We start from the raw sequence: 72089 nt of genomic DNA, 5'->3' as shown, positions 1-72089 counted from the left end.
AATCCTAGATCTAAAGTTACTAATTTTAATGAATATTTGACAGTAGTAGTATGCAGTTTAAAATGTAATTCAAAATCACTAGTCAGAACTAATGTAATCTTTCTACAGTCCTTTTCTTGGATCAGAGATAAGGACTTTGCCTCAGCTTTTAAAGTATGGGTGAATGACTTGAATCTAGGAGAATGTCTTACAGTTTTTGGTATCAACTGAATTTCATGAATATACAATCAGTAGAACATGGGCTTTGAAAATTTATTTCATTGTAAACAAAAGCAGGAGTTTCTATTAGTTTAAAACAATAGTAGATTAGAAGAGTCCCTCTTCACAAAGACTAAAACTTGTAAAGGATTCAGACGGAGGGTAATGTCTACTTTTGCTATGAGGCAGTTACAATAATTACAGCCATCACAATGAACACCCTTTCAAAAATGCTTTTCCTCCTGAAGTACCTACGTATGATATTCCAAACAACCGTATCTGCCTCTTGGCACTTGTTTAATATATACCTAGCAAATGAAAACTGAATTAACAATAGTACTTTGAAAATCCCTAAGGTAATATGGAAACTATATACTTGTAGTAGACAGTTTTTCTCCAAATGGCTGACAGCAGCATCTCCAGGCTATATAGTAACAGATGCCAATGAAAATGATTGTGTATTTCTTTCTTATCACTAGTTAAGCCTCAGGTGTGATGATTTCAGGTGCTCTGATTTTCTGGCTTACTTTCCATACATATTACATGCAATAGATCTAACACTAAAAATTGCATGTCACTCACATACAGAATAGTTGAAAATACACCCAAGGTTTAATTTTTTGATCTGGCTTACTGTATTCCATAGTGCAAATGCTACATCCCTCTGAGGAACTGAAGTGACCCCAAAGGCTGAGTCCAGTCCTTCACAGAGGTGTTAACAAAAGTCTAGAAAGTCTCCTGAAGTGTACAATGTAACCCTCCTTCCTGCACTAGCACATTTTAGGCATCTTTTGACCATTTGTCTAACTCTATCCTCTGATAGGCCCAAGGAGTTCCCCAGTGCTTTAGTGCTCTTTGATCTCTTTTCTTTAAGTTGGCAAAGCAGTTCTGCCTTAAGGGTTGAATAGAGGAATCTTACACCGATAGCCATAAATCTGGCAATGGTGTTTATGTTCCTGTTAGGAACTTGCTTATCTAGGCAACTCTTTTACTTTTCTTGCTTAGCAGCTTTGTTGATCTAAATCCATGGAAAGCAAACGCTCAGAGATATGCATGATATACATTAAGAAATAATGTATATATTTCATAGTTTAACACAATTTAGTGTGTATTGGGGATAATGGAGCGTTTATTTTATGTCTTCGATATTGAATACACAGAGGTATCTTTGCTATACTTATTCCAGTCTAAATTCTTATTGTCAGAATATGGGTAGATAGAACATAATAAATATCATGAATATTTTGCAAAGTTAAACTAATATTTTCTCACTTCTGCTAAAGTCTACTTTTAGTCTACTGCATCCACATTGATATACAGGCATTATTATCTTTGAATAACCTATTATCTTTGAATTACCTAGTACCTCAAGAACCGTCCGCTCCTCCCTGACTCCCAGGTAGAAAGGCTTACCAATTTCTACCACCGAAATGTTATCTCATTTCTATTACACTAATCAGCAAAATTATCTACATTTATTTGTATGATAATATGATCCTTTCCTATATTAACAATAATTTGCATAAACTTGAGGTTCGGTAAAAGTACATATAATCATTTCGAATAAAACCATGATACCATTAAGCAAAACTGATCCTAACACTATTTCTTGAACAACTCATTTAATTGCTTTTGATTACTTCTCGTCAGCAGACAGATGTTTAGATATTTCCAGGAAAGCAGGGCTTGATCATACATAACAACAGTGACTTGAGAAGGCAAACGTCATAACCCCAAATATCTTCCCTTCCTCCTTCTTACCTTCCACCTTCATTCCTCCAGCTGTTATTGGTGAGCATTGACGCCATATGGTATAGAATATCCCCTTGGTCATTGGGGTCAATTGTCCCAGCTCTGTCTCCTCTCAACATCTTGTGCACCCACAGCCTACTCACTGGCCAGGGCAGCATGAGAAGGCCTTGATGCTGTATAAGCACTCGTTCAGTGATAACTAAATCATCAGTGTGTTATCAACACTGCTTTGGTCACAAATCCAAACCATAGCACAATACAGCCTACTACAAACAAGATTAAATCTATGCTAGTCAAAAACCAGTACACACCTCTCCATTGTTAAATGATTCTATAGTAAAAGTTTAAAATATTAGCCTTTCCAAAATTCTTAACAGGCTGGCAAAAAATTTGGAAAGTTTTTGTTAACTAGTCAAAAGCTTTCAAAACATTCTAAATGTTTAAAAAATTAGCTTTTTTTTTTTTTTTTCAACTGGAAGTTAAAAAGAGTCAGTAACGTGTTTTTCTAATGGCATCAGTTATTCATTTTTCGATATTTCATGACATGAAGTAAGAAATTGAATAAATAGGGAAAAATGTGAGTCATGCCTTACTTGTCTAGATGCCTCTCCTGCAGCTAGAACCTTCTGCAAAGTTTATTTGTTACATTAGACAAATGAATGATTTTTCTTTCCTGGGCTAAACCCATTTTTGATTTAATTCAAGAGCACATAGAGTTTGTCCTCTGTAAAGACTTCTACAGCTTATTCTCCTTTTACTTACCGACTTTGCCTCAGTCCCATGTATTTTTTAAGCTGCAAAATACAAACAGGTATCCTTTATCTAATCACAGTAAGCACCAAGTTCCAAAAATTGGAATATGTGTTTCATTAAGGACATTCAGCCAGATCTATAGGGAAAAATCTTACCATTCAGCATAATCTAGTATCATGCGTTAACAGTCAACTAGGGCCAGAATACATCTTACCTAACACTGCTAAAACTTTGCCTGGGTTTAATGAATATAGATATATCCTTCTAGGAAAAAAAAAAAAAAAAACCAAAAACAAAAACAAAAAAAAAAACCAAACCCAGAAAACCCCCCAGATATCAAAGATTTTGGAATACAAGGGACTCCAATTTATGTGACAGTTAACAGTTTACCAGATGCTAGAACACTATTTAGGGGAAGTACCTCTATATATTTATTCTATGTTTATATTCTTTTCTTCTAATATAGAGGAGGAAGAAAGTGAAGAAACAATATGTATACTGTATACTAAAGTATCAGAATATCTCTTCTCTGTACTTGTATTTTTGTATTCCTCTTGGATATTTCATTAATCATTGCTGCAGATAGGGTGCAAGCCTAGACAAGCCTTTACTCTGATCCAATATGGAGTTGTTGCCCTATGTTCTTTTATTCTTAACCTCATTTACCTACAGGGGAAAAATCTGCACCAGAGCTGCAGCCCATGAGCTTTTTGAGGTGAGTAAATCTAAGTAATTTTAGAGTATGATTCATCTGACCTGTTGAATAACACCTCTGTATCCAGAAAATGGAGGATGTATAACCTAGAAATTCCAGCCAATAGTATAAATTAGCTTTTACGTCTGTGCTCAATAATCATGCCTGTATCAAATCTTTTTATTCTCACTAGTGCTGTGTGGCCAGCCAACATGTAGCAGGCACCTGGAATACATTTTTGTGAGATACAATTCTTTCAGTAAGTTTGTCTGTTGATTGATTTGTTACAAGTACAGTAGGAAGACAAGCAGTTATGCTCTGCCACCAAAAAAATCAGCTGGTCTTGATTAAACTTTTAATGGAAAATGACAAAATTTACAGATGGAACATAATTCTCTCAGAACTCCCAGCATCATTAACCAGCCTATGATTGGCTCTGTTTAGAAGACCTTTGTTGGACTATAATATCAGTGTGGTTTGGCTTCATATATAGCAAGGCAGAATGGAGTTATACACCTACAGAGTCTAATGGTAGCTCTATTCCATGTTAATGAGTAGAGTTGGATCTTGAATATGCTTAAGATGCTGCATGGTTTACATGAGCAGCCTGGGAAAAAAGGAAATTTTTATACAGGTTTCGTTCAGAAATGTATAACAGCTGCTTTGTACATGTGTATCCATCACTATGTTTGAAAGTGTCTTCTTTCCAACCATGTTAAACTCTGAGTAACTTGTATGTGGAATTTCACAACACAATTATGTTTTCTCATCAAAATCATACTGAAGGAAGAATCCACGAAGACAAGGCAAAAAGGACCATACAGTAACGCCAAGAGCTACAACAAGGACTGGAAAATGATCTGAACTTTCCTTCTCTACAAAATAGAATTAAAAAATACGAATTCAGGAAATTCAGAATAAGGCAGTCAGCAATCCAAGTTGTTATGTATTAGTTACATAATACATACAATATATTTACAGCATGATAATCCTTCTATACTATAAGCATATATGCAAATGAAACATTAATTCTTAATCTACGTTTAATCTGTATGTCCTGCCAAAATCTGTTGTGTGGAGGTTATACAGGCCATTCTTCTCCATTCCCATCATTTTGTTTTTCAGAGGAAACAAAATCCACTGTAGAGTGTGGACATAGTGCTCCAGATAAGTTCCTATAAGTGCTGATCAGAGAGGAATAACTAATTCCTTCAATCTGCTGGCTGACCTCTTGCTTGTGTTGTCCAGAAAGCTGTTGCCTTTTTGTGCTCCAGAACGCCCAATTCCTTTCCTGCAAAACTACTTTCTGGTGAGTTAGACCACAGCCTATACTGGCTTACTGGATTTTTCTTCCCAAAAGACAGGATTTGGCATTTCACTTCATTGAACTTCATAAGGCTTCATTCAGCCCATTTCTCCAGTCTGCTGAGGTCTCTTTGAATAGTAGCTTTTCCCTCCACCTTATTGGCTGCTCCCTTAATTTTCTACACCTGTAAATTTGCTGTGAGTGCTTTCTATTCCATCTATCAGGTCATTCATTAATAAATATGTTAAATTAACATTAGCTCCAGTTGGTTCTTTACTAATGACAGGCAGCCCGCCATGTATTGTACTGCTGATCAGAAGCCACTGAGCCTGGTCCAGCCAAGTTTTCACCTACCTTATAATCCATTGTATTGCGTTTGCATGGCAAGGTTTTTGTAACCTGGGGACTTCAGGGGAGGCTTCTGTGAGAAGCTGCCAGAAGCTTCCCATATGTCCCATAGAACCAATGCCAACCAGCTCCAATATGGACCTGCCCCTGGCCAAGGCCAAGCCCATCAGCCATGGTGGTAGCACTTCTGGGATAATACATGTAAGAATGGGGCGGGGCGGAACTGCACCTGCAACCAGAGACAGCAGTGAGAATATGTGATTGAAACAGCTCCACAGACATCAAGGTCAGTGAAGAAGGAGGGGCAGGAGGTGCTGCAGGTGCCAGAGCAGAGATTCCCCTGCAGACCATGATGCAGACTACGGTGAGGCACATTGTGCCCTTGTGGCCTATGGAGGCTCACAGTGGAACAGGGGGATGCCCAAAGGAGGCCGTGACCCCATGGGCAGCCTCCACTGGAGCAGGATCCTGGCAGGACCTGTGGCCCTGTGGATAGAGGAGCCCATGTTGGGGCAGGTTTGCTGCAGGACTTGTGGGATCCACACTGGAGCAGTCTGTTCCTGGAGGACTGCACTCTGTGGAAGGGACCCACGCTGAAGCAGGGGAAGAGTGTGAGGAGTCCTCCCCCTGACGAGGAAAGAGCGTCAGAGACAACGTGTGATGAACTGACCAAAACCCCCTTCCATGTTCCCCTGTGCTGCTGAGTGAGAGGAGTTAGAGAAAATTAGGAGTGAAGCTGAGCCTGGGAAGAAAGGAGGGGTGGGGAAAAGGAGTTTTGAAGATTTGGTTTTATTTCTCATTATCCTATTCTGTTTTCACTGGTTTTCCTTTGACAGTAATTGGTGAGTGATCTCTCCCTGTTCTTATGTCAACCCACAAGTTTTTCATTATATTTTTGTCTCCCCTGTCCTGTTGTGGAGGGGAGTGATAGAGCAGAGGTGGTGGGCCCCTGGCATCCTACCAGGGCCAACCCACCACATCCACCAATCCAAAAAATGATAAATGTTGCTGCAGAAGTACCATTTCAGCAGAATGACTAGCCCTCAAGTAGTCTAGCATCTAGCCAAAATTCAGCTTAGTTGGGAAGCAGTTATGAAAAATTAGACACTTGGAATTTTCTGGTTTAGTCAGAGGCTTTATTTACAATAACTAAACAGGGAGTCTAGACAAATAGCTTAGGTTATAGATCTTTAAAATGGCAAAACTTAAGTGAGATGAAGCCATCCTCATTTAAGAAGCTTCCATTTCAAAACTATGTAGAGTGACTGACCTAGCAATCCTTCAGAAACAAATGCAAGTAACCTCATCGGTTGTGTTCACAAGCAAGGCTGAAAATGCAGACCCAGCTAACTAGTCAAAAGACATTTTAGCTAACCAATAAACAGCCCTGCTATGAACATTACAACTGGCTGATAAGCAAGACACATAACCTGTGTTATCTAAGTTCCTCAGCACCTGCATGGTCAATAGTGACTCCTGCTGCCAGAAAGGTGCTTCAAGACATGTTTCTACGAACAATTTGTCTAGAAAAATTCAGCAGAAGATCTATCATAATAAAAATCATCAGGCGTACCCTCTATCACAAACTGGAAGAAACACATACGTATATGCTTTTGTTCAATTCATTTTCCCAGGCTGTGAGGAAGCCAGACCCAAACTCATCTATTACTGTAGAAATAGAATGGTTAGCACTCAAGTATTGTGCCAAGTCTGGTGGACTGTTTAAATGAAGGAAAATCACTTCCTTCAGAAAAACTATGACATTACTCTGGATTTACAATGCCATGAAGAAGTTCCATGAGTGGCATTTTCTGGACCCAAAAATTAATTTTATGCACTATACGTGTGGCACTTGCATGATCAGGATATGAGATTTCAAAATCTTTAAATAAATTGTCACATTATTCCCATCAAAATGCAATACTACCCAGTGGAAACCTCAGAATTAGGTAGAACATGGCATAGACAAGCCACAAGACATTTTCTTCCTACCCATAATTGTCGGAGAGCAGTGCATCAAAAATCACAGAATTTCCTTCATAGCTTTCTAGCTAATATCTCCCAAGTAGTCATCATTCCAAGAGAATACAAGTGGAATTATGATGAAATTATGAGCCTAAGAGGTATACGAATGTCCATTCTTATGCAAAACATAAATATTGTTTTCTGCAGTGTACCGTAGTCTATTGCCTGTGCGCTTCCTTAGTAGCTACCTTTTTACTAAGCTTTCCTTCTGTAAAGGTTGTTTGCACTTACTCCAGAGAAATTTTGCTAGTACTAGAGACTTTTAAACTAAAAGAGCTGTATAAGCAGAAAGTTTATTTTATTATTGTATTAATATGCAGAGTTCATATATAGTTTGAGGTTGGAAGGTAAGGAAAGACAAAAGTGAGGCCCCTTCACTTTGACAACCGAATTCCAACAGCACTTGGAAGTGGGGATAAATTCCACCATTCATAAAATGTTCCATTTAGACAGAATAGTCTCCTATCTTTGGCTTTGAAGATAGATAAACTTCTCTAACACAAACTGTAATTTATAGGAAGTATTTCAGGAAATTGTTACATTATGAAGGAACGTTTTGTAAATAATATGCATAATAAATACTGTAGACCATTAGCAGTTTTAATTCTGAGTTCATACTTGCCCTGGTCTTTGGCTGATGTCCAAGGGAGAAAACATTTGTTCTTAAAGGTGATTGATTATTTTTGATAATACTTTGCCAATAATTACTTTGTAAGTCTTATACAGTAATTCTTTTCCTCCTCCACCCTCAAAGTAGTTCTTCAGCTATTTTTTAATTATCTATCTATCTTCTACCTTAATATATCTTCAACTCCTCTTCCTGTAGGCCTACTTATGTCATTTTATACTGCTTGAAATTAACTGTGAGTGGTACCAAGGAATAAGTCACCTGTCAGTGTTCATTTTTGTCATACTGCCTAATGAATCTAGAGAAAGTCAAATATTTTTCATCTTACTTAAAATCTAAAAGAATTTTTGCAGAAGTAGGTTAGCTAAATTTGATCTTATCAACATGTGCCAGCTAGTCAATTCAGTACCAAAAAGTCATACATTTTGCAGATTAATAATTAAGCTGTTATTTTATTTCTTATGATCCATCAAGCTATAATTAACTAAGATGTAGTTAGCATTTGCTAAACTAATTACAATAGTAGAAACAACAACAACAACAATAACACAAGATACATGTCCTGTTCTTTGCTCAGTGTATTAAGCTCCTCACTTCAAAGAGCACAGATTTATCCTTGTGGTCCAGGTTTGGCTTTAACCACTGCCTCATGTTACAGTAACACTATAGGAGATTACATGTAAGAAGATGCTGAAGCTGTGCTTATTTCAGCCCTCCTTTCCCAAGTAGTAGTATAGAACATTCCCACATACATAGGCAATCCCTGTTGCAATCTGCTCATTTTTTGTTTTGAAGGTTCCATGTGTATGAGAATAAGATCATTTGTGTAAAAAATCCTCCTTTCAAAGCTATGCCATATGGCTGTAGATGAATCAATACCAAACTGAAAATAAAATAAAATAAAATAGATAGATAGATAGATATATACAGAGATACATAGATAGATAGAGAGATATTTCTTACAGAGAAATTCCTAGCCAGTAGTAAGAGAATCCAGGAGTTAGTAATACCTGTTAATTTGTTTTTATTGTTAACAAACATTTCTAGCTATTCACGTTTTTTATTAGATGTAAAATTAAATAAAGCTTTCTTATCAAATCAGAAGATAGGCAGTGCAATGATTTGCACTTGCTCATTGTACATGGATCAGAAGAAAGTGGCCTTCAAATTCACGCTTTTGGGGATCTTCATACAAGGAAGTCATAATATATGTTTGGATGGCAAATTGAGAATCTTCCCCTTCCTTTCCATTTTCAAGCCGTCTGTGTACTCTAAAAAGCACATAAACTACAAACTCAAACCAGCACAACTGTCACAGTTACTCAGAAATTTTTTAATTTATGGGTTGTTTTTCTAACCTTCTTTGGTTTTCTTTGCTGATTGATTCACTTTCATTACATGCATTCTGTTCTCTTCAGCTGCTTCACATGGTAGTTTTCACAAACTTATTTAGCATTGCTGAGGTTTCCTTACCTTGTGCTGACAAGGTTTTAGAAGGCTGTGGCTAGAGGCTGGTGTTCAACATTTACCACAAGCTTGTACAAAGGTCTGAACAGCAATACAGTTAGACTTGCTTTGAATTTCATCACTGTAAAAAATAAATGACACTTTCAGAACAACTATGGACAATGCGAGTCCCTTTATTCTTAGTGGATAAGAAGTGATTTTGACTGTATTTTTAAAAACCTTTCAGGGTTTTTCTTTGCAAAAGAAAAATTAAAAAAAAAAAAAGTACTTTAATTTGCTGAAAAATGACAGTATCTGCAATGTAAGTTCATAGCCTGTTCATGTTCAAATAATTAGTTTTTAAAGCATTTTAAACAGATTAGTTCCACACATTCTGTTTAATAGAAAAAGTTCATTTTTTCTCTAGCACATAAAAGTTCACTGACATCAATAAGCTCTTTGAAAAAATGGTATTTCTTAGTAGCAGCAGCAAAAATAAGTAAAAACTAACTGTATGTTCAAGTCCCATTTTTGTATTCCAAACAGTTGAGTGCTCTTGAACTAGTCTGAGACTTACACATGTAAACACCTCTCCTGAGTCGAAGCATTCATGCAGCTAGCCAGTGCTAGCCACTATTTGTATAGATAGCTACTTACTAAAAGTGGAAACTGAGAGTCGGTTTTAAACAGAGAGGGGCTAAAACCTTAGTCAGTTCTTAATTGAAGCAGCTAGGAAGCAAAGAACATGCCCAGTGGAGCCATTAAATACAGAAAAGATATTTATATAGCTATATACTGTAATGGTGTTGCTTGTGTATAATATATACAAAGAAAGGGGTTTATGACTTGTTTTTGTAATGAGTTGTGTACTTTGAGAAGTCACTGGCATAAAATAATGAGTAACTTTCCAGGTCTCTTGTACTGCTAGCTAAAGTTAAGTTGCTTTTATGGTACATTCAGCATGCTTGAAATGAATAGATGTTAATTTCCTTTTCCTGAAATTAAAGTATACTTATAGTAAAAGTATAATCAAAATACAGTCTGCTTTCATTTATTTTACAGCCCTTTCTGAGTCTTCTGATACCTGTGCATGAAAGAGAGCGAGGCAGTTAATCTCATGTTATGAGTTGAGAAGTGAAAGATGTTGATGGCTAAGCTATGGAGATTGTGTGAGAGGACGTACAATGCAGTGCTCTGGCAGTAGGGAGTTAGCCAATGGTCCTCTTTAACTAGATTGTGTCTGAAAGGAACTGTGGTGTCGTGACCAGGACAGCGGATAATCTTGAAGCAGCTGAGAAATATCCATAAAGAAGCAATGCCCGAAAGCTTTCTTTATCAGAAACACAAGAAGACATGGGAAAATCACCAGAATGTGACTCAATAATTTCACTTTTTACAATGCATTCATGAAAGCACTAAGTAATTTTCATGTCCCACATATACTTCTGTATAGGCAGATATCACAAATGCAAAAAAAATTCAGGTTTATCCTTCAGAGGAGGAAAGCTGTATAATGAGGAAACTGATCCCACACAACTTTATTTTCTGCTGATACCTAGAATTGATTCCATTTCAGTTCTTAGAATCTTCAGTGACAATGATTCCTTTTTAAGACTGATTTTGTAATAATTTTTAATGTAATCTTCCCCTGGATAACAGTTTTCTTCAGACCATGTAACTGTTTCTCCTTGTACTAAAGATTCCTATAGGGAGAATGAGTTATGATTTTCAACCCAATTATGAGTTTGTTTTGGCTCAATCACCCTACATACCGAAATTTTTACTTACCTGGTAACTGCAGTGCTATCACATTCCCATTTCATATTTCACAACATAGCCAAGGTATAGGAGCTGCACTTAAACTGATCAGAAGTGCATGTGGCTTGGTAGCCACATCCTGGGCACAGCAGGACTAGGGAACAGAGACTGCTGCTGTCCTGAGATGGGAAACTATAAGGAGCATAGATCTGTCACACCCTTAAATTAAGCATACAAAATTATAAATCTCTAGACCTACTCCTAGTTTTTCTTGCATTCATTATATGACCTATGTCTTATACAGCTCTTTTGATAGACTGATTACAAAGGTTAAATAAGGAGGTGTCTTAAAAATACATTAGATAGAATAAATAATTATTAAGCTTCCAGCAAAACAGTGCATGGGATACATGGAATGTGGCATGCTGAAGTTGTAAGCTCTTATTTGAGAAAAAGACATGTAGAAGTGCTCTGAATACCATAAATGTTGTAACTACATGTGTGAATGATTTATAAAAACAGCCTGAAAATAAAATGTTTTTGTTTTCAGATGTTTTGCTCATAATGCCACACCTCTCATCCCTTTATTTTTCTTCTCTTTTCCCAGACAGTAAGAAACTTTGCTACTGTATATACTGTAATAATTTGCAGTTCCTATCTGCAAAATTCAGATGCATCCAAAGTGGTCAGATAGCTCCATTAACTCTCTCCTTGTGGAGACTAACAAGGTGATATAACTATTTCCAGTAAGAATAAAAATATGAATTAGGACAGAATATACCTTCAGTGTGATCATATCCCTAGCAGTATTACCACTGCAATTTTAAACTGTAGTTTTAAACCAATCTACAGTTTAAACTATTCCTGGCTTCATTAACACTGGCTATATTACCATCACTCCTGTTTCAAAGTTTTCCTATACTTCAAGAATAAGCACTTCAGACTAATAATAGAATTACCACAAGGATCAGTGGAAAATACCAGGTAATTTTTCCAGAAAAATGCTAAGCTAGTTGCAAGGCCTAAAAGTAAAGACCAAGCCTTCCAAGGTAGGTCCAAGGGAAGGGAAACCCAAAAAAGTAGATGTCCTTTTCCGTCATCTGATAGAGGACAGGGAGAAATGAAAGTCTATACTGCTAAATGGAATTGAGCTCTGTTAAAGGCTCAAGCACAGAAATGTGGTCATACATGCTGTTAGCACTCTGGCAGACTATGGAGCTGCACACTGGGAGAGTAATATAGCCTAGGGAAGTAATACTCTGTGTTTCCTTTATTCTTATACTCATGATGTGCTAAAGACAGAAATGAAAACTTATATAGCTGACCCAACAGACTTAGTATGGTCTCAACTAGCACTGTGGTTGGTAAGATCTTACACAGACCTTCACCTTCCTCTACTTGAGAAATGTTTTGTCAGGTACAGTATGGTCGTTTTCCTCTTTCCCATCAATAAAGCTTTTTTTTTTTAAGCCACATCATTCATCTTTTCAAGAGACAAGAACAGTTCACCTGGTTTGTTTTCAGTTTAATTTCTGCAGATTTTTTGGATGGTGAGGGAGAGTTCATGCCAGTATCTCTAATGGTCAATTCTTCAGATTGATCCTGAGAGTGGTGCTGCTGCTACTTAAGCTCTAACAGAAGGTTGCATTGAACTGCGTCATGAGGTGATGCAGGGGTGTTTAGAGATTAGGAGCTCTACTCCCACACCACATGAAACAGTGGGAATGAAAAGAAATCCAGCTTGAGTCAGCCCAACGCAAGGCCATGAAAATCATGCAAAAATAAGCTTTGGTGTAGGAGACTTCAGTATCTCCAGTATCTTCAGCTTTACAAAAGAGAAGATCGATTAATGCCTTAATCACTGTATGCATGTACTTGTTAATGGAAGAAATATATGACTAAGGTGTTCTACAATCAGGTAGCATCTGTTTTGAATTTGAACAAAGTGGCCCAAAATGTTATGCAGAATAGTGAGGATTGAGCGGTTTGGGATTTGAGATTTCTTTGGGGGTGTGGGAGAGATATCATTACCATTCAATTTTTTGATGGGATGCAGAACAGAAGAGCCTGCATTAATGTTAATGTGTCTTAGGAACTATGGAAATTCTGACAAAAGACTAAAACCAAAATGGTTTTCATGGTTTTGCATAAAAGTCAGCACAGGGGGTGGGTTCCTTATTTTATTTTTTCCCTTTCCTAATAATGCACAGGTGTCCAAAAGTATTAATTGTTTTGCTTTGCATTGTTGAGACAGATGGAGATTGTTCTTCCCTGTCATATGTCTGTCTTTGCCTGGAACTGAAAGGCTGGGAAGGGTGGACCCTGTTCTGTAGTGGAAGAATGTTTGCTACAGGTGAATAGCTAGCAAATTTTTCTCTCGGGTTCAAAGCCACTATCTCTATTAGAATAAGAAAGAAACTACTGTTCAGTTTGGAAGGATTTTTATAGGATTTTTAACTACTGAATCTTGGGCAAGGTGCAATCATCTTGAAGTATCTCACCAGAAAATGGTAGAACCTATGTCTCACTCATAGTTTGCTGTGGCTCGGCGGTTCAATGTTTTGAAGATCAGAATACTTCAGCCTAGTCAAAGTCCTTTGGCTTCCTATAGAGTGTCTGACTGTAAGTTAATGTAATGAATACACAAAGTCAGAAATGATCTAAAGATCTCCACTGACCTGAAGCTCTAGGAATCCATTAAACTAATGGACCCTCGCTTGCACATTCAAGTGGAAACCAGGCAGATTGTTGTGGGTTTACTCAGTTATGACCAAAATCTGTGCAAAAGTAACTGCTTTCACTTTGAAAAACCCCCTCCACCTGAGTCTTTTCCAATCCCAGAAAGGATCATTCAAAGCAAAAAAAAGTTGGAAGTGATTAGAGTTCAGGCTACTTTAGTCCTGGGAGCAATCAACAAAGTAAAAAGAAAATTCAGCACATCCAGCACAACGGAATGAAATAGAAACCTAAATTTCACAGAAAAAAAAAAAAAACCCATGGAAAAATTATGCTAAACCCTTAAAGAAAAAAACATACCTGTTCCTAGACTGAAATCCCCTATATTTCATTAATAAGTTTGAATGTAAAAAGCAAGCATGAAATTCAAGTGATCTGCAGATTTATATCTATATGAAACATAGTATTCCAGGTTATTTCAGTCTTATTGATTAATCTTTATTCCTCATCCTTATTCCTTAAATAAGGAACCTCCTCATTTAAGACAGTTTGTTAAAAATAATAAAAGACCTCTCACACCATTTAAAATGAAGAAAACTAGCATAGCTACAATATTAGTATTTTATATATATTATAATACTACTATATTTAACAGTTTCTTCCTTATGTTCACTTTAAGATGTGAAATATTAGAAATGTCAGAAATTACAATAGGAGCAGTATGTATCAAGGATCCCTTGCTAAACAATGATACAGTGTATTTACCATGGAAAATCATTTATCAAAGGCAAGTAAAGGAACTTATGTTAGGAAAAGTTGATTTTCACAAAGCCACTGGAAAATTATATCACTGAATAGGTGGATTTAAAGAAATTAGGCCAGGCTGATGCATTCTCTTTATTGAAGGGATTTACTGTGTTGCAAGTCTTAGGGCAAATGTTTGAGTTAAATTAAAGTCAAAAGCACTTGGATGCAGGCTGATTTTAACACAAATGATAGGTTGTGCTAGCAGTATAAGATAGGCAGTTCCTGCACAGATTCCTTACTTTTAGATGCTGCACCCCAACATAAAGACAAGAACCTGTATTTCGTGTGTTTTGGGCACACGCTGAAACACATTTATTTTCAGAGAGACTTGTGGCAAATCAGTGCAGAGGAAGAAAAAAAGACAGAGAGAGAGTAGCACAGATGCAGAATATAAATAAAAGGAATTAAGGATAAAGCCTTAAACTGTGGAGTTTGGAGAGGTTAAATATTTTAATAGAAAATAAGCAAATTTGTACTGTATTTTATTCAGACATCTGGCTTTATGTATATTTATGCATAAGGACAAGCGAGATGAATAATTGTCCTGGTTTTGGCTGGGATAAAGTTAATTTTCTTCCTAGTAGCTGGTACAGCGCTGTGTTTTTGCTTTAGTCTGAGAACAATGCTGATAACACACCAAGGTTTTATTTGTTGCACAGTAGCACTTACCCTGATCAAGGACTTTTCAGTCTCTCATGCTCTGCCAGTGAGGAGGGGCACAAGAAGCCAGGAGGAAGCAGAGACAGGACACCTGACCCAAACTAGCCAAAAGGGTATTCCATACTACAGCACATCATGCCCAGTATATAAATTGGGGGTTTACCTGGAAGGGATGAATTGCTGCTTGGGTCGGTCTGGGTGTCGGTCAGTGGGTGGTGAGCAATTGTATTGTGCATCACTTGAGTTTATTGTCTTTTTTAACTTTTCCCATTTTAGTTTTATATTATCTCTCCTTGTTATTTCCATTATTATTATGAGCAGTAGTAGTAGCATATTGTACTTTATTTCAGTCATTAAACTGTTCTTATCTCACCCCGCAGGTTTTACGTTCTTCCTATTTTCCTCCCCATCCCACCTAGGGAGGGAGAAAAGGGGGGTGAACGAGAAGCTGTGTGGTACTTCCTTGCACTGCTAGGTTTAAACCATGACAATAATTCATACTTAAAGCCATGGACTCGTGGAATATCTGGGTCCATCTCATTGTAAATCAACAGTTTCTTTCTTCAAATTTTTTCTCCAGTTTTTCAAAAAATAAGATTATGAAATGAATTATTATCAGAAATGAAAAAGAGAAGACTTCACTGACTCCAGAACTTTTATACCCTATTTTGCTTCCTAGGATAAAGGTCATGTGAAAGTCTTAAGAGCAGTACTGCATTTTAAGCAATGATAGCAGGACAAGCAGGAGAGTTACTGTCTCTTACTGTCTTAAAGATAAAGGAATACAAAGATTGAATACAGGTGAAAAAATCTGAGCAGGTCATTTGGTCATTTTATAAACACTACTGAAGGACTTTGTGGGAGAAATTGCGTACTTCAAGGTGAATCTGAAACATCGCCTCTCAGTATGAACATAGTTTAGAAATTGGTGCTGACCTATTGCCACAGTAGTTGACATTCAAGAACGCAGGTAAAGACATATTTTTCCCTCTGAAAGACAGCACCTCAAACATTAAAGTGATTCCTTGCACTCCACCCCGACTTCAGATAAGGAGCTGAATAACAACTAAAGATAAGAATGACTCATGGATGCTCATCTTATCTTCCCTTCACCCACAAAATTGATTTCACCCTCAATATAGGACACACTTGTATGTAGTAAGATTCCAAACTTAAGCACCCACAGGTCCTTCCTTGCTTTTGTAGCCTGCTTTGCCCATACATTTCTGCCAGCTCCAAAGCTTATCCATTCTTTTTTTGTTTTAATTGTTTTACTCATAGGTAATATTTAAAGCTTGCCTATGTTCCCTCTCTATTAATAACCACCTGATAACAGAGGTTACTGACTGGAGAACATGGATTGCTAAACCCTATAAAGATAAGGTCATGTCCATGCTACCACAGAAAGGCATATGTCTGCACACACCTACACACCTGCTGTTCTTAACCTCTCTTTTAACCTGATATTTGCATTAGCAAAGGATCTGAAGGAGGCAGGAAAAAAAATAGATCTATTTGGACAGGGACATTGAAATGGGGCTTAGGTAACTTTAGACAACGACAGACTATTAAGAGGTCAGGTTTTAAAAACAGTTGTGGGAGATAGCATCATGTTTAGCTCAGGATCAAGTTGTTCCTGTTTAAGTGAAAGGTACTCAATCACAAGACCTTTGCAGGTGCTCTCCATTTTCAATGACCTTGTGTAAAGGCTCAGTGCTGGCATATCTCATTACTTTCTCTTTGGAATAGAGTAGTTCGCTATTATGTCAAATTTATCCAGTCTTCATTTGTGCCTGTAATGGCCACTACTCTCTGTTCTGGTCACCAGTTCAGACAATTTGTGAATGTACAGCATTTTCCTGAACTCCAGATTTCTTAGACAGTCTGTCCAGTCTCTGTATGAATTCTGTTCGGAATTCAATCAGTTCTCCAGAGTCCACATGGTCCATGGCAGAAGCTCAATGTAATTGCTAGAAAAAGCAGGCAGTGCATATACCAACACTAACAACCCCTAATCTTCAGGGATTCTCAAACAAACATAAACAGACACAAGACTTTCAGCATGAACGTAATGTACCAGTTGCAGTTTACCAGCCTCTTCCCTACATCTTAGCATATTGTCTCTATCATGACCAAACTTGGTCTTTGTGCTGTTTCAGAAATGGGGAATTTTATGATAGGTGGCTTTTTGGTAAACATATTCCACTTCTGGCATCCTTTACTCCTTTTCTAACCACTGCTGTTATCCGATGTGAAGCAGTGATTAAAACTCTGTGCAAAAATTCAGATGTCTCGCTCAGTGGCCATCTCAATTGTTCCTTCAGAGTCAACGGGAAGAAAATCTTCCATTTTCATGTTTTGGTCCTGTTATGGACTCTTGTGGAAAACAAAGAGCAGAAATCACATCCCTTTGAAAAATAACACTCTTGCTGTAGTGGTAGCAAGTACTTTGGAGAATATTCTTTAGGGTGTACCAAGGAATCTTATAGCTGGTGTCAATCGATATTCTTGAAACCATAAGAAACTTGGGGAACAGTTTTGGACTATGCATTAGTAAATGGTCTAATAACAATTTTGAACCTGATACTCACAGGAAATCATTGAGATATGAAAAAAAAAATCTATGTAATAAAATCATTTTTTGAGGGTAGTGATTTAGAAGTAGTTTGTTTTCCTTCTTTGTGGATGTTGCCAGAAACACCAGCTGAGGAAAAAAGTCTGTAAACTCACTGCACACATCTGCTTTCTTGGGCTTATGGGTAAAAAGGTATGTCTATCTGCTTCTTTCCTGATTGTATAACTCAGATAGCACTGGATCAAATGACGTAACTGTTTTACTGTTTGTAGAAAATACAGATTAAAAAAAAAAAGCTAATAAAATAGCATGAAAAGTCTCATCACATTGTAAATATGGAGATTACTCCACTGTTTCTCCATAGTCCACCACTATGAATCAGCTTTTTAGTATACCATATATCAAGAAAAGCTGTCTCAAGAAAACCTTCTGAGTAGGAAGCTGAAAAGGAGATGTCAGTTAAAGAGTTTTATCTCAAAATTGTGTCTTCTACAGATTCTGCCTCTTATTGAATTCTGCCAGAAGTCATTTTTTTCCCACACAGATATTACAGCCAGAAGCTCTTCACATATCAATGGGGGAAAAAAAGTGTGTCGTGGTTTGAGCCCAGCTGGTAACTCAGAACCAGGCAGCCGCTCTCTCACTCCCCCCCTTCTTCCTCCCCCCGCTCCCAGAGGGATGGGGAGGAGAATCAAAAGAATGTAACTCCCACAGGTTGAGATAAGAACAGTCCAGTAACTAAGGTATAATACAAAACCACTACTGCTACCACCAATGATAATAATGATTAGTGAAATAACAAGGGGAGAGGATACAATTGCTCACCACCCGCCGACCGATACCCAGCCCGACCCGAGCAGTGATCTGGGCCTTCCGGGTAACTCCCCCCGGTTTATATACTGGGCATGACGTGCTGTGGTATGGAATACCCCTTTGGCTAGTTTGGGTCAGGTGTCCTGCCTCTGCTTCCTCCCGGCTTCCCCTCCTCCCTGGCAAAGCATGAGACTGAGAAAGTCCTTGGTTGGAATAAACATTACTTAGCAACAACTAAAAACATCAGTGTTATCAGCGTTGTTCCCAGGCTGAAAGTTAAAAAACACAGCACTGCACCAGCTACTAAGAAGGAGAAAAATGACTGCTATAGCTGAACCCAGGTTTAAAAAGTACCACTGATTCTGGACTTGAATCAAAGATCCTCATTACTGAATACATCAGTTATTAATCTATTTTTTTATATCTCTCTCTCTGAATTAGTGATTCTTGACTTCTGTTTACGCACAATGGATGTCTCAGCATATGGGCTTGTGAATGGTTCCATCTCAGCACATCTTATACACTCATTTCTCAAGCATTAAGCTAAGAGTGTTTTGTGTGGCGAGAAATGTGCACTTCATTATCTTGAGAGAAAGGAAACTGAATTCTGGTCTAATAAGAACTGAACATTGAATACAGATGAAAGATACAGATACAGCTTACTCCTTCAGTTGTATTTTAAAAGAAAACAGCACTGTAAATCCTGAAAAGTTTGATAAGGTAGGTATCTGAAAGTAAGTGTATGGTTGATTATAGATTGATATAGATTATAAACTTGGGAATGAACTAGATATTATAAGTTTCCTCTCCAAATGCAATAATCTTCACTAAACCTTCCAAATGGTAGGTACAGGAAGACCTTTAGTTAAAAGTTCAAATTTCCTATTTAGTTTTTATCAGTACAAACTTGTTAGCAGCAAGGTTTACTTCTCAAATATTTCTATTCTCCTTAAAATAAACAAACAAATAATACTAAGGTAATATTTCACAATATTAATGCAGTATTCTGTTTAGAAGATTTATCTTTGTTTTAGAACTTTTTTCATCTCACATTTTCAATTGTTTTGGAGTTGTTTTTTTTCTTTTTTAGTCATCCCAGTTTTTTTCTTCATGGTCATGCAGCGCGATGACCTTGTACATGACTCTTTCCAGAAATCTCGTTTAATATCACCAAAATAAAATGCACAAACAGAAACACTTTTTTACAATTTTAAACTAAACTACTTTTTATTTACATTACAGCTATTCTGAGCTCATTTTTTGAGGCAATAACTAACAGTGTGGAGACAGAAATTAAGTTTGTGGTAGTTAACTGAAAATTTTCTCTACAAATTTCTCTAGGCTTTTAAAAACCATCTAATTGTGTCATACTTCAGTCCGCTTCTTTTATGCACCCAGTTTGTCAAAAGGCCAAACTTTAAGGATTTTTCTCCAGGTATGCAGTAGAAGCTTTAATATTTTAACCTTTCTGTATCTTAGATCCCCCATCTATGGGGATCTAAGATTGAAGCAGATAACACCACTTTCTGAGAGAGATGGGAATTTGTTCTGGTCAAATCATGAATTTTCTCATATAAGTAGTTCATGTAAGATAGGTAGGGAAGTTAAAACAAGGAAAATTACTAAAATTCAGCTTTGCATGCTCCTGAAGGAATTTGAAATTAGTGGTAAACAGCCCCCAAGTCAAAAAGGTTAGTGTGGTTACCTGAGTACAAGCCTAATGTGCACTCGGCATCTGTTCGATATACACCTTTCCTGCCCTCTCTTGACACCTCTCTGGATCATAATCAGCTTCTATCTGCACTACACACCCACTGCCAGGTCCCTCCATACATGTCAGATAGCGTACAGCTTTGTTGTTTGTCTTGTAATTATGTTTTCTCTTTCTGGAGACAGCAAATCCACTTCACTGTTGAATTCCATCAACACTTCAGGGATGTGGAGGCATGTTTGCCCCTTAAGTCTCTATTCATCTATTGGTACTGCACTGATTTAAAATCAGCTTCATTTCTAGGAAATGCTTTCAGAGCAAGCACGCTGTTGAGATTCAGGAATACCTTTATTATATTTTTCAGAGATGCAAGGTGCTTCACATACCATAGCTACTAACCTTAATAATAATAAATGGAGATGATCATTTGACACAGAATGTTTTGTTCACTAGAGCTGATACTCTTTGGTACCCTGCAGCAGAAAGTACTACAGAAGTAATTACAAAACTTAGGTTGTCAATCTGATTTACAGTTGAATTCTGCCATCATGGAAGTCCCCTGGTGATTCATGCCAGCAGCAAGCCCAGTTGAATTCTAGTCTTGGGATGGAGGCACCAAGAATAGTTTCAAGCTCCAGGGAATCGAAATATTTGGGACTTTGCTGTTTCCTCCCTACTCCCCTACCAATTCCTTGTCAGTATCTCATCCCAGCAGCTCAGCATAGGATCCTAATCAGGCAACAGCAAAACATTTTTCCATAATTTCTGATTTTCCTTAAGCCTTCTGGTCCACTTAGTGTTACTGGGTCTTAGGGGAACTCACTCTTCTCTGTCATCTATTCGTGATCTTGCCTTTGCCAACAGCTGTTCTGACATCATCTGTGCCCCTTGGCCACATCAGTGGCTCCTGCAAGTTTTTTCCTGCCCACTTCATTTCAGAGAAATGGGGGATGCCAGGGTCATAGTACACAGCCCAGTATCATGCCTGGAGCCAATCTCTAGGTAACCAGCATAAGTACATCACCTGAATGTCATCCCACTCCCACAGTGAGCCCTGTGTAGCTGCAGAATCCATATAGCTGCATGTTTTAAATACCAATTATCATAATGGTAATAGTGTATTCAGTACACTTTGAGGAATTACCATCAACCAGATTGTTCCTTTGTGCTTGCCTAGTCAATAAAATTTAAATAACATTTAATTTAAATACAATACTACTCCATAAAAATTATAGGTAGCAAATACATCAGGATTCAAATTATCTGTGTGTTCTCTGGCAAAGAAATATCTATAAAACCTAGAGAATATTTACATATTAACCTTCAGTTTTATGCTTTCTACTTTCCGAAAGCCTGAGAAGGTTTAACTTGTTTACAGGAAAATCACATTATGAGATACTGAATAAAATCCCTGTTCTTTGCATCCACATTTTGGAAGACTTAACAGGTTCCAAGTGTACCTACTGCTCCTTAGAACCTTAAAGACACTTTTTAAACGCACCATTGTTCCCCACGTGAGAGTAATAGTCCAGCATGTAAGAAATAAGGACTACTTTGTATACAGTTTACCAGGTATTTTTCCTTTATTTGTCTGTAAATGTTAGTACACTTCTTCAAGATTTCTGAGCTGCTATGTCACAATAATGTTGCTTGCCTGCAAAAGTAAAAAAAGTAAGTTAATATTTACACAAATTATGTGCAAATGTTATGCATACACTGTGATTGCATGATGAATTATTGAAGGATACTTTCAGAAATATTTCTCATTAAATATTAATCTTGTTGATTTTAAAATACACATAAATTTGAATTTAATGCCATCACAACGTTAATGCTTTCAGAGACAGACCTTAAAAACCATATGGACATAAAATAAAGATTGGAATTCTGAAAAGAAATTATTACTTGGGAGTCCAGTCAAACTGCAAAGAGGCTGTATCGTATCTCTTCTGTGCTCTATATACTGGCATTTCACTAATAGTGGATGTTACAATAGCATTGTTTTCTGCTTTAAAATCTAGATTTACTCTGCAATGCAGTTGCTTTGTATTATATTGATCACCGAAAGACATTCTAAAACTAGTCATAAGAGAATTACATGAGTGATCAATGATGTTGAATTGCAACGTACATCATTATAAAATAAAACAGTACATTGCACAAAGAGAATTTCCTATCTGTATATCATTCAGAAATATTTACATAACTGGAGTACCTAGAAACCAGAGTTTCAATCTCCTGAATGTAATAGAAGGCCTTCCAAAGATCTCGTATCAAAGAAGATAAATAGAAGAAACAACTGAAGCCAAAACCAGGAAAACAATAACACAAAAATGATCAACATAAAAATGACAAAACCATTGTTTAGACATTTAGTGTAATAGATTCTTCGTCACCTTTCCCAGGTAGCCAAAGTAGGATCTGGGAAAAGATTCCTGCGGTCATGACTTCCCTGCACAACTCTGATCTTCAGATAAAAGACAACATGAAGTCATTGGAGAAAGGTGAGAGAATACGGCCAAAATTTTAACATTCTGCTCCATTTTTTCCTGAGACTTTGATTTAAACTCATTTTTTTCACATAGGAGGAAAGCTGTATTTTCTCTTTCTAAATGTTCATTTAAACAAAGCCGTCCAAACAGAAAAAGAAAAAAAGTCAGAGGTGATTAAAAAAAAGGAAAAGATGCAAAGTATAAACATATTTTGAATATACTTATTGGTTTTCTACCTATGGTGTTGTTTCAAGAAAATTATTAACTCATACAATTACAAAATTTCTCTGAGAAATAGACCTTTCAGTACTGGCCTTCAGTTTCTCACCATTATTTCCCCATTGCCCAATTTCTGTCACTGCTCATGATGCACAGAAAGTGATGGTTTGATTAGATAACCTAGAAATAAGTAAAACTCTTGCCTGTAGTCTCTACAGTAATAGTCCCCATTTTCCAAAGAGAACCTTCTACTTATTAAACTCAAATTCCCTCAATTGCTGAAGTTCACATTTAAAAAGCCCAGGATACCTCTTCACAGAGAAGCAGCAAAGAACTACCGAGCCCTTGAGCCCTGGAGAACCTACACACAATCCAAGAGGAGCTTTCTCCTCTCCCTTTCTCCTGCTCCTCAAAGGTGATCTCTAAACGGCAAGCCTAACATTTTTCTCATTATAGTTTTCTCCCACAGGTCAGTGAATCTGTAATTATTTTGTGCACAGTGACATGACTTTACCATGAAGAGGATTTTTCAGGTTTCCTAGAGAAAGACATCAAACTTCTTGTTTTCTACACAGTGGCCTAGCTTTCACAGGAAATATGAGGATGTCTCTATTTCCACCCATTCTCAAAAAAAGATCTTTCAGTCCACTGGTTTGTTTATATTGATATGGGCAAACAAGGCTTGAATTTTTCTTGGAGACAGAAGAGTACTGAAACCTTTATCAAGACCTCTGAAATAGCTCTAAGCACACACTATTAAACAGAAAGGAATAAAGAATAAAGTATTATGACACTTTTGGTGATTGTATTTATTTTTAAAATACGATCTAAAACTGCATTTAGGAGGACACCCATCAATGTGTAGAAGGTATATTCTAAAAACCTCAGCTCAAATCCATAACAGTGAGAGTGCAGTAATGGAGAATATAATTGATAGATATGATTTGGCACTTTCATAGTTTTGGATATAGGGTCAGGATTTCAGATTAAAAAATGTTTAAAGATATTAGAGCCCGATTCAGCAAGCTCAATGTATTTCTATGAACAATAGTTTTTGAGATGGGTGTCTAAAAATTTCTAAACATATTTCAAGCTACAAAATATTTTTTTGGTTATATGAAAGCATAGTTGTGTTAGTGAAAAAGGATTTCCATAAAAATGCTTCGTTCATCCTTTTTCTAGCACAGTCATTTGCATATTTTTAGTGTAATCTTGATGCCAAATGCAAAGTCACAGTTAGGTAGTAACATTGTCAGAGAAGGGCAGTACTTTCTGATGGATAATTACAATATTGCCAATGTATCTTTTTTCTATTGCTCTATACTGAAATGAAAGATAATTTTATGCAGCCTAATCCTGGAATATTCTGGCAAGATCTCTTCTCTTGAGCCACACTGCCATGACTGTTTTCTTTTTTTCTCTCTTCTTCTTTTTTTTTAATTAGTACACTATTCAGAGAACTTTTAAACCTAATCAGAACCCAGATATACTTTAATACAGTAAAATATTCTTGCTGAATTCAAATTATCTAGCCTATCTGATTTAATCAATTAAGATTATTAAGTGTATCGTAACCTTGTACACAAAGAGACAATACTCATAAATCACTAGACAGTCTAAATTAATTGCCACAGTTAGAACCCCGCCAGTAGCATATATAATTACTTTTTTTGGTGTACAGAGTGGAATAGCAGAAAGTTGCTGCTAGCATTACCAAGAGAAAGAATAATGAGTATATATGATAAAATGGCTAAAATGCTTGCAAATTTTCCAAAGCTGCATTCCACTTGTGAACGACACTTTTCTGTGTTTTTATCTTCCATAACTATAGTTATTCTTCATATCAAGCATAACTCTATTCTGCTTCTGATTGAGTTGTCAATCCAATACCAATGAAACAATGTCTTCAGAGCCACAAACTGGAAAAGACAGCATTAGATAAACACAGATCTACATGTTATTGATTCAGTAAAAGGACCAGGAACAAAACAAGGGACTTCTTTCCTTTTCAGAACAGTACCAGGTGGAAGACATGAAGCTGGAAAAGAAAGTCATGAGTCAAAATGGAAATTAATGTTGCTAACATAAACCTGATTGCTAAAACTCAACAAGCTCAGATTTATGACAAGCTGAAATAAACTCTATTCTTCACTCCTCCTTCTCAAGAGTCAACCAGCATAGTACATGAATATAACATGTGTGGTCGTGAGTGCGTGGCCTTTCCATTCAAACTGGGGTTCTATCCTGCCTTCCATTGCTTAACTCAAATCCTTTTGAAATCAATCTAAAGACTTCTATCAACTTCACTATTGAATGGTCATGTGGAATCTTGAGTCACAGGAAACATAAACACTAAAATCTTCATAGGGCTAGGATTTAAGAATCCAGCTTTTGATGATTACAGTGAAATGCAAAGAAAGTCATGTTAGCTACTTATTTCCACTTTTATACATCTTGCCAAGGAAAGCCATGAAAAAATCAGCTCTGGTTGGAGAGAGCAGTTAGAATCGTAGAATCATAGAATGGTTAGGGTTGGAAAAGACATTAAAATCATCTAGTTCCAACCCCATTGCCATGGGCAGGGACACCTCCCACTAGACTAGGTTGCTTAAGGCCCTGACCAGCCTGACCTTGAAAACTTAAATTAAGGTTCTTTATATTAATGGAATCACAGAGTCATTTAAGTTGGAAAAGACCTGTAATATCATAGAGTCTAAGTAACTGTTAACCCAGCACTTCCAAGTTCACCACGAAAACATGTCCTGAGTGACACATCTACATGTCTTTTAAATATCTCCAGCAATGGTGACTGAACCACTTCACTGGGCTGCCTGTTCCAATGCTTGACAACCCTTCTGGGGAAGACATTTTTTCATAACATCTAAACCTCCCCTGGTGCAACTTGAGGCCACTTCCTCTCATCCTATGGCTTGTTACCTGGGAGAAGAGACTGACCCCCACCTCAAAGTAAGACTAATATTTGGGGTTTGATTAGCTGCTGGAAATGATGTACACATATATGTTACATATACACTGTTCCTGCAGTCACCGTTCAGTAAAACAATTATGCATGTGTTTCTTATTACTCATTTTCATTAAAAATGACTTGCACTTGATGTGCTGTGGTGAACTGAAATGGAATTAAAGCAGCGTTTGTGCGTTTTAGGGGGAAGCTGGCATACAAATTCCAGGACCAGAACAGGTTTATTGAGAAAGATTTATGAATGTTTTCCTTAGAAGTAAGAAAGAGCTTTGTAAAATGGTGATAAGAGGTTATAAAATAATGGCAATGCTTTTGCAACCACTCTATGTTCACCTCGGGGAGGTACAAATCAACAGTAACCAACGCAGTATCTTGGAGAAGCTGTTCCATAGTTTTCTTTGCTTATCAGAATTGCATGTTACACCTAACTGAAAACTTATCTGAGGTGTAAATATAATACTTTGAATTATTAATTTATAATCAATCACAATCATTATGACTATTTTGCCTAAATGTAAATAGCAACTATTTGTGATTTTTTTTCTCAAAATGAAAGGTATTTTTGAACTCTGCATTTTTACACAGATGTGTGATCCTAATTAGAGTGTAGATGAGAGAAAAGTTTCTTTTTCTCAATTTAAAATAGGTAGCTCAAAATATACAGTCATTAAACTTTTTCTTTACACATGAAGAATCTGGACATGAGCTCAAAAGAGACATTATAAGCATAGAAGGACAAGAATTACAGACAGGTGTAATTAAACATAGAATCATAGAATGGTTTGGATCGGAAAGGACCTTAAGATCATCTAGTTTCAATCCCCCTGCCATGGGCAGGGACACCTCACACTAAACCATGTCTCCCAAGGCTCTGTCCAACCTGGCCTTGAACACTGGCAGGGACGGAGCATTCGCAACTTCCTTGGGCAACCCATTCCAGTGCCTCACCACCCTCACTGTAAAGAACTTCTTCCTTATATCCAATCTAAACTTCCCCTGTTTAAGTTTGAAGCCATTACCCTTTGTCCTATCACTACGGTCCCTAAGGAAGTTCCTCCCCAGCATCCTTATAGGCCCCCTTCAGATATTGGAAGGCTGCTATGAGGTCTCCATGCAGCCTTCTCTTCTCCAGGCTGAACAGCCCCAACTTTCTCAGCCTGTCTTCATATGGGAGGTGCTCAAATATTATTTTTTTTTTTAATAATTTTTTTTTTTTAATTTTCCAGGTCACGAGTCACCTTTATTGCAATAAATAACTGGGCAAACCCACACAACGTGGTTACTTTTCCATATGAGTGGTGGCACATCCTGTCCCTGCCTCCCCCTTCCCAACCCAGGATCCCAGCAGCTCCTGTGGAAGAGATGCCACATCCTTCCCCTATCTCCTGAATGCTCTGAAAGCTGCTTTCCCCTCCTCAAGAAGCTCCATCACCTTCTCTAGTGCTTAAAGAACCCCAAGACCCTCCACCGCTGTGTCCCCTGTTCCCACCTCCATCCCACCACTGTCCTGGGGGTTCTGTCCATGTCCAGGCAGGACTCTGCCCCTGCCCACCTCCTGCCTGTCCCCACCCCCGGGGCCAGTGGAGTCTGAGGGTACTTTATTGCCCACCCGTGGTGCCTACAGGAAGTAGGTGATGTTCTCGAGGCTGACAGGAGCCTGAATGCCCAGCTTGCAGGCTCTGTTGTCCTTCTCCACGATCTCCAGGCGCAGGGTGGGGACCTTGCCTGGTTCTGCTCCCGGGGATGAGCTCTCCTTGGTCTTGAGGAGCTGCTCAAGCTCCTCAATAGTCTGAAGAAATTCCTGTATGAGAAATCACTGTGAAGATTAAAGGCAGCATTTTCAAAACTGTTAGTTTGTAGTTGCTACTAAAAAGTGTTAAATAATTTGTACTGCAGGCTCAGGAACTCTGAAGAAGACCCCTAGGTAGATAAGCTCAGAACTTTTTCTTTCTCATGTCTTAGAAATCTGCACAATGTGTTTCAGAGACTTCCACTTCATTCTTGCCTTGCCCAATATCCTAAAGGTTGAAAAACTGAGTACTCCATGAAGATGAAGAGTGGAACTTCATGAAGATGAAGAGTGGAACTCAGTGCAGGTCTTCTGACATCCTAAATATACTATTAATTTGTAACAAATAGTAACTTCCTCTCTGACTCTTTTTAAAAGGAAAACATTAGAATTCTTCCTCAAAGAGTAATGTAAATACTCCAAGGCATAAGGGAGTCCCAAGTTGTGAATCCGTATCTGACAAAATGAAAGAATCCTGATCTTTATCAAAAGGATGCAAGAGCCTCAAGGAGAGCAAGATTTAAAATACTTATGCAGTATTTTCTAGATGTGTGAGGCTGAGGAAAGGTAGAAGGACTATTTCCATTACTTACATTAAATTCAACCTTGTTTTGCTCCATTCTGTGTTGTAGAACTTCTTTAATTATCACTGGACAGATTTCACTCCCTAGCAAAAAACATGGGCAAGTCCTCTTGAAGGCCATTTCAAGGCTCCTGAAGGAGTAGAAAATGATTGGGAATAGTGTGGCTCAATGCTGGCAGCATTGAACGCCAACAGCATGCCAGGCAACATTAACAGTAGTGTAGTGAGCACATGAGAGGAGCAATTGTTCTGCTTTACTCTGTGTTTTTTAGACCACATCCAGAATATTGCATCCAGTTTGCGGCCCCAGTACAGGAAAAGTGTTAATCAACTGGAGTGGGTTGAGCAGAGGACCATAGAGGTAGTTGGGTCTGGATCACTTTTATGCTCTGAGGAGTGGCTAAGTGAGCTGGGCTTGTTCAGCCTGTGAAAAGTATTACTTCAGGGAACCTAACAGGAGCTCTCCAGTGCCTATGATGGGGTTACTGAGAAGACGAAGCCAGGCTCTACAAGGGTGCACAGCAGAATAACACAGTGGTCGTAAATTGACATGGGAGAGGTTCTGAAAGAAGAAGAAGAAATTAATACAGTAATAACTGAAAAAGATTGCCTGAGAGGTTGCAGGTTTTCAAAACCAAACATACAAAGCCCTGAGGCATCTGGTCTGAATTCAGTGTTGACCCTGCCTTGAGCATGACTTTGGATTAAAGACCTCCCAAAGTCCTTTCCAATCTGAGTGATTGAGCAATTCAACAATTTTAATGGCATCAGCCACTAGGAGAGCCCAGAAGCTGTTAGACTAAATACTTAGGGGCCTCACAGCTTCTAACGAATCATGCAGTGCACAGGCCAGTGATGTTCAGGTTTTAGCTTCCTCCTCTGAGAGAACTGTTGCTCCAGCAAAGAGTATGCAATTAATCCCATGATGTGATTCAACATTTTCCCAGCTAAAACAGAATGCAAAGCATGTCCATTTTGAGTGTGATTTGTTACAGAGCTAGTGCATTAAAACTGTCTGTCCTGCTCTACTTTTACATCTCAGTGTTGTATTTTTCCTAGACACATGCCAAATTGATAAAAATCTGATTTTTCAGCACAGCTGTTCCAATTGAATCCTCACTGCTACAACCACATTAGGAAACAAAGAGGGGTAATATGGTTGGAAAATATTTTCTTTCCTACTTAATATCCAGATTGTTGGTGTGAAGGTCTTTAGTCTTTGCCTTGGCTTTTACTTGCAAACAGGGCATTGACATCTGCTAATAGCTAGCTTCAAAGGGAATTGAGTTTAAAGCATACTGTACATACAGTGCCAAATTCACTGTGTGTCACAAAGGCAAGATTGTTTTCTTTCTCCTGTTTTGTATTTACAGCTAAAGCAAATTGGAAGGAAACTGGTGACTATCATGAACTGGAGAATAAGAACAATAGACACAATCAAATAACACTCAACTAATGGATCCAGTTGCAAAAAATGATTTAGCAGCTGCTGTCTCAGAGCATCTCCATAAGCCTCTTTTGATCCCCAGCTTTGGACTGTATATGGAATAAGCAAGCTGTAAAAAAACACACTTTATTAAAACTGTACCACATCCAGAACCCTGCAGCCAAAGGCACAGAGAGAGTACATCAGGGGCAGCTCGAACATGAGTATCCTGGAGCTACTTGTGGTATATTTAAGAACTGTGCATCAGGGTGCAGCGAAGTTCCTGGGAGTTAAATGAAAGATAAACTGTAAAGGATCCTTTACTCAGAGGAAAAGGCAATAGCTTACCCCACAGAGGTGCTTTTGTGATTAAAGTGGAGCAAAAGTGAAGAGCTTTGTGAATGCCAATAGCATGATTATTCTCCCACCCACACAAGTGTTAATCTGTTGCCACTGGAGTCTCTGGTGTCAAACTGCTATAAGCAAGAGAAGCATCAAACAATAAGAGTCGTTATTACCTTTAGTATCTGGTAGGTTACAGACAGCCTGCAATGGAGGAGTTTGCTTACTGCAATTTTTCATTTTACTCATTGGAGTGGACTTTTCCACTAGTGTTGTGCCAAATGCAACAGAGACCTCCTACTGAGGCCCGCAAAAGTGCTCTTTCAGTCTAATGCTGGTGTACTAAGAAAGGGGAAAGTGCCACTCAGCAGCCCTGCTCCATTTTGAGGATGGCATACCTACATTTATACCCACCTGAGTCCTTACTCTTTGAGTCAACCAGCATGCCATCAGGACTGCACTACTTCTTCTGTGGTCAGAAAAAGTTTGTGTCTACCCTAGAAGTGGCTCTGTAAGCCCACAGAGTAGAGCAAAGCCCACCTAGACAGAAGGCTAATTTAGGCACTGCCAAAATGTTGGACACTCTCACCTGGAGATAGAAAGTACCAGCAAGCCAGTGCAATCTAATATCACCACAAAAATTTTCTGGTACAAGGCAAAGAAAGAGGTAAAACACTTCCATGAGCAGGAAAGAGCATATTAGTAATCTTTCCTTTCTTTATTGACCTGTTGTGAATCTAGGGACCCACAACACGGAAAACAGTCTATTTCATGTTTCTGTTGGTTACCCATACTTTCCCAAGTATGACAGAACTATCCTGAGAACTATCTTGACAGAACTTTCTTGAGAAACCAGAGAGGCTGCCTCTCACTTCCCCTGGGCAGGAACAATTAGCAGGGTAAGAAAGGAAGACTCATATAGCTGTTTCTAGGAAAACAGTGAGATTGAGTTGTTTATTTCTTAAACATTAGGTAATTCTTTTATCTATGTTCATGGAACATTGCATAGTATTAAGTATTCTTTACAAAGCCAGCAAATTCATCAATGGAATTGGAGATGACCAACATTTGCTGCAGGATATGATGCTTTGTCAACATGTAGGGGTCACTTTTAAATAAGACTCACTTGTCTGCTTCTATTACGGCATCCTTGCCTACCTTTGCTATGTTTTTCTTGCTGAAGAGGACACAAAGCACATGGACAGGACAAAAATCTCAGTGTGATGTACATGCTCAGGACCAGGGGCCTGAGGGCACCAATGGCCCTTACTGGCCCTGACCAGCCTCAGCTGGGACCCACACCGACCCCTTGCTCGTAGGCCAGAGAGCTACATGTCACCTCAGTCTGAGATTATCAGTCCTGGCCTGGGCTGTTGCAGGTGTCCCTGTCCTCAACTTTGTTTCCTTGGTCTGGTTTCCTGGGTGAACCTCAGAGCTATGTTGTAGTTATCTTGTCTTGACGCCATCACTGGATATATTTCTGATTACACTGCATCTTATCTCTAGCTGGTCCCTGGGATGCAGAACCTGGTGCTGTCAGGATCTGCCAGTGAACCTTGTTACCAGCCTCTCTCTCAGCCCACCATGTTGAGCCCTGCAGGACTGTGCCCCACTGGTGAGAAGGCAGACTGTGGGGTCACCCTCAGCTTGTCCCTCTCGTGGTGCAGGCACCTCTTGCTGCACCATGACACTCCATATGGAACCAAACTTTTGCTTCTAAATGTAATCCCAGATCCCAACTTTAAACAAATTTTAAAGTAGCATTAGGTAGAGTGGCTTATTTTCCTCATCATTACCTATTCTGTTATTGTATCTCAGTCGACATTCAGTCAGTTAGTGAGCTATTTCAGAGAAGACAAGAGGTTCTGCTGAGGAGACAAAAGCTTGTTATCGTAACAGTGTAACCATGATGTTTTATGTTACGGCATCTGTTTTTCTTGCCTCTCAAAAAAACCCCAAAAGTTACAGTGTTTTAGTTCGTCAACATTGCATGTATCACTGACATCACTTAAGTCTGATTTATAGTCACAAGGCTTCACTTTCCAGAAATGCCCTCAGCTTTGATCCCATGCTATGCCCAGGCATATCTTTTCCTCATTAAATAGGAATTTTCTTCTACACTTTGTTAAATTAATGATATAAGTCTCCTGTGTAATATATTAATACAGATTATCTGTACAGAAAAAACAGCCATAGGAAAGCAAGTACCAAGCAATCATTTTCTCTATGAGTAGAGAAAACCTTAATGGTAATAAAATGTTGAATTTGATATCACCAGTTCTACTACTGGTAAAAACAAACTTCACAAAACCATGGTGTTACTCTTAGCACCAGCTTTTTCGTTTTCAGATTTCACATGCCAAAAAATATTTATTTCACCAACTTTTCAACAATAAAATGAAAAAAAAACCAAAACCAAAATAGTTAAATACCAGGATCCTTTGTATTTTTTTAATCCCAAAATTTCCAACGAGAATGTATTTACTATCTCTATTTCCCTTCCTTAAGAAAGCAAATAACTAAAAAATGAAAAAAATAAGTTAATCTTTTACATATATGTTGAAGATAAAACTTCAGTAAATTTAGTCTGTTTGACTCTAATGCATTTGCAAAAGCAGTGATCTGTTATGAAATTAAACCTGGTTGTATTATGACTTGTGAAAAAAATACTTTAAAAATTAATTACCAAAACAGATATTTTCCCAAAATTTTAACCATTTAATGAATGAGTACAATATTAACCAATTGTCAAGGTCTGTGAGATGCTTAAAAGGTTGAGCATCAGCTATAATTTTTTGTGAAATTCTATGGCCTTTTAAAACACATTCTAAGATCCAGAATACTTTTTCTGCTAATTTTAATGAAAGTGGATTCTGACATTTCGTTAAAGTTTCATACAACCTACTGCTGGCTGCATTTTGCTACATGAAGCTTCATACCTTCAAAGGTTTTCTTATATCTTTTTAGGACCCACAATGTGATTAAGAAAGGTCTGGTGTTCCCATTCTTCCATATGTGCCTGTCGGAGATGACCTGATTGTGTCAACTGGTGCTGTAATTGAGGGTAAATGTAAGATATTATTTGTTGGTTTTCCAGTGGACCTCTCTTGGCTTTGACATTCAATTTTATTTGATGTACAAATTCTGTAGTCAATTTAAGTTTTGAAATAACTTTTTGTGTAGAATATTTTTGCAGTAATATTAGTGAATGGGATAGCTGGAAGAATTGCATATTTTGCATTCCAAAAAAATGATTATCCATTACTTAAAGAACTCCTCCATAGACATGGTAGTGTGCACTATGTTGTGTATGCATTCCTCTCCACTCCCCCAGTGGAGAAAACTAATATTTGTACTTAGGATAATTTTTTAATTGGAAGAATGTCAGTACTGACGAGCAAAAAGCAGAATTTTTGGCAGGCTAATTACACAAGGTACTGTTCTTGTTGATAAAAAACCCAATTTATTTGTTGATAAAAACCCCAATTTATTTCTTTTTAAATTCCTCCTTTTTTATACAGCATCAATTACTAAATTTAGATTATTTTTGCATCAGTTAAACTGAACTAATCAGACCTAATAGCCCATCTGTTCTTCAGTCAAAAAAAGCACTTTTCACCAAAATTTTGCATCAATACATGATGTAAAAATGTCTACATCTAATTTAACTTGTAGGTGAGAAAATGTGTTTCATCAGAAAGGCAGATGAGCCCTATTTTTTAATTTATATCAATTTCACTTTTTTTTTTTTGCATTAATAAAGGAGGATTTTTTTTTCTTTTATTTTTTTCTCTTCTTTAGAAATGGTGATCCAAATGGGGTTTTTTAGCCATTGAACTAAGATTTCTTTCTAATCGATCTTCAGTGGCTATACAGTGGTGGCATTCTGGACCTACTGACAACAGAGGGAGTTTTGCCAATAGCTACGCTGGTTCCAACATTTCACTTGTAAGCCATAACTAAACTAGCTGTAATCTTCAACAAAGTAGATGATAATTCTACTTATGTATCACCCATTTTCATACCTTCATTCAGCTTATTTTATTTATTGGGTTCACAGAAAGTCAGCCAGTTGTCTTCTTGATATGAAGTTTTCAAAATGACTGTATAACAAATCTTTGATTACAACAGGATAACTCTACTATTGCTCCACACTAAACATATTATATATAAGTGCAGTTGTTTTACACAATTCTTATTTTTTTAGCCCCTGACATTAGCTGAATTTGATTTCTAAATTCATAACAGTCTGTAAAGAAATTCCAGTGACTTTTTTCTCTGTATCATGTCATAATTTTGTTTTCCTGTGACTGAAAGAGAAAAATAAAATTTCAAACCTGTGTACAAAAACACCAGGAAAAAAAAAAGTAATAGTTCAATGTTATGGAAGTGCTATATCAGGGTTACATTTTATTAAATTTGAATGGAAACTAATACTGAATATAAGAATAAGACTAGAACTAGAATAAGACTAGAACTGTTGCTAGTTTGTAGCGAAGGAGGGTGGCCCTTTTCTTACAGTGATGTTGCATTTACTGTTGCTGAAGGAGGGTTAAGTCTGCTTCCACTTCTCCAGGTAGGTCTACAGCAGGTAAGAACAAGGTCCTAGGATTGTATCTTCGCTTGAGAGAAGTTATCCAGAAGCACACTGCTTATGTACTTCTTATCCGTATAAGTTTTCCCATTCATTTTTTATCTTCTTGTGTTAGGTAAATCTGACTTAGAACTTACTGGTATTAGGAAATGCTAGTCATTTTATTCAATGGATGTGAGGCATTCAAACTACACCATCTTTTTTTAAATCAGCTTCAAGAGATTATAGCCCTCAGAAGTTGCTTGGACCTGTAAGCTTGTAACAGTTAGCTACTGGTGCTATGGCAATAAGAGAATGAAGCACAAAAGATATTGAATTCAAACAGTAATGGGGAATGTTCATGGGCATTGGAACTTGAAAATACACACTGTTAAATTGTTATAAGAGTTCCTTCAACAGTTTTGAGCCAGGCCAAATAATGCTCTCTGTAATAATTTCAAGGCACAGTGTCCGAGTTAACATAGACCAAGGCCCATTCTCTGTCTGGATGCAGCTGTCCTGCTTTGGAGGATAAAAGAGTTTAGCAGTTTGGCCATGAATTGTTTGGTGCCAGCAGAGTTCAGTGCCAAAGAGCAGTTCAAGGCACATTTATTAGCATAGCTATAGCCAAATAATCCAAGTATTGTACATTTTGGCTATTTTCCCCCATTCTTTTCCAGCCCACTTTTCACAATTTTAGTGCCTGGAAGCAATCAAATGAGTTAGTATAAACTGGTTTCAATCCAGAGTTACATCAATTTATACCTAAATTCAGTGAAAGATTCTCCTTCTAAAACAATTAATGAGTACTGAGGAAGCTGGCCAATGCACTGTGAGGCCACACAATGTTCTTCCCATAACATCTTCTGAGAAAAGCTGACGAAATATAGCCCATATGAGGTGAAAGCAAGGTGAATTGAAGACTGCATGAAGAGCCAGACTCTTAGTGGTGTCCAGTGACTGTACAAGAGGCAGTGAACACAAACTGAAATACAGGAAACTATTTTTCTGCCACTGTACAAAACAATATCCATGGAAGAGCAATTATTCCTTTATTCATTGCATTTTTCTGTTTAAAGAGGTAACACACCTCAATGGCAAGAATATACTGATATCTGTTAATGTTAATTCATTGGCATCTTCATTTTTCTGCTCCTGAAAAGGTTATTCTAATGATGAGTGAACATAAAAAGAATGTTGTAAGCAATGTTGATAAATGTATGGTAGCTTAGATAGTTTATTCAATTTAAGTCTTTTTTTTTTTTTTTTTTTTTATAACACCATGCATCCAATAGTTGTCTATTTCACAAATATTCTTTTTTTTTTTTCTTTAATGTATGAGTTCACCATCTCAGAAACCCAATATTTCTGTAAGCATTTCCTGGCTACTTATTTTTATCTACTACTTTCTGGACCAGCTTGGGAATCGTTGCTCTGTCCACCATGTTGCAGTAAGTGAAACAAAAGATTGTAGTGCTTTTCTTGCTCAGGAAGGTGTCATGGCAATTAGATTATTACAACACCATGTTTTTTTCAGTCACTGAGTCTGCAAGTTAGTTTGGGTGGTCCTTTTTATGTAGAGATATGATTTATGCCTCCATGAAAGATGACTTCTTCTTACTTAGATGTCTTTTAAATATGTTCATTATTACATTACTGATCACCAACAATTTCATAAAGATATATTTGTAATATAGTTAAACTGATTGTCTCACCAGCGGTATTGGTTTTTCATTTTCAATTTCATTTTATGTTTGCAAATAAATAAATAAAAATGAAATAATGAAACCACCAGATATAAAATCATACGCACCAGGGGAACAAAAAAGACTTGCTTGTTTCTAATATTGTGGAGAGGAACTGAAGACTAATCTTTAAGCACTCATGTCCACATTAATAAATGATGAAACCCTGTCTATAGAGAAATCCATTATTATTAAACATAATATTCAAACTGAAGATATTGGAAATTAGTTCCATTCATTAAATACACAGAAGAAATAAAATTTTATGTCTTCTTAGTGTTAACCTAATCATAAGTTATTTTTTTTACCTTTCTATTTGATTACATCATTCTTGCTTTCTTTAATATTCAATTTCTGTAATATTCATGATAAATGGAGTATTTCCTTTCAATATGCTTATTCTTATATCTTTCATTATTTTGTACCTGTACCTGTTTTAATAAGGAAGAACTGAAATTGTGTAACTGATACTTTTGCCAATATTTTGATTGGCAACTAAAGCGTTTATATTAGACAAATATGTTGACAGCAAATAAGGATGGGAGTTTTAACCAGGACCATTATGCATAGGTCAGAGATCAGAAAACACATAGAGACAAACCAGCGGTTTATTATAATAAATGAATTCTTCCCCCTTTTGCATTTTTCTTTCTTTCCTAGCGACATGTCAAATAGCACTAAAGCAGAAAAATACATTATTCTATCTCTGATTTATCTATTCAGTTCCTACTTCTAAGGGAGAACAGGGAAGAAAAAAGCACTTCAAAGTCCATACTGAGATACAAGTTTGCCACAATGTATTTATCAAATAATAATGTGAAAGCACAAAAAACCCCCAAAACTAAATGATCAGTAAATTTCCTGAATAGGAAGTTCTTGCACATTTAAGCTAGGAAATTTCTGTATTTCCTGGCCTATGAATAAATTGCTGGTAAAACTGAAGTAGTCTTTATTTTAAAGGCTTGCATTTTCATTAATCTTCTTTAAAGTCCTGCAATAGTAGCATGAAAAACTCTCCTCCTTTTAAAAGGGAAAATAATAACCAAGATGCTAATGCCACTCTCCTATTTGAACTGTCATAACCAGCCCACTCTTCTTGTGCAAATCTCACTTCTATGGGAATACAGTTGTCAAATGAGAAAGTTCTTACAGAATGCTCATGTTCAGAAAAGTTTGAAAAGAAACTTTTTATGCATGCAATACAAGTCATAAATTATCTAATGTATAAATTGCTCTTCATCAGCTCTGGTAAGACGATTCATTCCTGATGTAAACTAAAATTGTAACTAGTGCTTTGATGAATGTGAATCACTCAGTGTGTAACGAAGTCAAGCTTCTCTAAGTTTCAGTTTTTAAGTGGTATTGCTAATATGTTTGTTCATAAATCTAATTTTCTTAAAGCATATTTGGCTGTTGGGACTTTTATTCAGGGAGAAAAATGTTACCAAATTACATATATTCAATGTGCCTTCAGTAAACTAGAGAATCTTGGAAAACAACTACATACACAACCTAGTATAAAGAAGCCCGGAGTGATTTATTGAAAAGTTTTTTCAAGAGATGAAAATGCTAAAGGAATTTGAACTACACAGGTGCAACAGAAGCAAGAAGAAAACAGAACATCACACTAACATCACACTAAATGGAGAGAGGAGCAGGCTGTGTGATTCCTATAGTGTCGCACACATTTCTTATGATGAATGAGTTTCCTTCAGCATGGAAATCTAACTGTAGAGTCACAGTGTAATTTAGACTGGAAGGGTCCTCTGGAGATGATCTGTTTCAATCCACCACCTGCAGGGCTAACTTAGACCAGATTGCTCAGGGCTTGACCAGGAAAGCTTTGCATATTTCCGGCAGTGGTATACAGTAGTAAAATCCACCTGAGCAATCCCTGTTCCCTGAGCCTCTCCCTTCATGTCATGTGCTCCAGCCCCATGACCACTTTGGTGGCTCTCCACTTGGCTCAAATCAGTGTACCAGTGTCTTTTTTTTTGTTCCAGGGAGCTCAAACCTGGACACAGTTCTCCAGATAGGATCTCACAAGTGCCATCAGAGAAGACATTCCCTGCTGCTACACTCTTGCTTGTGCATTCAATTTCTGTTCACCAAGAATCCCCTGTCCTTTTTGCAAAGCTGCTCTCTAGCCAGCTGCCCCCCTGCCTGCAGTGGGGAATGGTGTTATTCTGTCCATGGTGCAGGCCCTTGCTTTTGGCCTTGTTGAACTTCACGAATTTTCCACCAGCTTACTTCTCAAAACTTCATATGAGGTTTCTTTAAACAGCAGCCCTCAGTTCGGTATCATTTGTAAACTTATTGAAGGTACACTGTCATTCATGTTCTTAATAAAAATGTTAAACCATTTTTATTGGTTTAACATTTGGCCCTAGTATTTACCTCTTACGACATGATTGATAACCAGCTGCCAGCCAGAATTCACACAGTTGATGAGTCTGGTGGTCCATGAAATTTCCACCCCATCTTATTGTCCATTTACACACTCCATATTTCAACCATATGGCTAACAGAAGACTATGGCAGACTATACCAAATGGCTTGCTAAAATTCAGTGTATGCAACATCCACTACTCTCCCCTCCTTCACAATACAAGACATCTAATCCTAGAAAGCTGCCAGGTTGGTCATCCATGTTGCCTATCTCTCCTTGTCTTCAGGTGCTTGTGTATGGCTTCCAGGAGGATTTGTTCTAGAATCTTCCCAAGAACTGAGGTTAGGCTATTGAGTTACTGCTTCTTGTTCTTCCTGAAGGTGTGCATGATGTGTACTTTTTCCACCAGGATCATGGACCTACAAGGCCAGGAGCACACCTTACCAAAAAGCAAAGGTGAAAAAAGACAGAGCGAGTACTTCAATCTTTTCCAAGTACTTCAGTTTCAGATTAGTCAGGCTGTTTTGGAGAAAGATGATGCGAACCATTCATTTACGGAGGGTAGAGTGCCATGAGGAAGAACAAATACTAAGATTCAGAGTGAGCTACTGCTGTTGGAAATGCAATGGAAGCAATAGGTACTAATAAAAAATAAAAACAACACCAAAATCAGTTCATTTTAAAAAGAATCTCAGTGCAACATAAGCTTCCTCAGAATAGTCTTTCTTTAAGCAGAAGAAATTCCCATTAAAACAGAACAGATTCCAGCTACCCAAATTAATCAACACCACAGTGTCAGTGAAACATGAGGCTTTGTATTCAGTATGCATCTCTGCAGTTATTATTGATTTTCAGTTGCCCTGTTGTTTTATATTGTTAATATAAAACACTAAACACCTTATTTTCTCAATACATTTCACAAGCTTTAGTTTTATGTGACTGTGGGAGATGCACACACAGAAAAAGTGAACTGTCATTTCCTGAATATTCAAAGGAAGCTAGAATATCTATATGGAGTACAATACAAAGTTTCGTTATGTATTCAAGCAGCGTAGCTCAAAATATGGGGAGGTCCTGTTAATTACTTTAGGGTGTAAATTTCCAGATCTTTGTGAAGTACAACTGTTCACTCTTTGATAAATGGAGTGTGAGTTGTTTGGTTGTAGGGTGTTTTTTTTTCCTTTCTTGCTTTACCAATTTTTAAAAAAACCTATCTGGAGAAAAAAAGACCCCCTGTGAATAATGGTTTAGTGGTTAGAATACTCTCTCATAGAGCTAAAGAACTGAATTTTAAGCCCTTTTCTGAGTGATGAGGTTCAAATCCATAGACCAGCGTTTGTTCCCCAACCATTTGATTATCATCCATTCTGGATGACACAGTGAAGAGCATATTCTACCTCTCATTCTGAAGCTGTTTTATTCTATTATGAGGAAAAAAATATATTGGATCAGAGAAAGAGCATGCGAGGAAACCTGGCTTTGTAACATAATACTTGGGACTTTGCTCAGTGGAGGATTTGGATCCCAGAAGGGTTTCCGTGCCTCGCGTTAAACAGAAATTAAATAATATGAACTGAATATAATACCTAGCGCTGAGACCAAAATACAGTACTGCTTCTTCCAGAATGAGCACTCTAACCACACTGGATACAATTTATATATTTCTATGTTACTCTGAAAGCAAACCATTGTTGTCCATGTTGCTTCTGGAGACAATTCATATGAACAATTTGAGAATTCCGGAGTTAACTGTTCTGAACCATGAAACACCCAAGCTGAGCTGGACAAACAGCTCAAAGTATAGAAGAGCCTACCTTCATGTCAAGCGACTTGTAAATAGAGGATTATTTCTCTAATGATTTCTTAAATCTGACATCTAATTTACAAAGAACTTTGAGCAAATTTAAGAAACCAATCTGTAGAAGTCATATGCCTCAGTAGCTTCTTATCCATTTTACAAACTCAGTCAGTATTTAGGGTGTTTTCCAGAGGAAAAAAAAATCTAGGTCTTCTCCTTGTTGCTGCGTTGCTTCAGCCAAGACTTGCAGAACTAAGCCAACCCCTGGCTTAGGGCTAGAAGATCACAGACACCAATATGGAGGATGACCAAATAGCGTTTTATTAAACAACAGCAGGTGCTTTATACCTTTCGGCCACACGGAAGTACCTGTTCTGACCCAATCAGAAGGGCAGGTTAACAAATTTTACCTTTTATGGTATTGTCCAGCCTAGCCCCACAATTCCCCTCTCCATGCTATGGGGCTTGTGAGAGTACCTAGGGGGGGGCTCTCTCTTTCCGTACATCGCGATATCTTCCGGCCGCCATACCTTAACTACCTACATATCCCCCCTCCCTATGCACCAATAAGGTGATTAAGATAAAACAATCCTAAAAATACGTGTCATAAAACTTGTGTGCAAACCTAGCAAACGTGTGCTGTTTCTACATTATTTCTTATAAAAATTCTAAAAATATACATTATAAGTTAGATAGAAAATATAAGGCACACCAAACAGGATAACTGGAGAACAACTGAGAGTAGTGGTGTATAACTAGGGATAGCTAAAGGGAGTTTTAAACGAAAACAGTCTTAGAGCAATCGCTAAAATGCCATTAATCTAATGCTAACACTCTCTAATTGACTCTTAACAAATGAAACGAGCTTGACAGGGTCCCAAAATCACTGCTATTACAATCATTGTGATTGGTCCCATTAGGTAGATATCAGGGTGGTCAGCCATGGTGAATGGTTGAACCATGACGTAAACCAACTTTGCTGTGCCTCTCGTTCCCTCCTTCGTTTTTTCCAGACCTTTCTGCAATTTGGTCATAGTGTCTTTTACTATTCTGGTGTGGTCTGCATATACACAACACTCTTCCTCTAGTGCAGTGCACACTCCCCCTTGCTGTAGAAGCATCAGGTCTGATCCTCTTCCTTGTCATCTTCATTCGTCACTGAGATGTACCGGTTGCGAGGGAGTCCGACAATCCAGTCCTGCGGACAAGAACTCACAATTTTCATTAGTTTTATTCTGATCCTCCTTTAATTCCGCCTTAATACATCTGCTAGGTACCCATCTCAGCAATCCCTCCTTTTCTACTGCTGCATACCCTCTTCCAATTGTACGCAGCCTCCACCCGGATTCCCACTGTAGTTCCCCTGGAAATTTAACTCGCACCTGGGGAAAGGTAGCTACTTGTTGTTTTAAATAGTGTTTTTCTATTGGCGAATACTGTTCGTGTCCTCTAATATAGTGATTTAAAGCTAACAGGGCTCAATTTAAGATATTATTTTGTTGATCTGTCGGTATTTTTCCCGAATACCCTTCTTCTTCTCCAAGGATCTTAATTTTTTCCTTGAGCGCACGATGACCGCGCTCCACAATCCCCTGGCTCTGACAGTTGTATGGGATCCCATGTTTTAATTCAATGTCCCACTTCTTGCACCAATCTTCAACTAATGTGCTTCTAAAACAAGGCCCATTATCTGTTTTAATCGTTTTTGGGGTTCCCAGCCAGGCCATGACGGTGACCCAGTGTTGTATGACTGTCTTTCCCGTCTGCTTGATGTGTGGTGTGGCCATTATTGCACCGCTATAAGTATCAACTGTAACCGCAAGGTGTTTCCTAGGGGCCATGAGTGAACATTCCGTAAAGTCTGTCTGCCATAACTCTCGTGCTTGCAGCCCTCTAGGATTCACTCCAGCCTCCCATAATGGGGAATGCTGGCAATAGGGACAAGTAGCGACAACTTCCCGAGCTTCTCTAATAGGAATATTACATTCTTTTGTCAATGCTTTTGCACCAATATGTAGCTTCCGGTGTAGTTCACTAGCCTGTTGTAACGTCCACAACCTTTTTGCAGCAGAATCTGCTTTTGTGTTACCTTCCACCAGTGGACCAGGGCAATTTTGGTGGCTATTGCTGTGAATCACTGTGACTGTACCAGTTCGCTTTCCTAATGCTTCTTGTAATGCATTTGAAATGTCCCCGTTAGCGTATCCTCCTCTCTTCATTGATTGAACCAATTTGTACACGTACATAGAGTCTGTACAGACATTAATATGTTTTTCAGGAGTTTGTTCAAGCGCTAGACACATAGCTTTTGCCTCTAGCCATTGAACACTCTTCCCTGCTTCTACCCAGATTAGTTTTTCCCATTTATTGGCTTCCTTCCAGACCACCACTGCTGTGTCTGTGACAGAGGATGCATCGGTAAAATATGTCAGCCCAGGCTGGGGATTATCGAGCACTCTCAACTGCAGTGAGGGCTGTAATGCATCCATGTATCTTTTCCAGAGCTCTACCTTTCCTGTCTCAACCTTCCCATGGTATGTACTTAGAGATAATTGCAGCTCTACTTCGTTCTCCATCAGTTCTGTCACCTGTTTTTTAGTCCAGGGCAGCCAGATGACATCTGGTTCCTTGCCAAATGTTTTTCTGCTTGATTTTCTTAAAGATTCCATTACCAAAACTGCAACCTTGCTCCACCTCACAAAGCTGTCATTTCCCTTTGAAGAGTATGCCCACAACAGGGGACACAATTCCTTCTTTCTGTCTTGTCCTAGCATTCCAAAACAGCCTCCTTTGGTAAAGGCCCAGGCTAAAATGATGTCCTTGCCTGGTTGTATGCGAATAAGGGCAAATTTCTCTGTTCTGCGTTGGATTTCTACCAACACCTTTCGCGCCTCCTCTGTAAGAGTGCGTGGTTCCCAAATTTGGTTACCCTTTAGCAGGTCATAAAAAGGTTCCATTAGGTCATTGGGGATCGGAACAAAAGTTCTCAACCATTGAATGGCCCCCACTAGCTTTTGAACATCGTTAAGTGTCTTAATTTCTGGATTTATTTGGATAGGTTGGGCAGTGACCTGCTCTCCCCTAATTTCTGTTCCCAAGTATTTGAGTGCACTACCCTTTTGAATCTTCTCCTCTGCTATGTTTAACCCGAATTGCTGTAAATTGGTCTGCACCTGTTGGAACAAGGAATCCAGGACGGCTCTGTCCTCTGCAGCCATCAGGATATCATCCATGTAATGCAAAACCTTTGTTGAACTCCACTTTTCCCTGATACCCTCCAGCGCCTTAGCCACGTAACGCTGGCACATTGTGGGTGAGTTTTTCATACCTTGTGGCAGGACTGTCCATTGCCAGCGTGTTGCTGGCTCCTCCAAATTGATTGCAGGTAGGGTAAAGGCAAACCTTTTCCGGTCTTCCAGGGCAAGAGGGATGCTGAAAAAACAATCTCGAATATCAATTATTATGATATACCAATCCTGTGGGATAGCAGAAACAAGCGGCAGACCAGTTTGCAAAGGTCCCATCGCTTCCATCTGCGCATTCACAGCTCTCAGGTCATGGAGTAATCTCCATTTGTTTTTGTTTTTCTTTCGAATTACGAATATCGGGGTGTTCCATGGACTAGTAGAAGGCTCAAGATGACCACTTTGAGCTTCTACCTTCACAATTTCCTTGGCTGCTTGTAATTTTTCTTGAGTGAGGGGCCACTGTTCCACCCAAACCGGATCATTCGTCAGCCAAGTAATTCTATCTTGTTGTGGGTCAGGTTGAGCAGTGGCCCCCCCTAAAAATCCTTCATAGTAATTCCCATTTGACGGAGTGCATCTCGGCCTAACAGGGCTTGTTCTATCCTAGCAATAACAGGAGTCACTGTGGCAACCGTTTTCCCTGCTCTTCATCATCTATTATAAACATCATTGGCTGCGAGCTTACAAGAATGTTAGTATCCCCTCCCGCCCCGGTGACCTATCAAAAGTGGACTGTCGGAGGGGATGGGTGGGATCTGTCGTTGCAGCTTGTATGCGGCCTTGCAGTTCGAGATACCATGCCTCCTTCAAAAGAAGGAATAGCAGGCCAGTTAGTACCGCCCTTGCCAGCTGCCTAGCGTCGGCAGGGGCTAGTGGCTGGATGTGGGCGGAGTCGAGCAGCATAGGTGTGGTTTCGCTCGACAAACCTTCCTCTTTTATTGCCTTGTGAAGGGCCTGAACCAACTTAGCGTCTAGGGGCGTCCACATAGCTCCTCCTTGTGGCCCAACCTGAACAGGGAACGCCTGTGGAGGCGCGGCCGCAGGTACAGCTTCTAGGGTTACGCCACTTAGCACACAGTCTTTCGCAATCAAGTTCCAATTTGGCTGCGCCACAGGGGGCGGGGCTTTGCCCAGCCGGTGCAAGGCGCGTTTTTGTCTCAGTGTCTCTGCCTTCAGCGCATCTACCGCTTTACTAAGATCCCCCATAACCTGCTGTGGTGTTTCAAGCTTCTCTTCCTCGACACTCGAGCCCTGAGGGGGTCCAGCGCCACTCGCCGTAGCCTCCTCATTTTCTGACTCAGAATCAGAACTCAATTCACATCCACCTCCCCGCCATTCCCGCCATGCCGTTTGTTCCTTCGGGGTACTGCGTTCCTTCTTCTGTGCCCCAAAGGACCCTGCGTCACCGCCACCCACACGTTTCAATCCCAGGTCTAATAATTCCTCGTCGTCTAGATGCCTCAGTACCATGCCCGGGAGCGCATCTAGGGGGTCCACATTCTGATTTTTCGATTCACCCGGCCCAGACTCGCCGCCCCTGATTGCAGCGTCCCCTTTAAGACATTGCTTGTTAGGACGGGCTGCAGACTTGCCGCCCTTGACTGCAGCGTCCCCCTTAAGACATTCCTCGTTATAATGAGCTACAGTATCTTTTAACTCCCCCCACGGATATGCCGGTGGCGCGGGGGGCTCCTTTCGCGCGGCCCCTCCCTGCGCACCGGTTGCAGAGGGCTCCTCTTCAGACTCAGTAACAAGAAATGCCTGCGGCTCAGGCAGCTGCTCTATAGATTTATGCTCCACCTCGTCCTCCCCACCATCACCAGGCTCGCCAGTCTGCACTGCCGCTGTTGTAGTGGGAGGCGCAGTTTCAAGCGCGGCTCCCCGTAAGTATAACTGCGCCGCCCCCCATGCCTCCCGATCTTGCCGAGCCAGTTGTAATAAAGCCAACAACTTTCCCAAAGTGATGAGGGCGTCTGGCTTTCCCGCCAGTGCCTGCTCAATCAGTGTCTGTTTAAGTTGTGGCCAATTTTTGGAATTAAATATCTGAGCAGGGTGACCAAGCACCCCACTCTGAATCAGAGATTCCAGGCACGCCTTAATGCTGCCAGATTTGATACAAATCTTGAAATCCTTCGCCAACGTTTTCAGTACCTTAACCGTCACATCCATGCTCGCGAGCTACACCTCTGCCCTCCGAACGAATCACGTCGGGCTCACCACTTGTTGCTGCGTTGCTTCAGCCAAGACTTGCAGAACTAAGCCAACCCCTGGCTTAGGGCTAGAAGATCACAGACACCAATATGGAGGATGACCAAATAGCGTTTTATTAAACAACAGCAGGTGCTTTATACCTTTCGGCCACACGGAAGTACCTGTTCTGACCCAATCAGAAGGGCAGGTTAACAAATTTTACCTTTTATGGTATTGTCCAGCCTAGCCCCACAATTCCCCTCTCCATGCTATGGGGCTTGTGAGAGTACCTAGGGGGGGGCTCTCTCTTTCCGTACATCGCGATATCTTCCGGCCGCCATACCTTAACTACCTACATCTCCTGTTGACTTTAAAAGTAGGAGGGCTAGGTGAGCTGTGAAACCAGTGTAAATCCCATGTGTTGACCCATGAAACAAGCAAGAAAAAAAATTTATCTGGGAAACTGTCTCTGAAGAATGCAAATACTTTGAAGGCCTAAATTCAGAAAGAATTCTACTGAAAATATTTACTACAGATTACAGCAAACTCTGTGTGAAGCAAACACTTCCAAAATGACATATATACATACCTGAAATCCTTTTAAATTGAAGGATAGAGAAGGAACCCTACTTGCTGAAATTTATAGATCCTGAAATATATAAAGAGATAACTAGTAGCCAGACAGTGAGGGATAAACTTTGTTCAACATCAGATGTGAGGCCATGAATTAGGATGATACTCATTGTCCTTGCAGCTGGAAATCTTATCATAAACAAGAACTAAACTTCCAAGGAGCACTGATTAAAGAGATCTTTTTTTATCATTCAGTCTCCAACGTGAATTTGCATTCACGTAAATGTAGCAGATAGATGTTCTTAATTTGTTGCAGAGTTTCTGGGCAGATTCTGCCTAATTTTTGCCTAATTTTCTTCCCCCATAGTTAGGTGACCACCCCATCCTCTACCTGATAGTTAAACTGATAGTTAAACTTATTCCGTGTGAAGAAGGTTCATTCACTTTTATCTTTTTATCACTTACTTTGATTCTTCTTCCCTTAATCTCTTTCACCTAACTTAGACTCAATGCCTTAATTTTAAAAGCATAATTATAAAGTTAAAAGCTTGTATTGCTTTAAATCATTCAGAGATTTTCAGAAGTTCCTAAACATTACTGCATCCTCTGTAACTTGCTTTTCATATACTTCCTACTTGTTCTCTGTGGTAAAGCAGTCTTTCTGTTCTGTATTTGTACAGCCCTGATGAAAAGAGGGATTTGGGCAACCACAGGCCCATCTAAATTCTGGTAAAACAATCTAAAACACATCAAAGTATTAAATTCCTAAAATAAGCACACAATGTGTTTCCAAAGACATTCTGCAAAAACCGTCCTCCAAATATATTTGCCTTAGAGACTTTTTTGGAGTATCACAAACACTACAAATGTTATAAACCCATCTTTTATGGTATTTCTAGCATTTCCCATTCTGTGACAGCCCAGAAATCAAAAGGGGGAAAGTACAAGAAAGTTAATGCATTCAGATGTATGCACTTTGTAATATTTATCTTTATGCTAATCTGAGCCAAGTCACCCATCCCAGTTGATTTCTACTCAGTTGCAGCCATAGTGGCCTAAAAAATCAGAACTTTGTGCCTCAGTCTTTCCTTGTCTTATGGAGCAAGTACTCCAAGAATGGAGAACAATCTGAGATAGATCACAGCCTCAATTTCTTCTTTCAGCACCAGGCAATAATAAGAAGAAACATCACTAACTGCAACTAATTGTGAGTGGAATTGCTCCCTCAGAAGATACTACTTCTAATGACACCATGCACTGAACAAGAGGCTAGGGTGGTGAGTTATACCTGCCTCTCTATCAGAAATTCACAATGTGTACTCAGACAAATATCACCTCTTTTGGTTGATTATGACAACTCCTACATTTAGCTTTCCCTTTCTTTTAGTTAGCAAGCTTTAGACCCTGTTCCATGCTTGACACAATGGGATAACGCTCTCAGCTGAAGCCTGCTAGTGCTACTGTCATACATAAAGGTAAAGCGTAGTTTTGTACAGTGAATTTATCTTCAACGGAGTTAATGTACTGATAAAAATATACTAACCTACCAATTCAGATAGGGGTACTTTAAGTACCCTGCAGTTTCAATGATCTGTTTTTGTGAAGTTTTCAATTTACAAGTTTTAACCAATAAAAATTATTTGGTATACTATCATCACTGTCTATGCTATCAGTACTTCTTTAATGTAACAATTATATAATAAATACTGTCTGTTGACATTTTGCTTAAAATTACTTACTGTAACTGTGCAATTAGTGGCAATGACATGAGAGATGATTTTGGCAGAAGAAAAGAGCTAATTGTGATGAAACTGCTTGTGGCAAATATGCCTACCTCCAGTATATATATTTTATATATATTTATTCGCTTCAAGGATTTTGCTGGAAGCCCATAGCTTATTCTTAAAGAAAGTGGAGACCTGAACTTTAACAAGCTTCCATTTCTAAGGTTTCCCAGTACAGAATTTCTAAAAGCAAAGTGCTCATGCTCATCCTTTAGTACAGTACCTAGTACTAAATATCTTCTGGGCATTTTACTGCCTTTTTTTCCACTCCATTTTAACAAAAGGGGTGAAATCTTAACTCAATTTCTTGAAATTTTCTGTTGTTCTTGCTTTTTACATTGAAATTTTGCCATTCACTTCAGTGAGGAATGGATTCTACCGGCAATGAACAATAAGTCCTTATTTCAAAAATCCATTCAGCCTGAACTGTTGCAAGTTTACTTGGAGTTACTAAATTTGGAGCTATTTCATTTTTCCTTTTCACTGCTTAATGACTACAGCAAAAACCTAACAATAAGTAGAACTTGGTGAGGTCAAAAGTGATGATGGCTGTTCCTTACAGTCAGCTTAGACTGCTGGTAGCAAAGCCTGCCAGAGAAGGTGAAAGATCTTTGCAATCTCCTTGCTTTCTGGTTTAAGCATTCTGTTGCTTCCATTGTCATACCAGATTTTAATAGATTTATTTTCTGAAACATGGGGAAGGACAGTACTATTACTCCTACTTTAGAGACAGGAACCAGTAAACAATATTGATAAACAATAAAAAGTTAGAGCTAGATATAATTGTATCATAGGTACAGCTTTCAAGTTCAGATCATTTTTCCAAATATCATTTATGATAGGCTTGAGTATAGTTGATCATGTCTTTGATCAGCAGAATGGATATTGTGACATCCCTTATGAACCTGTAGTTCTTTTTCTTATCCATTCTTCTTGTTTAATGTAAAGCACTGGAATTTTTACAATATTTTTTTTTGTTCATTTCATTCATTACTAGTGTATATTATAAATGTACACTGATTTTTCAGGCCCCCCCTAAATGGGGCCTGATTATTTTCTGTAGGTTCCCATTGTCATTCATCACAAAATTCCATGTTTTAAAAATTCATTCTAGTGGACACAACTCCACCTAAAAATTATGCCAAAGTCTATATATCTTCCATCCACTCTAGGTCCCATGTTACAGGTGGGAAGGCTTTGGCCAAATCCCTTTTTCTTTTTTTTTTCAAACATGTATGCTTTTTTTCAACCTCAACATGCTCAGCAATGTTTCTTATTATGTCCCAATCGGCAAAGGTTTAAAATAGAAAAGTATATTGAATCAGTTTAATATGTCATACTGAAAACCATTTCACCATTTTAACACAAATACAGGATTCCAGAACATTGCAATGACATCTGACAAAATCAAAACTACTCTAGAGCACCCTTCACGAGGACCAGGGCCTGTGAATGTGTGGTTTCTCCCCGTTGTCTGAAGAAGGCCCCATCTGCTTCTTCCTGATCAGATGGTCTGTAGCAGATACCCACCACAGCGGTGGGTATCCTGAACCGTAAGATCTCATCTGGTTCATCATCCTTCCCTAGGCAGAGATCCACTCCCACTGTTCCCTCACATCAAGTGCAGTTTTCCCTCCTCACTGTCCCAGGTTGTCCTTCCTAAAGAATTGTTATTCATCCATCGAAGTATTCTAGTCAGGTAAGCTATCGACCACATTTCTATGATACCAATGAGATCACAGCCCTGCAACTGCACACTGACCTCTGCTTACTCCTGTTTGTTCCCCATGAGGCAGGAATCAGCAGCATAGAGGCACTTCACAGAGGCTCACAGTCATGATGATTTTGCAGAAACTGAAGGTGTTATGTAGGATCAGACCAAGCATTGACCCCTGGGGGTATAATGGTAGTGACTGGCCTCCAGCTAAACTTCATGCTACTGATCACCACCCACTCTGGGTCCAAACATTCAGCCAGTTTTCAATCCACCTCGCAGTCTGCCCATCCAGCAGACATCATCTTCTCTTTGAGGATCTTGTGGGAGACAGTGTCAAAAGCCTTACTGAAATCAAGGTAGACAAAATCCACTGCTCTCTCCTCCTCCACCAAGCCAGATATTTTGTTGTAGAAGGTTATCATGTTTGTCAAGCATGACTTTCCCTTTGTAAATCCATGCTAACTACTCCCAGTTGTCTTCTTTTGCCTGGAAAACATCTGCAGGATTAGCTCAGAAGTCTGGAAGAAAGGTTATGAACATATACTTAGACATTTCTTTTAATGTATGTGGGGACTATTCTTCTGTTCCAACCAGATTTGAGAAGAATAAAACTTAAAAAGCAAAAGCGCAGAGTCGTCTAAAACTCCTCCTCATTGTATATTGTGTGACTTTAGCAGTTCATTCAGCTTGCTCAGGACAGGCTAAGAACAGTTACATGGCTGAGTCCAGCATGTCAGTCCCTGACTGCCAAAAGTACAAATTAAAACATACAAACCTAATCCAAAGTAAATTATAGAGATGTATTTCCAGCATGAAATGTGCACATGTACGAATGCAAGATTGTTCAAGGCCTCCACACTCCCACCATCTGACTGTTGCCAGTGGAATCATTTTCTGAGAGTACAAAAAAAGCAGCAAGGGACCTGTGCTGGGTGTGGGTGATGATTAGTTTGCACTCCTTAGTTGCCTGTTGTACAGTGGTGTTTAAGATATGGCCCCAAAACAGGTACCTTACTAATGCCTGACCTGCCCTGGGATGTTTTTAATTTGTTTTGGCTGAGGCCACAGCGTCAGGTGACCCAACCCATTTTAAACTTGGAAGTGTATGGATTGCTTTTTAACATAAAAGTTTCCATTGTCCAGTCTTCTGTGCCATCAGTGAGATCTGCAGATTGTTATAATACAGGCATATATATGTTGTACCTGAGCTTTGCAGATTGGGAAAAGACTATCCACTCAAATTACAGTCAATTCTGTATTGAGTCTGAACACTGAAACAGCAACTGCACCAAAAATATGACTTCTCAGATGCTGAACAACCTGATATGGACAGGAGGAGCAAGCACACAGCTGGGAACAAGAATCTCTTAAGCTACCCCAGCAATTTTTACTAGTCACACTCCTAAGTCTCTGACAATATTTACCCTCGCAGAAGTTACCACAAAGTAAGGGGGAACACTGTTACCCCTAATTCTAGAGGGGAACTGAAGAAGAGAGGGGTTAAACAATTTGTTCCAAGACACACAGGAAATTTGTGTACAGAACAGGAAATTAAATGCAGGGATCTGGAGTCCCAGCTCATTATTTTACTCACTTCCTCGTAAAAATGATATTTCACCATTTTCACCAATGTTCCTCCTTTCTTCTAATCTGAGAAGTTCTTATATAGCTGCAGTGCACACATGCGTCTAGCTTAATGAAGATGATGGAAAGTTCTGGGACACTAAAACCTTCCTTGTCTTCCTTGATAATGTCCATTATCCTAACTGTTGAATTTTTCTTGCAAAACGATGAAAAGCTTGATTTAGTTTTCAGTTCCATTTTCCTCCCCTGATGCTTTTCTTTATTTTATCTTAACTTTGATGCTTTGCATTATTGTTCGCAGATTTGCTCACGAAAGTGAAAAGTAAACAGACATTATGCCAAAAGGCAATATTTCAAAATTCCCTCATTAACACATTATTTCAAAGAATATTATTTTCATACTTAAAATATTCACAGACCCTGAGTGAAATTATTTTAATTCTGTTATTTTTTTCTTTTAATTTTTCTTTCCAAATTTGACTGTATTATATAGTGGGGGTTTAATGTTTTTTTAGAGTATTTGCCATCCAGCTCTTCAGTCTTTTTTTTTTTTTTTTTCGGTTCTAGTACCTCTTTTCTATTTATGTGTTTTCTGCCAGAGTCCAACATTTCATTCCAGGCTTTTGTGTGTGGGTATCCGGTGCAGTCAGTGGACCTCTGGTTTTGATTCCTCAAAGCATTTAATCATCTACCTAAGCAATTTAAAGCGTTTAAGTCCCTTTAGGATTACGTTAAACTGAAGCACACACACAAATGTTTTTGCCAGACCATGCTATCCCTTCATCTTTCTAGTCAACCATGTACATTGATTAATGCCAAAGACTTCAAACTTGGCCTGATTTTTATGTTCACTAGAGATCCATCAAACAAATAACATTTCACTAGAAAATGAGATGGGGTTTCAAAGGCTTGAATGTTTCAGCAAAACCAATATTAGTGTTGAAATAACTAGATCTTTTCAATTTATTTATGTATTTATCAATCTAAAGAACAGATCAGGTCATTGGCTTGATATTAAACCAAAACTACAAATTTCTGACCAAAAGAAATACAGTTTCATATAAGCGGCTGTCAAGGTAGATTACAAAGAAAACTGAATTTCAGCTCTAACTACTGTGATCAATACATTGGTTCTATGAATTCTCTCTCATGAGATTATTGAGATTTTAAATTTGCATCTCAGATGTGGAGTACTTCCACTAGCATCCAAATTTGGAAACTGAGACTGGAATTCTTGGATTGCTTTTTGTAAAAATTGCAGTGTTTTCTATTCTCATTCTTTTTGGAAATACTACAGAAAGAATTTGTTGCACAGTGTTGCACACTGTTTTAATTGTTTGCTTACAGCAACATATAGAAGCCTAGCTGCAAAGAGGGCCCCATGACGCTGGGAGATGCATAATAACAGACATCTTTATTTTTCTCCTTGTAGACGAATGAGAGATTCATAGAGTTAAAAACAAACAAACAAACAAAACCCAACCAAACCACAAACAAACAATAAAAAATAATAAAATTTAAATAAAAGTAATTTAAAAACCCCCAATCAACCAACCAACTCCAAGAGAGAGAATGATGTCATGCACTCACTTGTTTCAGGCCCCTCCTTTCAAGACTGTGAATTTCACGTTTACCAGCTATGGGGTGGCACAAACTGTGGCACAACAAATCACATATATTTTGTAACTGCCTAAAAGGTAGACTATGGATCCTTCATGAGAGAATTTTAAACTTTGCTAAGCTGAAGAGAGAATCAAAATTCCTCCCTCTCAAGTAAATGCACTAACCTATTTTTTACATAAAGACAAACATCACTGGCATCAATGCCTTTAAAACAAGACCCTATTCTTTCAAAGAGTAATTTTAGGTATCTACCTTTATAAGAGAATCCTGCAATCAAAATGCCTGCCAAAAGCAATGAAAAAGACCAAAATTCCATACACTATCTTATGCTCAGCATTAAGTGCCCACCTCTAGGGATACTCTCCTGTCCACTTCAACTTGGTCCTTCACCTGTTTATTGTCAATATTTCTTCGATATTGTTACTCACGCATCTAATTTTCTTGGTGCACTGTATAGTTGTATTTCCAGCTCCAGATTTTAAAGCTTAATCTAAGTGTCAGGAGCCTAAAATTTAGGCATTACAGCCCTGGACTTAAAAGGCCCATATCCCTTTTCTTTTTGGTTGAGTCCTAAGCGAATTCCCTGGGATCAGCCAGGAAACCTGTGGCAAAGCCAAAATCTAAATATCAGTTCCCAGGAACTTATTTCAGAGCCTTAGGCAAAAGGGTATTACTTCTATCACTGTAGGTTAAAGATTCTAGTCCAAGCTGGAAAAGGGAAGTGGGGGAAAAAATATACCTCTTCAAGCACTTTCAAAGGGATCCTAAAAGCAAGCAAAGCTGCATGGTGATCTTTAGTTTTTCACCCATCCTTGATTTTTCAGTATGTATGAGAGCTTCACAACTGGCAGCAATTACGGACAAAAATTATTACATGTTGTATGACTCAACATACAAATGATCTTTGGGAAAGGAGATTCTTGAAAGGAAGGTTTTGCTTATGGAACAGTATAAAAAGCACTGTTTGGTTAGATTGTTGGGGGAATTATATAGCGGTATGTGACACCTTTGGGAAAAATCCTGCAAAGTAGGTCAGGTGCCACAAGTCTTAACAGACTGGTTACTTATTCATTGGGATCAGCTGTTCTGAGCTTCAGGAAGTTCAGGTCTCAGCATCTGCTGTGTAATCAGGGCACAAAATACTTTACAATGGCTGACTATAAAAGGTTGGAATTGATTGAGAGGGCCTGAGTTATTGTCCTCCTGTGATTGCAATATGCAGCATATAGAAAATTCTCTCATGCTTAAGCCCTCCTTTATATTTCTAGTATTCATGAAATTAGTTTTAAACCACCATGGGTTTCTTCCCCCCTCTCCCAGTCTCCCCACAATGATTTCTGGATCTAATTTGAAGGGGTTTTTTAATAAATATGTTTTAGATGAATTTAGTGCTTGTGAAAGTTGCCAGCCTATTTGATCCTGGACTGGGGGTGAGCGCAGACCTTAAGCTTTGGAGAAAACTAGGACCTCACAGGAGGAAGAGGCCTAGAAAGCAATTGATAACTCAGAAAAAAGAGTAGCTGTGCAGGATAGGGCAGCAGATGGATGATCAAAACAAAGCTGAAAATCCTGTCTTCCTCAAGAAGGATCCTAAGGAGTCAGTGGATCTTCAATATACAATGCACATCAAACCACCACTCTGGAAGACTACTTGAACTGAAATTGGAGCTGAAACACTATGACTGCCAAAGACGACCTCTGGTTAAGGGCAAGAGGTAGAATCTGAAGGAGGGTGGGTAAGAATCTGCCCCTACATTTGGATTTGTCCGTCATCAGTGTTCCTGAAATCCCAGTGAGGACTCACCCCCCACACCCTTCTTCACATCCCTGTAGCTTGCCCAAAGTCAGCTTAAATATTGCAAGAAATATCACTGAAAGCCCTTCTCTGCTGAGGAAAGGGGTTTATTCATGGTAAGGATGTGAACAATTGCCATTTTGGTTCTGCATGTTTATGTCATAAAGACACCAAACTGACAGTCATATGGAAACAAGACAGATATTTAGCACTAGCCAGCTATAAAACCATTATGGAAATCATCACATGAGCATATATAACACCTCTTGCCCAGGGATCTCCATTATCTTTGAACAAGTAGGAAAAGAACAGTACAGTTTCCCATTTTAGTGATTAGAGAAGAGACTTGTATAGGCCATTAGGTTTGGCCCAGGTTATATATCCAGTTATTAACCGCACAGGAACAGGAAGCTGGGTGAAATCCTGACACTACTGAAATTATTGGGAGACTTACCATTTTCTTCTCAAGGGCCAAAATTTTATATTCATAGGTTCTTTCCACAATTTAACCACAAAACTATACTTTTTGCTCAATTCCCTCTCTAAGCACAATAACAGACAGCCTCATAAGAATCCTAAAATTTTCTTTCATACTTTCATCATAATTTACATTGACATCTTGACTTGCCTGTGCTTACACATCCAACTACTCATAGAACTTCTATCACTCTGTCTGATAACCTTCTATGTTAAAATTTGACAGAAATTAAAAAGGTCTATTCATCACAGCAGCTATATATACACAATCCTAGAAGTCTTTGGCATGTCATGCCCATCGTTGTTTTCCTTCCCTGTGAATAAGAGAGGCTAGGCTGGCTAAGAAAAAGGGCAAATGCAAACCAGTTCTTTCTTTGTTTCTTATGAAGACAGGCTGAGAAAGTCGGGGCTGTTCAGCCTGGAGAAGAGAAGGCTGCATGGAGACCTCATAGCAGCCTTCCAGTATCTGAAGGGGGCCTACAGGGATACTGGGGAGGGACTCTTCATTAGGGACCATAGTGATAGGACAAGGGGTAATGACTTCAAACTTAAACAGGGGAAGTTTAGATTGGATATAAGGAAAAAGTTCTTTACAGTGAGGGTGGTAAGGCACTGGAATGGGTTGCCCAAGGAAGTTGTGAATGCTCCTTCTCTGGCAGTGTTCAAGGCCAGGTCGGACAGAGCCTTAGGCGACACGGTTTAGTGTGAGGTGTCCCTGCCCATGGCAGGGGGATTGGAACTAGATGATCTTAAGGTCCTTTCCAACCCTAACTATTCTATGATTCTATGATTCTTAGGATTGTCATATACTTGTTGTCTTCTCCATAAAAAGGGAGAAAAGGGAGAAAAGAGAGTAGCAAGAGAGAAAAAGATGATGTGCAAAGGAAGTGTTTATCGACCTAGTCCTGATTTCTCCTGGCATTACAAAGCGGCATATATGGTGGACCTATGACAGTAGCTCAGTTAACGCATCCTGACAGATCCCTGTATCACCTTCACTGCTTCATCAGCTCTAACATGAGAATGATGTTCCCACGGAACCAGGCAAACCTTGCAGGTTTTTATTCTTGTGTTTGTTTGTTTCAATCTGATCCTATATCTTCTATAAGTGTGTGCTGTGCTTTAATCCCAGAGAACAACTAAGCCCCACACAGCCAATTGTTCACTCCCCTCCCAGTGGAATGAAGGAGAGAATCAGAAGACAAAAGATGAGGAAACTTGTGGGTCAAGATAAAGTCAGTTCAATAGGTAAAGCACAAGTGTGTGTGCAAACAAAATAAAACAAGGAATTCTTTCACCACTTCCCATCAGCAAGCAGCTGTTCAGCCATCTCCAGGAAAGCAGGGCTCCATCATGTGTAATGATTACTTGGAAAGAAAAAAGCCATCACTCCAAATATCCACCCTTCCTTCTTCTTCCTTCAGTTTTGTATGCTGAACATGATGCCATATGGTGTAGAATATCCCTTGGGTCAGTTGGGGTCAGTTGTCCCACCTGTGACCCTTCCAACTTCTTGTGCACCCCCAGCCTACAGGCTGGTGAGGTGGTGTGAGGAGCAGAAAAGGCCTTGACTCTGCGTAAGCAATGCTCAGTGACTAAAACGTCTCCCAGTTATCAACACTGTTTTCAGCACAAATCCAAAACATAAAGTCCCACACTAGCTGCTATGGAGACTAGCCCAGCCCAAACAAACACATTTTCCACCCCTTATTCCATACCATTTACATTATATTCACATCCCACACTATTCAATACAACCTCATTAATCACCACCAGCCTTCCCATCCTTTTGATATAATACACAGATAGCATTCCCCTAGTCTATGGAGCACTCCCGTAAAATGTCTGCAAAATGTCCACAAAATGTCCATTAAGTTCTTTCAGTCCATGACTTTGGGCTCCATCTGTTATGGTGGTTCCTCAGGACAGGAGGAGTGGTGTGTTTTGTGGAGTTACTGGGCACCAAAGCCAGCTCAGGTCAGGTTGCTGATGCACTGTTTCTTGTAAGGCTTCTTCTCAATTGGTTCGGGTGGTTCCTGCTATAGGAATGCCTATAACGTGCCACTCAAATCCTGGGTTACAACAATTTAAAGGTATTTCCATTACAACTTCCACCCCTGGTTCCTTGACCACATGGTTTAACATTGCAACAAATTCCTCCCTTTGCCACTGCTCTGGCTTGGAGTTATCCTCAGACTGCAGTCCCCTAGAGGTGTACTTGCTCCAGATGGAGCCTTATCTACAAGCCACAGTCACTTCAGGGATATACCTGCTGTGTTGTAGACTTACCCAGCTGTCCCAGTGTGGCCTTCTCTATGGGCCACAATGCCTTCAGAGATATACCTGCTCCAGCATGGACTTACCCATGGCTGCAGTCCCTCCAGTAGTATACCTGTTCTGTCATGGGCTTATCCATGGCCAGTGCTTTGAAGTGCTCCAGCATGACCTCATGCACAGTCACTGATGCTTCAAGTTGTACCTGCAGCAATATGGACTTACCTAAAGCCACAGATGCTTTGAGGTGTACCTTCTCCAGCATGAACTTATCTTTGGGCCGCAGTCCCTTCAAGGGTATATCTGCTGCCAGATATGGGAGGGGAATGTTGGCACATTCAGTCGGAGGATATTTTAATACTTCTAGCTCCCAGTATTTGAGTATTTGGCAACTATTGAGTTTAAAAACAATACCACCACCACTATAAACCACCAAAAATACTAACAACACACAAACCAACAGAAACTTTGGAGATGCTGAGCAGAAGGATTCCTATAAAGGTGGAAGATGTGAGACATAAATGTCAACAGAATGACCATGAACTTCTGTGTAAACCAGAAATTTTTTTTGTCACCAGGACAGGTACGTTGAGGCTATTACATGTTGATCAATCTACATTCCTAAAGTTTCAGCTGATAAGTGTACGGAAATACAGCAAGAAGTATCTTGAAAATCAACTGTGACATTGATCTGCATATCCTTGAGGCCTCACAAATGAGCAATCCTTTCACAAATCTTTGTTGGAAATTGAGCAAAGGAACTGAAAACCAGAAGAGATCAGTAGTGGTTCTGCCATCTTTCCCCTAAACCACAGAATTTCAATGGATTATCTTGGCATGAAGACAAATAATTTATGCTTAGCTGATTTTTATATTCCACATTGAATATTAGGATAAGGATAAAGAAATTGAGAAACTACCATTTTCTCCATCAATTTCCTTACATCTTAGAGCAGACCAGTTTTTTCTATTGAGTTGATTGAACTTTGTGAACAAGCGTGCAAGCCGGAACAGCTTCTAGCCCAGTGTGATTCCATGTGAGTATGTTCAATAATATTTATAAATTCAAATATGAACATAAAAGGCACTAAGGAAGCAAAAAATCTCACCCACCCTCTCTATTTCAATCCTCTCTTAACTGGCAGAACAAACAGAGCTACAAAGTAAGAACATCTGTAGATAAAGCCTAAGAGGGACATATGTGTTCCACACCTAACCACAGCAGAGTGTCACTATAACAGCTTGCTTACTACTTATCACATCCAAGTCCATATGGTGCATTTCTGCCTTAATTGGACATTTCCATGCTTTTGTAGATCTCTGTCACAATCTTAATGATATTTAAATATTCTTTTGTTGATACTAAAACTTTTTTATTTTAATGAATTTCAAGCTAAAATTAAATCCTGGATGGGGTGTTCACAATATTTTTTAGTGACCTGAGAGATTCTCTATCAACAGACAAAAATGCAGTATTATTTCACCTACATTTATATTTTATTTCTTGCCAGCATTCAGCCTAGACTGCTCCAAATCAAATAAACCACTAAAGCCCACACAGTGAGAGCAGGTTCATTATGGATCATGAACTGCTCAGGGTGGAGGTGGCAAAGTGAAAGAACAGATAGCATTGAAAGAGGACAAATAATCTGTTTGCCCCATACCCTCCACATATTTGGTGAACTTTCTCAGAGAAGCAGTTTTATTTGGGCACTCTGAGGAGTAAGGATATGAAAAAGAAGTAGATTTACTTGCTTGTCTGAATATAGAGAGCTATCTTGACAGAAAGGTAGGAAAAAGGAAGTGTGAAGGGGGTCAGGCATTTGCCAGAGCCTTGTGCACAGCTTCAGTAATCCTAGCTGTAAAAAGGTGAATAGTAAAAATAGTATACTATATGCAGACCTTGAGAAGAGATAGCATTGATCCCTACTGAGTCAGACCCAAGGATAAAAGGTGTAAGTGGTGACTGTTGACTGGAAATACTTTCTGTTACTGCAAAAAGATAAATGTTCTGGAGGAGCTGTCTTAGATCAAATACGCCTTTCCTAGTTTTGCAGCTAGCTTATTTTCTTTTGCTTATTTCTTTTCCTACTGGGCTGAGAAATAGGAAGGCGGATTTTTTCTGCTTTGCTAGTGGTGGGGGAAATGTCCAGAGTTTTTAGAGCCCAACAGTCCCAGTACCTTTGGTTAAATAAAAGCAGCAGATGCAGATCTTAACAGGAGCTTGTGAGCAAAACCATTACACAGATATACAATTGTAGAACAGCATACAGATTCTCCCTTTAAACTGAGAATAATACGAATACAGATGAGGGAGATCTTTCCTAAAAGTAGCTGGTCTTCAGTACACCAAACAGCAAGCTTACTTCCACTTAGCTCCAGGTTCCTTCCAGCAACCATTCATGGATGAATAGGGATGCTGAATAAGTTGTTTAACAAACAAAGGGAAAAAATGGTGAGAAGTTAGAGCCGGGTGAGTAAGAGCCGGGTGAGTAAGAAAAGCACTGTGCATGCAGTGTGAGGCATGTCAACGACAGTGAGAGAAATGCAGTGTGACGCTGTCTTTTTTTTCAGACCACAATAACTAGCAACAGGCACCTCTCTCCCACACGGACCAAGCTTAGGATGCAAAGAATGATCTCTGCAGGGAATGTTTCATGAAAGCAGAACTCAGCCACGATCAAATCGTTCACAGGCCAATTTCAAGCAGTTTTCTCCCTCCCAATGATCTGGATATAAGCTGAATTTAAAATGCAAACATCGTATGCATAATTTCTTTGTAAAAACACAAGAATGGATTGCAGGCTTGATTTTAAAGGATCAGGCATGTAACATAGTTCATATTTCAGAACCCGGATGTGGCCAAGGGAAAATGTATATTTTTCTTTCTGTGTACAAGTTTCATAGCGAACATCAGCGAGCTTCACACTTGGCTGTTGATTCTAACCTCTGTGTTCAAAAGACTAGGGAACTCTCACAGTTTGTCAGGGTTCAAAGATGAACTTAGAACATAATGAATTCTGATAAAATCTCATAGATTATCCTTGGGGAAAAGCATCAATTAATTTAAAGTTTTAAATATTGTTATAAAAATAAGGGTTGGGGTTTTTTTTAAGGTGTTTGAAGTCCTTGACTCTACCCTTTGGCTTGTTTTAATTCCACCTTCTGAACTCCTTAATCAAGATTTCAGTAGCTTAAATTACAGCTATTAAACAAATTGGGGAAAGGGGGAAGTGTATTATTCTTTCTCCTTGCTATATGTAAAATAAAATGGACCCTGAGGAAATTGTGGTGGTCTCACTGAATAAGCTGAAGAGTAACTTAGGACCCACTAGTTGTAACATATATCAAATCCCTCTCTAATCATTTCCTAACTTCACGCAAGCTCTTTTTAATAAAACAGAGAGCTCAAAAGACTTCGGATTCCTAAAGTACTACTTAGTTGAAATTTACTTGCCTTTGTTCACAATAGCAAGCCACAAACTGTCACAACTCTCTTTCAGTTAATCACTTAGACATGAGAAATACATCTTGTAAAAGAAGTTACTTCAATAACTTAACTTCTGCTCTGGCATGAAAACAGAATTGTCTCCATCAGAGCTGAGCTGAGCAGTTTGACACCTACCTACTCTGTGAATCATCTGCAACACCCAAACAAGGCACCTGGTATTAACGCCTATGAGGACAGGAGCCAGTAAGCAATTTCTGAACCGTTTAATTTGTGCAGGAACGCTCTGAATGCAGCACAGCATGGCATTCAAATCCATCCAAACACTTGTTAGATAGGTTACTGCCACATCCTGCTGAAATCATAGTATTCTGCTTACAGGACTTGTCCTGAAAATTGAAAAACTGCACCATCGTCAGCATGAGTGAATACAAATCCACAGCTCGCCCCTCTTTGGAGAGTGCCCTAGCCACATGGCTTTTGTTGAAGCTGTGCCATTTTTCTGCAGCCAGGAATGTGGAATTTGTTTGGCCTGCAAAAAAAATTTGCAAAGGGGAGTCTATTTCTGTAATCTAATAGGCAAAACACTCTGCTGGAGAGGAGGGGAAGCTAAAATAGTTCTTTCCCGAGGGCCTGCTTAGAATATGTATTATTTTCCATGTAACAGTCTGAAGTATAAAATGCATTAGCAATATTGGAAGAAAAACTGAAACACAAGAACTTTCTGGTTTCCACAATGGACACATCTTACTGCCTCACAATTGTTCTGTTTTGCTTACATTTTCTTTCTGGCCCCAGTTCTTGTACCATTTCTTGCACCTCGGGTTTGTTCTAATGGATAGGTGGTAAGGTTGGCATGGCATAAAGCTAGCCAATGGACAGTGAATGAGACATTCTTGTGATAAGAAAACATCAACCTATGTTCAGTATTCAGAACAACATATTGAATCCTGAACTCAGCTGGTGGGTACACAAAGGCACCTCACTCACAGCTCATAACAAGCAGAGAAGTATCAAAGCCTAGGGAAACACAGGGTTTCAAATATATTTCGCATTTCCTAGCAGCTGTCTTAGATATCTTCCTGAAGAAGATAAAACTAGTTACTTCTACATACTCTAAATATTATTTGAGTTGATAAATGTCACCCCTGGATTGTCTTTATGAACCTCACCTACAAAGAAGCAGCAAACTGATATGCTAACTTTGATCTTCCTTGAAGCTTTGGGAAAAAAAAAGATAAAAATAATTCCAGTTTAAATGATCAAATCTATTTCTGAGAGAACTAAAAATAATGTCAAAAATTGTAGACTCCATAAAAAGTCAGGAATGCCTGTTTAAAAGAGAATTTCATGCTGGCATGAAATTTCAAAGTGGTATTTCTAAAGAAAACAGTTTTTTTAATCCACCAAACAAGTAGATCCTTAGTTTAGAGATAATTTCTTTTTTTTTTTTGCCTTACCCTACAATGGTGCTATAAGCTAGAAAGTGCTATTACAAATGACAGTTATAATCCAGAATTCAAACTCAGAGCTGCAGCCATGCTCTGAAACATGTGCAAGCTTTCAGAGTTTTGTATATAAATTCCCACGAGGCTCACAAAGCCTCAGAATATTTTACATGAAGGAACTGTTCCTCTCATACAAGATTTGCTATATTATCTGTGAATGATATACGCTGTTTCTCCCATTTTACAATTTGAATCTAATTTGACTTGGTTTTTTTCCATTACGTCTTCCTAGTCCACATTCAAATTCCATTGCGAATTCACTAGGCCACAAAAAAAGTCCATCACATAATCACCTGGGAATTGAAGTGGCAATGTGATATTTCCTTACAGCATTGTGTCCCAAAAACCTGAACTTCCCTGTTCTCCTCCTCAGAATGGCTCAAACTGGAAAGAGGTAAAAGGAAGGAGTTCCCAGTGCCACAGGTCCTAAAGCTAAAATACAGTGATTTAATCTCTCCATCACAAATGAAAACAAACTGAAAGCTGCACTAATTGATACTGGTTATCAATAAGGCAAGATTTGATAATATAGGAAAAGAAACAGTTCAACTCTGCCCTTGAAGAGTCAGGAAGGAGGTACTGGAAATTCTTGCAGTGGTCTGTCCCTCTGAGCTTGGAAAATGTTTTGCCATCTGAAGCCACTAACTTTAGCTCTAGTTTTATCCATGGCAATGGCACGGAGCCATGCTTATGCGGGAGACTTGAGGCCAGAGTATTTGGGAACATGTAAGCTTCACTAATAGGATAGAATATTGCAAAAATTGATGTAATATTTTTTCATATTACATTTATTGTGTGTGGAGTTGAGACATTTCTGTGTCACCTTGAAGGAAAGAAAGAAAAAAAAAAGATTGTACATGTAAATGTAATTATATTCATTTTTTTTACACATTACAGTTAAATATAAGATATTTTCATACTCCTTATTTTGCATGTTTAAAAAAAACAGGCGTTATTATTATTTTTGTTTGGCATATGGGAAGAAGTAAAAGGACAAGGGAGGGGGAAAGGACAAGGAGGAGAAGACAGAGAGAAAGAGCAAGCAAGCACAAAAGAAATTTATAAAACAAGTATGTCTTTATAAAGAGAGGTCACAATTTAATCTCACATTCAGTCGTTCCTTCAGTATATTTACAGAATTGTAACATTGTACTTTTTATGGTGTAAAAAGATATTAATTCCAGCATTGTTTAAGTGGGAGGCAAAGAAATTTATTCTGGTTTCAATTAGGAAAGACAGATATATAAACAGGTTTTATTGGAAGGTCCTGATAGGAACAAAAGAATGTGATATTGATGAACACAAGGGACTCAGACCTGCCCTTGTTCAAACCACTGCAAAAAAATCTGTTGGCTTCAGGGCTGTAGGATCAAGCACATGCCTAGGTCACGAACAAGTTTAGCAGACATGTTAAAATGGCTTCAGTTTCTGAGTACTGGCTCCATCCCCAGGAATCTGGATCTCACTGCCATTACCCACAGTCAATGATAGCCAAAGCCCTGAATTTCTGCTTTAAGAAAGGCTGAAGCCTTGCCATAAATACTTTCCAAAGAATGGCAGTTATTATGGCAACAGTGTTCCCATTGCTCTAGTTAAGGTTGTGTCAGCATTTAAATTATAAACTCCTGTTTTCAGGGGTTTACATCTTGGCTATAAACATTTGCCGAGAGATGAAAATTGGCATTCACTGCCCTAAAGCCTTTTTTATTTTTTTTAATAACAAAGCTTGGAGAAAATCAGACTGGGGTTTTTTATACTGCATGAGAGAACAGAATTGGAGGCTTGTTGTGGGTGGTGAGGTGCATTTCTCTGTTCGTACATGTGTGTATACACAGAGATAGAGGGCAGGTATGTTCCTAAAATGTAAAATCTGCTCTGTATTTTTTAATTAAATTTTGCTGGGCACTGAGAGATTTGTTAGTTTAAGTGCATTTATGTAGGAGTGCTAAAAACAAAATGAGAACATTGCAGCTAGTGTATTTCTTATAGCTGCATGAGCTTTAATAGAGACATAGCAACATACATCAAAAATATGTTGCCTTAAAAATTAACATTTTTGCCCTTTGTAAAGAAGTTGTCATGCTATGCTTTATCTAGTTTTTGAGTACAAATTGCCCTTTTTTAAGCTGTAGAAAACAAAAACCATTGACTTGTAACTACTCTTTCTCAAGGTGTCTTAGACGACATTTCCACTTTGAGTGTTCACATATGAAAACTCCACTAGCCAAAGAATTCACCCTTCAGCAGCATCCAGAGCTGTGTGCTCCAGCCCTGCTGCTCTGAATGCTAACCTCTGGCGCACAAAGGGATGGTGCACACTACTTTCCCTGAGTTTCTCTTATTCTAAAAATCCTTTGAAATCCCTCTCACAATGAGACGGTGTTTTTGAAAGTGTGTGTATTTTGTGTGCATCTATACACATGTACGGATGCATACATGTAAAACCGTGAAGAATTTGTTTGTGAATAACTTTTTTCTTGCATGTTTGTTATATTTATATTAATACTGGGTCACTTCAAGAAATACTTCCTAGTGAAGCACAATTTTCTTGAAAGAGAGTTTTGCATCTCTTGTGAATTTAAGACAGAAACCAGATTCAAAATGACATCACTGGGTATGCACCATTACTGTCTGACAAAGGTACCTAAGGCACATGCTACATATTGAAAATGCAATATGAAAACCTTTGGCAGGGGTGGCAGTTTTCAGTGCTCAGTGAAACTTGTGGAACGAAATTGCTTCAGCATTCCCAAGGCCGGGAAGATCATTATTTCCTTACATTACAGACACCAAAGGAAAGAACTGGTGAGAAGCACACATCAGCCACCCTAACTAGAATTAAACACATATCTAACAATATATCTAAAGCTGGCAGCTTCTGAAAGAAGACTGGAATCTGCTGTTTCAGTTTAAAATGGAGTGAAATTGAAGTCCTTCAATGTCTGGATGACCAAGGCATCTTCCATTCTTTCCAGTTGTGATCCACACCTTCGCTGTGTCCGAGATCATTCACCAGGAGAATCAATGTCTGAGGTCCAAAACTGTGGTCTGCCATACCTTATATTTATTCAAGATCCTTCAAGAAAAATGAATGTTGTCTTATGAAAGTTACTGATACTGCGCTGTGTTCGTGGACAAGTATGTGTTTATATAGGTGCGTTGGCACTGAATAGAGGAATAAAAAGCCTGGAATTTATTTTTCACATTTCTGAGATCAGATAATTGATGTGTAGCTTCATGGGAAATCGCAGGCTTTGAGCTCTCAGACCACTGAAGTGAGTTACCCATCTAAGCAATGAAGACTTCATTACACAGCAGTAGGGGAAGAAGGAAGTCTACTGCAGACACTGCCTGGTGCCTACAACCAACAGGAGCCTTGGATCTCTCATAGTCTGATCTAATTTATGGATTAACATTGCAGGTCTGCAAGCTCTCAGGAACTCTGGAAATGTCAGGTCTGCATAGACTGGAAACAAATAAGGGGAAGGTAATTCTCACAATTAACTTAATACAAAATGAAAATTAAAACAAACTATCCCTTTATTCCACTTTTGATTAAAAGAAAGTTGTTTTTTACCAGAAGCATTAGACTCATAAATCTATTCTGGTATTCATTTCATTTAAGATTTAATGCACTGCCTTCAGGTGTGTTCTTATGGGTCTGATTGGCATGCTTGGTTGTTTCAGAACCATAAGCAACACCCATTACTATTTTTCTTTGAATGGATGAGGATACACCCCTTAATCACAACTTTTGGAACTATATTTATGGGAAAATAGTTCTATGAGATCTTGCACCTCCCTCATCCTTAACAATTTTCAGAAAGTACAGAAAGGTCAAGAGGATATTGAGTACCAGCTCATTATGTGATATTATTAGTGAGCATGATAATTAATTGAGCTCTTCCATAATATGACTATGTACTTCAGTGCATATTCTAATGAATAAGCCTTTATTTAAATGGCAATTCATCTCTGACTGTTATAAGCAATAAGTGCCTGAGTACATAAATCCAGGTAAGGCCTTTTAATGTAATGTATAGCATATTATTTCATTTAGTTAATGAAGGAACAAGTACCAGTTAACAAATGGAAAATCATCTGGTTGTTGTTGGGATTTTTTTCCTGGGGGTGTGGACGTATATTTTTCCTGTTTATTTTCCCTGTCAGCAAAAGAAAGGCAAGTTGAAAAACAGAACTGAGCCTGTCTTGTACAATTCAGAGCAATTAGCCCCACTGAGATAACGAAAACTCTTATTTATTTGTACTGATGTACTGCAAGGAGAAGCTTCACTGAGCACCAAGGCCTTTTTCTATTAGATGCTCAAATTGACCCATCAATTTCCTACACTAGAGATTGTCCAGTCTAGTTTCATAGTGGATAAAAGGTAAGAATGATGACAAGGGAAATGAAAGTTAGTTGGCACCATTGATTGGAATTTGATACCTAGCCCAGTCATCCCAAATCATGTGTCAGGTCCATAGAGGAATCATGACTGTGACAGAAACTGGTAAGATGTGCAGACTGTTATGGTAGAAATTGTAGATACACAGAGTGATATAAAAAGGGAGCGGGTAACATAAAAAGGCAAATATGAACATGGAGGAATGGCAAAGTTATGAAGCCTTGAGGGAGTTTCAGAACTTGAATAGAATCAGTTAGGAAATGGAGAATTGCTAGGGATATTCGCAACCAGAGAAGCCAGTGGACAGAGACAGAATCCAAAAATACGTCTTTCCTGTAGTGTCTTGAATAATACAGTAGCAGGTTATCATTTGAAGAGTTGACGTAAAACCTGTACCTAGATGAGTTTAGACTGTAGTGGTAGGACAAGGGGTAATGGGTTCAAACTTAAACAGGGGAAGTTTAGACTAGATATAAGGAAGAAGTTCTTTACAGTGAGGGTGGTGAAGCACTGGAATGGGTTGCCCAGGGAGGTTGTGGATGCTCCATCCCTGGCGGTGTTCAAGGCCAGGCTGGACAGAGCCTTGGGTGACATGGTTTAGTGCAAGGTGTCCCTGCCCATGGCAGGGGGATTGGAACTAGATGGTCTTAAGGTCCTTTCCAACCCTTACTATTCTATGATTCTATGATTCTATGAAATCAGAAAGGACTGAAAAAAAAGATGAAAGTCATGCATACAGATGAATGGAATCAAGAAAGCATGACAAGGAGAAAGCAGAACCATAAAACATGATATAGGAATATGTGTTACATGGGGCAGTAATGATGGGAGAATGGGTTAAACCCTGATAAATCCATTCTCTCGTTCAAGAATGAAAGAAATGGAAATAAGGATCAATTCAAACTAAAGAACAGCCAGGGGAGACTGCTGAAGAGCCAGCATGACCACTACAGAAAATGAGGGCGAAAAAGAAAGGTATGGAGTGCAAATTTACAAAGAACAGAGAGTATATTCTGCATTCTTTTTCCCCCCTTTTCTCTTCTGAGGCTGCACTAACACTCTTCATACTCACAGAGCTATTCTCTGTACCTATATATCCAATCTCACACAAGATTTGCAAGGCCAAACTAGGAGGTTTTGTGCAAGCAGTTCTAGCACCACAGAAGGTGAATGTAAGAGTGGAGCTAAGAGGGATGGGGGGCTCCTGAATGAAATAAATGGCCCAATTTCATGTTGATGAAGAGAATATGAAAACAGTAAAGGTAACCAGAAATTAAAAGTACATGGCCAAAGGAACTTTGGTCATGACAGCAAATAAACCAGGAAACATATCACTACTTGAGCACTAGACTATAGGCAAGGAACACTTGGAAATTCACATAGCGTTTTTCCCTATGGTGGCTTTGCATGTTAAGAAAACAGGAAGAGATGAAGAAAAGAACCAAAATTATTACAAATGTGAAGCAGACAACCACTTTATCAAAAAACATGAGGATGAAAGGAGAAGCAGTGCAGTTAAGGGATTAAAAAGGACACTGTAGGAACAGAGAAGACTATTTGCAAAGGTAATAGATGTAGAATGAATGATAGGAAATAGAAGTAAAACAGTTGAGATGATGGCTGTAGGTCATACCCAGCCACAGAAACTCCTAGGAGAAAACAGCATTCTTTGGAGGTCAAATAAAAGATACAGTGTAGCAGTATGAACTTGCTCAGAAAAAAAGCTTAGCAACAACAGTGCAGCTTTTGCAGGATTATTTTAAAACTCTTTAATTTTAAGGCACTCAAAAATTTTGATTAGCTTTGGGCATCTAATTGCATCAGTGTACTAAACAAGCCCTTGGACTTTAGATACGTGGAACTTGGAAAACTACCAGTATAGGCTTATACTTGGATAGATAGATCTAAATACCAGCAGTATCTCCCAACTGCAAAGAATCAAGAGGTAATTTGCTTACCTCTGTTATTTGTATCCCAACCCATAGGCAGGATCTGCTAATGGCTTGTACAGCACAATGTTTTCCTATCAACACTGCAATTTTAGGAGAGAACATAATATTAACTGAGATTGCATTTACCACTTCTGAGCATTAGATTTAGCTGAAGTAAATATCCTGGGATTCCAGCTAGGTATTGAGTAAGGAAGTATGAGTTCTTGGGCAAGACTTGTTGGGTGTAAGTGCCATTTCTGAAGATTTGTTCTGTAAAAAAAAAATTACACTGGCACTTAAGCCAAGCACCACAAACATTATGCTTCCTAATAAGTAATCCCTTAGGACTTGAGTCACACTTAAAAGAACTCTAGGTTCTAGGTTTGTCTGCAGTGAAAGTTGAGTATCCTCTACAAATACACTTTTTATTTATTTGCATCTGGCCATCACTCTGAAAGCATTGGTCCTCTGAGAAAACCAGATTTTTCAGAAATCATCTTCATATAAGAAAATACTAGAAGGTGAAATACAGTAATAATTTCAAACACACTTCCTCTGGCTCTTTCACTGGGAAGAACTTTAATGTAATTCTACTATCTCTGGGGGAAGAACTGTCAATCAGGACACTCCGCCAGCAGTGTTTGTTAAGCTCACTCTTGTGGGGAGCTGCAGAAGTCTGAAAGAATTTCACTGTGTTTATACTACCATTTAAATAATGGATGAGTTAGGAAGATATGAATCATGGGAATCAGCTGTCCCAATCAATGCAGCCTAAACTGAATCATTGGACAGTTGTTATTTATTTATATAATTTTGTAGTTTAAGCCAACTACACGATATAACAGCAAGTTCTACAAAATATAACATACAGTAAGAATTATACTCTATGCCATGTCATTATTCTCAAAAAAAAAGCACTGGAAGGAATCAAGCTGAGCATCTTATTTCTGGAGGCTCCTTTCCGACAGAATAAGGGACAATCTCTTAGTCACTGAGGGCAGAGGAGAAAGAAAACAGCACAGAATGACAAATAATTTCCAAAAGGAATCAGTAGCCTACACAGACAGAACTAAGAATTCAGCAAAGAAGAGACTGTCTACAGCGTGGTACCACTTGTTTTGAAAGCAATGGGACATTTACAATTTCAGACATACAGCACCATACCTTTATTTGGGACTAGATTTAGTAGCTGAAAGTTTAGAAGATATAGTCATTATAGTAATGCATTAAAAATTAAATTAATTAAGAACATCCCATAATAGAAAAGAGATGGCTGCCTATTACTGCTGGATACCTGCTTGAAATGCAAAAAATGGAAGGATACAGCAGAAGGTCAAAAATGCTACAGAAAGGGGCATCCGAGTAATTTTAAAGAGGGCACAATTTAGATGAACTGTCTCCATTTTGGTTTGTGTTACATCTTTAATGCTGTTTAAATGTGGTTTTTATTGTGTGTTAATAACAGTAATTTTAAAAAAAGCAAAAAAGGAAAAAGTAACATACAGCTATTTTACAAGCAGATGGTGGCTAGAGATGGGCTTCTATCCAACTGTTCCAATTCTTGTCCAGTTTGTGATCAAGATAAGGGATAAACAGTTGTGTTACACCAGTCTGTCATATTCCATTTCAAAGTTTAAAATTCGTAGCACTTCATCAGATGTAAATAATTGTTCATCACCTGCTACTTGTTTCAGGAACCAGCAGTTTGTTATGAAGAGAAAATTTTAGAAAAATAATTAGTTTGGAAGGATGTAGACATACCAGTGGCATCAGCGTACCTATGTGGCAATATGAATATTTAAACACTCAAGACAAAAAACATCTTTCCCCCCTTCAAAGGGAAAAACTGCATTAGGGAAATTAACTCATTTTGGAAGTTTCTGTGTTTTATCACAGTGGAAACCTAATGCATTTTGTCTTCAAGAGCTAAACAAAGATTTTTGTTGAAGATGTTTTTGGAACTATCTGGAATCACAAGATGTCCCAGTAACTACCCCAGTTCCATGGATCTCTGGATGTTGAACTTCACACACATTATCTTATAGCTTCTGTTACTCTTTCTTTACCTTGGTTTTGTAAATGCGTGCTTCACATACTTCCAACTAGGTGAATTCAAGATTTTCAGTGGGAACACCACTGGGATTTGCTACAGTCAGTGCTGTATCATTTATTTACACTGAGGCAACACATTTACTATCAAAGTTGTTCCCAAAACCTAAGCTGAGGAAGATGGTGGGAGTTACACTGCAAGATGTGGGTCAAACACTTTGGATTCTTAACTCACTACACCATGAAACATATGGCACAATACACGTGGGGAACCATTCTCCCTTATGATGATTCATCCTGCTGAATAGCACAGCAAGTTCAGCCTGGAATTAAATGTTAGCATGTGCACTCTGGCATACAAAGACAGCTCACTAGTATCTGCATTATTGACAATGTGAATGGTCTGTTTGGGAACATCAATTCAGATCAACATCACTTATCAAGTGAACTAGCCAAAAATAATATGAACATATTACAGCCAGTCAGTAGACTGTAATATTCCTTTCTTGAAGGAAATAAATAAAAAAAAAAAAAGAAAGAAAAATCCCATAGGAACTTTAACATCTGCTTTTCATCTGTCCAGATGATCTGGATTTATTACCTTTTCATCCAGGTGTGCATCATTTCTTGTTACATTTTAGCATCCGATACTCATATGTCATTCATTTCCAGGCCTATCAGGAAGAAATGGTCTTTCAGAAAAGAAATTGACCCAGGATGATGAAAAAAAATAGTACTAATAATGATGGCAAAGTTAATATTGAAAATAAATAAATTTCAGCATTAAATGCTGAAAAGATTAAATAGATGAAGCACAAAGATTACTTGCAAAAGCCGTTTTGGAATGCAGTAAAATCGACTGTCTGGCAGGCCTATGAATCTATATGCTTTCTTATACCTTTTATAATTACAGTCCAGGCAGCTCAAAGGTGAAAGGGCATGCAAACAGGCACCAAAGGCAATCTCCTATTTGCACTGTGCCATTTTCAGTAT

The sequence above is a fragment of the Strigops habroptila genome, chromosome 1 (assembly GCF_004027225.2).
Source record: "Strigops habroptila isolate Jane chromosome 1, bStrHab1.2.pri, whole genome shotgun sequence".
Classification (NCBI taxonomy): Eukaryota; Metazoa; Chordata; class Aves; order Psittaciformes; family Psittacidae; genus Strigops; species Strigops habroptila.
Note: the sequence above shows the minus strand (reverse complement) of the source record.